Source organism: Prosopis cineraria, unplaced genomic scaffold (genome assembly GCF_029017545.1).
Source record: "Prosopis cineraria cultivar Desert tree isolate PC_DT_omini unplaced genomic scaffold, ASM2901754v1 PC9, whole genome shotgun sequence".
NCBI lineage: Eukaryota > Viridiplantae > Streptophyta > Magnoliopsida > Fabales > Fabaceae > Prosopis > Prosopis cineraria.
In genome coordinates this window covers 23,361,236-23,433,324 of record NW_026555340.1, presented here as the reverse complement: position 1 = coordinate 23,433,324, position 72,089 = coordinate 23,361,236, and the positions used below count along the sequence as shown (strand labels likewise).

The window sequence follows — 72,089 nt, the reverse complement described above, 5'->3', positions numbered from 1 at the left end:
TACCAAAACTATAAGTCTTCTTGCTTACATAGGATGCTAAACATAAATCTATCTATGATCATAAATAATCTGCAAGTCTTCTTATTTGCCCGGCCCCATTCCACAAGGCAATAACTTCTTGCATAGAAACCAAATTGGCGTAGTGCATGCATTTCAATTTTTGAGTTAGAAACACAAATAAATGACAACAATATAAAGAAACCAACAAAATAATGAAAAGATCTACACCTCTACTTTGAAGAATAATAGAAGATAAACAAAAGCTCTTAAATAATAATTATAACAGTATAACAAGAGTTATAAAAAAAAAGGATAAATGAGCGAATTATTCTCTAAACTTTAGGTACCATAGACTTTGAACTCATTTATTGTATAAGTTATTCCCTCAACTTTTGAAAACAATGTAATCTGGCTCCTAGTTGACAAAAGTTAATTTTAATAATTAATTAATTAAAAAATAACAAAAAAGGACCAAGATTTCTTTTGGATCCTTTTGTTGTAATTTTTTTTGTCATTTTCTACTTAATTAATAGTTAACATTACCTTTTGTTAATAATAGGAGTTATATTGCATCATTATTTTTAAAAGTTAAGGAAATAATTTGCATAATAAACAAATTCAATATGTATGATGCTGCTTGACCTGAATTTCGAAGAGTAACTGGCACATTCATCCTAAGAAATTATGAAAATAAACTAGTTGTTGTAAAATATTATTACTATAAATAGTAGAAAAGAACAAAACAATACAAAAAATGGAGAGAAAACAATAGGAAAAAATTCTTATTCATTAGTATACATATGCTTTGGATATAACCTCTATTTATAAGCCTCCAATCAGTTAAGTCTTATCCTAATGTTACAAATATATAAAAAGACATATAATAGTGCATTGTGTAACTTTTGAAAGTTATAAATTATTAAGATTAGAAACTCCTTCCATACCATTCATAAGAATATTAAGAATAAAAGAATCTTAAAATTATAAGTTATGAATAACTATAACATAATATTTATAATACTAATAAGGATCGTATTAGTAACCAGATATGTTGAGTTCAAGCTCAAGTCTAGATATATAGCAGTAATTAATTTTGGTGGGAGGCGTGAGCCCTAAATAGGTGCTTGCAATTGCTAACTGGATTAATATATGGTTCAAAGACCTGGGATACTGAAGCTCCAAAAAAAAAAAAAGAATTCCCTGATAAATAAAAAGGACAAAAAAAAACCTCCTTTCACATTTAATTCAAAATATAAAAATTCATATATTTTAACAAGCGATGAATACTAATTATTTATTTGAAACATGTAAAATGTAAACCCGCGATGTCGACCACTGATGAGTGATGAGAGCTAAGCCCTTTCCGCACGTACAGTGCCTCATTATTTGACTTCTGTGGCTTCTTTATATTTTGCCGACACAAGGCTTTGCATTCCATTAAGTTGCTTTCTCCGTTACATTGAATCATATCAGCGTCAGATATCATGTCGATCAAAGGTGGTGCAAAAGGAAAAGGTCAAAACAATTAAATCACATTCATGCTACAACGATGCAATGGTTGACGTTAATTGTTGCCGACCTCAATCTTTTTAGAATACACAACATAACCATAGAAAATCTATTCGTTCATGGTATATATTCCATTATAATTAAGGTATTGTTCATATTCTCGTGTGAATGGATCGCACTCGTTAAATGTCAAAATGTGAGGGAGCTTGATTTGACAGGAAGAGTCCGCATAAAATGTAGAATAGAATTAATAAAAAGTTTATAAGGTGTTTGTGCCCCTTAAATATTATTTTAGGATTCAATTTTTAAATATGTGGATGGAAAGTATTGCATGGAAACAACTCATCAAATGGAACTTAGATTTTTTTAAAAATTAATCTAATAACTACTAGCTGTAGGAATAGGGGGGGATTATAAGGTGAAAAGACCCATAAAACTCTCAACCTTGAAATTTTTGGATTAAGGTGTGCTGTTTTAAATCTTTTAAATCTACTTATATGCAATCTCTCATTGTTGTGGCTACCTTTTATTTTTTTTTTCCTTTGCTTTAGTCTTTTAACTTTACACATAATTTTATTTTAATTTTTTAATTTTGTAAAATATCTTTTCAATCCTTAATTCTAATACCATTAATTTTATCACACAAATTTCTTACATTAAATTTTTAAATATTGATAAAATATTTTTAAATATTATCATATTAAATTTAATTTTAAAATAATAATGATGACTGGCATTAAAAATAATTATTTACAACTAACAGTGTTATGGTTAAAGAATTAAAAATATATTTTATAAAATAAATGAATCAAATTATAATCTTATATAAAGTTATAGGACTAAAAATTTACTTTAACTTTGTTTAATTAATTTCATTGCCAAATATCTTAGAAAACTTAAGACCTTATTTGGTATGAAGTATTGAACATTGGGAATGATATTAGGACAGGAGAAACTCAAAAAAATTATGGAATCAAATCCTCTCATTGTGCATTTTCTTAGTGTCTCTCATAATCTTCAAATCTTGTGCGTCAAAATAATCCATTGGTTCATAATGTGCCATGTTATAATGATTTTAAAAAAATGATAATAAAGTCTCTAAAAAGAAATTAATGTTAGTTGTATTCTTGCAAATAGGAATCTTAATTATAAATTGAGAGTTATATTTTAAATTTAATTATATTATTTTTAATTAGAATATATGAACATGTAATTGTTTAAATAAATATTTTTAAAAGTGTGGTTCAAAATAAACATATCCATTAGAATATGCTTGTGAATTCTGGAGAGTGAACCTTATTCTCTTCCATTCCCATTGTCGATTTGAAGCATTGAATGAGGGTTGGGCTTTTGGTAAGAGTGGAAGATGAGGAAAATTGTGTATTTTAGCTATTTTTTTGTTTAATTTAAGTCTAATATGTTTTTAATCTCATGACATATCAAATATTATTTTAACATTTGTTTCCACTCTTAGACCTATAAAATTCAATTACTTGTGCCAAATAAGGCTTAAAAATATTAGTCATTATTCCTATACAGATTCATTTCTATCAATAATAACTTTATAGATATTTCATGATGCTTTTGACATTTTTATTCAGTGCGATTACATTTTTTAAGATTTGAATCCAAGATCCCAAAATAATTTGATTTAATTTCCTCAACTCGAATCAAGTGGCACTCATTGTTAGCTACCTTGTCTAGTGGTTGTATCATATACTGCGTCTTTTTTTCCTAACCTATACCGTCTATCAGGGACGGAAATAGAAATCAATATATGAGGGGGCCAAAAATGAAGATTGCAAGAAGGTGGGGAGTCAAAATTAATTTCACGTGTGTTGCATATACAAGTATTTGCTTTTTACAAAGTAATCTGATATCATCATTGGGGCCATCACCGCTGCCTGCCGCGTTCATCGCTTCCTGCCGCCTGTATATGTACAGGTCATCATACTTGTTTACAGGGCCATGACTCATGTTAGGCTAATAAATCGGTTGCCTTGGACTTCACAAAAAAAATCTATTTATACTTCATATCATTGGTTATCATTTTGTTGTTACTGTTGGAAAAGTTTTTTAAAATTAAAATTACTTAAATTTTATTTAAGATCAACCATATTACAAATAAATTAAATGAATTGACTATATTGAAACTGAAATCTTAGAATTACTTGGCTGTAAAAATTTAATATTTGATTTTACAGTTAAAAAATTAAAACAATATATAAATAATAATACATTAGACTTTTTAAATAATTTCGAAACCACCGGACACGGCTCTGCACAATAATGGACAGTTCAAGAAGTGTTTGTTCAGCTCGCATGACAAGAAATAGCTTCATTCGACTTTCGCCCTTAGAAGAAATTTGTAAATTGAAAGTTGAAACTTGCGAAGCAAGTCTTGAGGAAATTAAAAAGGAAAAAGATATATAATTATTATTAAAACTGTGGAAAAATTTGTACTGTGTGTGGATAAGGACTGCCAGAGAAGTTTATGTACACGGACAATCCGACGTCTTCATGAATCTGTTCTCTTATCTTCTCTTCAATTTACGAGTAATTTCCTCCCCAGACTTTGCGTTGATTAGCTACAACTACGTTTACTTTGCATTATATATACACACTTACACACACAAAACAGACAAAGTGGATATGAATATAACTTAATTATTCTGATGTGTGTGAAAGCTAGCTTGTATCGTCTTTGCGAGAACGATGGTGTGTGAAGCTAAGCAAAGTTTGTTTCCGCACGCAAAGTTAACATCCTTTTATTAGCTCACTACTGGTTAGCTTATCACTTTTCACAGGAGATTGTTAGATGAGTTTCAGATGACAAGATATTTTCTGGGTCTCTCTTGTTAACTTTCCCAGGCCAGGTACGTAACAAAAGGCCTCTGTTAAATTCATATCTTTTTCTCCTTTTTGCTTGTCTTCATTTACACACACACACACACACACACACACACACAGTTTCTTCTTTAATTATAATTAATTCCTGGATTCATTTAGGACTATAGTTTACAATTACTTTTTTTTTTGTTATCGTGGTGCGTGCAAATAATCTAGTGAATAAGGGTTAGTCACTTGTAATATAATGAGCCAATATGTTTAAATTCCTATTAAAAGGAAAATTCAAATTTAATACATAACAGTACCTCAAATAAAATTTCTTTTAATGGAAAAACAATTTATATATCATTAACTTTTTTTGAAACAAGGAAATGAAGGTAAAAATAAAAAACTGTGATAAATAATTAATGATATGATTTATAAATAATAGAAAAAAAATTAATTTTTTAATTGCCTTGTAAATAAGATATGGCAGAATATTAGCTAATGCATCATACTTGATGGTGAATTAGTTTGCCTTGTAAATAAGATATGGCAGAATATTAGCTAATGCATCATACTTGATGGTGAATTAGTTTCGGATGGATTAATGTGTTGGGTTTTCTATATTTGACTTTGCTGAATTTAAAATGACATTATTTTGAGTTAAAAAAAATTAATTTGACTGTGTTAATCTTAGTTCAAGAATAATTAAATCAATAGCTCTAAAATCATTTTCTCGACTCGCCTGCGAGTAATTGATCTGAATTTCAATAGCTAGATGGTGAAAGTGTGTATTCCTCTTATCCTCTTTATTAATTTCATCAATACTAATACAAAAAAATATAAAAAATAAAAGTGTGTATAATTTTAAATATATCCTTTTGTAATAAATTTAAAAAATAATATTATATTACTTTTTTTCTCTCATAAAATATATTTTAAAAATATTTTTAAAATATTATTTAAAAAATTAAATTATTATTTATAAATGAGATTAAATAATTTTTTTAAAAGATGTTTTATAAATGAGATTAAAGCGAGCGATGTGTGTTGTTTGAAAAAATAAATAAATAAAATACTGTACCATACGACATGTGAATTGTGAAAGGATGCTGACACGTGTCCACGTAAGCATCATGCGCACGACACGTGATGTTTGAGATGTTTCAGACTTTCAGTACCTCGTAGTCTTCGTTTTATCGATTCACATTAATTGTGTAGTACACGGCCTTTTCTTTGGAAAATGACATTTGAGGTGTCCCTTCTCAGTAACGCGGAAACGGCTCGCGTGGATGCGTGGGATGAAAAAGAAATTTACTTATTCCTTTGGAAGTAAGAATAACAAAAATACATTGCAACAAAAAGATGAGAAAAACAACAAAATTTTTATTAAAAAAATGTTGCTGGTTCCTATTACTGTTAAGCTGGGTTTCGCCATTACCGTTAATTTCACTGTTTAATGAAAACTAAGTTTTTTATATTTTACAAATGACGATGACGAGGAGATGTTTTAAAAATCAGATTGGATGTGAAATTAAAAAAAAAATAATAATAATAATTTTTTATATAAATAATAATTTAATCTCTTAAAATGTTATAATTTTATTAAAGTTTTTAGAAACATCTATATTAATAAATTTTAAATTTAAAAGATTATTTTATTTTTATTGATAAGTTATAATTTTTTGTTTAATTTTTATAATTTTTTAAATAAAAGTTGTGCTAGAGGTTTGTTATTTGAAAAGCTTATTTTTTAATGATAAAAATTATATTTGATAAGTTATGATTTATTGCTTAATTTTTACGATTTACAAAACAAAAATTGCTATTCCTTTAGCAAAAGTTGTAAACTGGACTTGTTATTTTTATTAATAAAAGTAAAAAAAACCTTTTCATGTTAAAATTTATTGACATAGAAATCCTAAAAATTTTAATAAAATTATGATATTTTAATGAATCAGGTTATTATTTATATAATTTAAAGAGATTTTATTATTATTTTTTAATTAAAAAAAGTCAATAGTTCTCTTTTATAGCCTAGATTAATATGTTAAATCAATGATCAAACTAGTAATATAAAAAGTAAATAAAAATAATATTAAATATATATATATATATATAAGAAATAAATCTACAGCTTATCTAGTTGTTAATAAAATGGGTAAATGACATAACATGACAATAAAATAACAATATTAATTTAAATTATAATTTTATAACTTATTAAATATAGGTGAATCTTGATTAAATTAGATATGAATAGATTCAAAGATATATTTACATTCACACTCACAACTATCAACATTTAAAAAAAAAAAAAAGCTTTGACTCATTATATATGTGTAAATTGTTCAAAAATAAAGTTAACTTTTAGTAGGGATTTAATTTTTAAAATGTTCTAGTTTTTTTTAAAGTTTTTAAATTTTTTTAAACATTATGTTTAAAATTATTTAATTTTTTAAAAATTATTTTGGTTTTCAATTTAATAACGGTTCAACCTCAACCCAATTGACTCAACTATAAAAATGATTTTTTTGGTCTAAACTAATCCATTAATAGTTTTTGTCAATAATCTGATCGCCTAGCCTAGTCTGGCTATTGAAACAATGCTTTTTACATAGGTTAGGCTTCTGGTCCATTCAATATAATTATATTAATATACAACATTTGTATATATTAATAATAATAATAATAGTTAATCTTGCATGGAGAGTTTAGGGTTATGAATAGCATTTGAGTTGTTATTTTTGATATTCACAAGGAGTTATTGTTTAGACATGGATCAACGAAAACCTATTTAAAATTAATAACAACTCATAAAAATATTAGAAAACTAAATTTATACTATATATTATTGTATTAAGCATAAATTAATAACTTACATTTATAGTACATCTAAAATGTTAGATGGATGGTCTAAGATTTGGCCTTTTTTGGGTGTGCGCGGAGTGAAAGTAAGGGGGAAAAAAGGACGCGAGAGAGGCAATCACTTTAGTCAGCTGTCGGCACCGCTATCCCATAAAATTGGGAATGGAATTTTAATTGATAACGAAGAGACAGCGGCACGTGGTCGGTGGTGATGGTCACATGCCGCGCCGTGCCGGCCGGTCGGCGTCGCTGTCGTTTTTCAAATTTAATTCGGTCCTTTGCCTTCTTTTTTGTCTGAAGAGCGAAGACTTTATTGGGGCGGTTGAGTTTAGCCATAATTTAAACTCGAGCCTCCAGGTATTTAAGAAATTAAATATTTAAAAATATAAAATATTTTAATTTTTTAAGATATAATTATTATCTTTTTTTTACAATATCTCTCTTGATAATGAATTTATATTTATTATAAAAAATTTAATAGAGATAAATATAAAAAAATTAATTTAAAAATAAATAACCATTTTATTGAGAATATTTTTTTATGGAAGGGAGTATAGTTATATTGAATAAATATATTAATAACAGTTTCATAAAATGAAAAACCAGTTTCAATGTTTATTGGGGTTATGAGCACCTATGTTCTTCGGGCCGTGGATAGTTCAGATTTTAATACGAACGGTTCAAGTTTAAATGGTTTATTATTTATTTATTTATTTATTTTTATATTTATATTTATTAAATTAAAATTATAAAAATTTTAATAAATTTATTTTATCATCAATTTAAAAAATATAAATTTAATTTAGATGGTTTGATTAAATATTAAATTTTTTTATAATTTTATAAATTGATTATCTAAACAGTCTATATTTAATATTAAATTTTTTTAGAATTTTTAAATTTTTTTATTTTCATAAATATAATATTATTAAAATAAAGATAATTTTTAAATTGATACTCCAAAGTACATATGAATTTAAAAAAATTTAATATTAAACTAGAGTATCTATATTAAATCTGTATTATTCAGATTGGTATAAATTATTTTAATTTGGTCCTTATAATTTTAATTCAATTTAATTTAGCCCTCGAACTTTATGATTTAGTTCCTATAATTTTAACTATTTAAATATTAATCATTGTATTTAAAAATAAAATTATTAAATTTAAAAATATTTTAAAATTTTAATATTTACAAAGATTAAAATGGTTTAATAATTTAAAATATTAAAAGTAAATCTTAATATAATTTAAATTTCAGTAGAATTTACGTATTGGGTTACAATTAAGTGAAAACTACAGTGACTAAATGATTAATTTTTTTCAAATAAATTTATTAACATTTTTATTATTTTTTTAATAGAAATAAAATAAATCTTTGAACTTGGACCGTTGATATTAAAATTTGGACAGTCCAGATGTTATCAATTTGATGAGTGCAGGGTGCTTGTCATGTTAATGAGTACTAAAATTGGTTCTCATATAACCACGTTTTAAATTAATCTTGCTGAGTAACAGTAATTGCCAAATTGATGATTTAATAAAAAATGAGTCAGTTATTTTATAGTTTTTCTTACAGGTAGTCCATTGTAGTGTTAAGAAAACTGTACTATTTTTTTTTTTAAAAAAAAGAAAACTGTACTGGTTATTTCACCAATTGATATATCACATCTAGGTTTAATAATTCAGTGAGGGTTGGACCAACCATTGAAATATAAATATATTTTGGATGATATATGCTTAAACTAAAAAAAAAATCATCTATAATCATAAGAATAAATAATAAACCGAAAACAAATAATATATGGTAGAAAAAAAATATCCATTGACATTCTGTAAAATTCAATGAAAATGTATATACTTATTATATGATTCATAATTTAAGAATATGTATAAATATTTATCATCTATATTTTCATTATTCCTTATTTTCAACACTTATTGAGTATTCAGGTGAAAACAAAATACTCATCATGCACACACATTTATAAATTATAACTTTAAAAACATAATTAAATTTTTAGGAAATATTTTAACCTGTTCAAGGTTTTTTTATTCGGGCCATAGATACTTGGCTCCTGTGGTTGAAACGACTCACTCCAGCTGTCCAGGTTCTTATAACACTGGTTGAAATGGATGATTAGTCTCTTTTCAGGTAGATGATAGACTAATTAGTCTCTATTAAGTAATATATATATACATATATATATATATAATTAAGATGAGGAGAATTTCAATATTCGAAAATGTTAACAATACAGGAGTGTATTCTTGTAAATATAAACATATATATCAAAATAGGCTTTTTTAATTTTCTTTGTTAAAATTATTATTATGTGTCTGTACAATTTGATTCTTCTTCTTCTTCTTCTTCTTTTTCAATGAGGGTTCAATGTTTGCCAATCAACCCAAAAAATTGCCAACCCACCGAATTGATCAATGATATCTTACTTCGTTAGTTAAAAAATATACAATATTTTTAATTGAATGGTACTTTTTAATAAAGTAATTATTTCTTCCGTTTAAAAATATAAGGCATTTTTTAAGAAGTTGAATATTAAAAAATGTAAAGTATTTTTAATCTTTCAAGATATAATTATTGCTTCTTTTTTTTAAAGTGCCTCTATTGATGAATGACTTTATATTTATTATAAGATGTTTAATAGGATTAAATATAAAAAAATAGGATTAGTTTGAAAGTAGGTAACTATTTTATTATGGATAAGATTCGATTAAAAATGACTTATATTTTTAAACAAAGAGAGTAATTGTTTTCAAACTAACATCTTATTTCAATATATACCTTTATTTAATATGATATTTTATTTTAAAATAAATTTAAAGTAATTTAATTATTATAAAAATTAAAAAACATTAATTATATTTTAAAATATTTAAAATACCTTTTTTTTAATACTCAATTTTTTTAAAAAAATATCTTGTATTTTTAGGAAGTACTCCTTTCATTAAAAAATATATTTATTTTTTAAAGAGTTGTATGTATATTTTTAATCTTTTGAAGTATAATATTTTTTTTAAAATGTCTCTATTAATAATAATTTTATATTTATGATGGAATATTTAATAAAATAAATATAAAAATATAAAGTTAATTTAAAAATAAATAATTATTTTATTAAAAAATAAAATTTAAATAAAAATATTTTATACTTTTAAAAGTATCTTTTTATAAAGCATCATTGTACTCTTTAATTTTTTTTTTTGCTGTCCCTAAAAAGATCCTCGGACTAATGAAACAAAGTTATTAAAACTTTAAAAAGTTGATAGTGACAGAGCCTTTAAAAAAAAAAATTACACTCAGTTTCCACCAAAAAAAATTATTATTAAAAGATGCATAAAATATTTTTAAATTTAAAATTTTATACATTTACAACATTATTGATGACATTTATAATTTATTTACAATTTATAGAAAGTTATTAATGTTTTCTGTTCAAATATAAATATTTTTAATTAAATTGTAAATATATAGCATTTAAAATTTGAGATATTTTATAAATTTGATGAGATTTTTTTATGATAAACTTTTTTTAATGATATTTAGGTGTAATGTTTTCAAAAATCACTTACAACTCGATTAAGGATGGTGACTGGACATCACAAAACGTTTCTTTCACACCACGTCTCTAACCGAAAGCATGCACTCCACTTTGTATGAATACATTGGATCTAGCACAAAGAATTGTTTTTTTTTTTTGTAAGGTGGCAAATTAAAATTTAAATTTTTACTAAAAAAGATATTTAGGTTTAGCGCTTAATCGTCTTTCAAACAAGTAAGCAATGAATAAAAAAAAAGCACTCCATTTTGTGGGCGCTTCTGTGTTATATATAAATTATTTTTTAAAAAAATTAATGTTTCTTTTTATTAGTTACTTTGCATAAAATGAATATATTTTGAATTATTTTCTTTTAATTTTACATTTTCACAATTTTTAACGAGGAGAGAGAGAGGAATTGCATGAGAAAAAAATTACTTTTAAAGCTATGCATTTAATTAGGGAAAATTTTTAAAAATTATTAGTTAAACAATGTCAATAATTTAACTAATTACCTCTCATAGTTTTATAACAATGATTAAGAGTGACTAATAAATAGAGCTAGCTGGAGTATATATAATATATACATATCATAATTTTAATTTTGTAATTAATTATATATAAAAACAACGTAGGAGATTTGATGTGTTGATATATTTATATGATAGGAATCAAAAGTGAGGAACTTGTAACACTTGTTGAGATCAATGACTTCTATAACCATTGAAACTAATAAATAATTAAATGCTACCCGGCCTTTAGTTTTCTAAATGCTTTTTAATACCCAAATATTAGCATTTTGCAAAATGTTTAGTGTATTATTATAAGGTTTTCCATATATGCCCTATTGGTTTATTTGCTTTGGAATTAAGATGTGTATTTTTTTTTTCAATATTTACACCAAATTTGACTTAGTAAGAGCGAGAGGTTTTAATTGGTTAGCTCGAGTTGGAATATTAACATCACCGCAAAAAAATTAATTAAGATGGTACGTATGACAAGAGGAATTAAAAGGCATGTACAAGGGACATTAATATAACATAATATAGTGCAGTTTGTTTATGGCTTCTTTGATTTTTTTTTTTGCATCTTTTTTATTTTTAAAAACTATTCTGTAAATCAATTTATAATAAAACAAAACGAAAATCTATTTGATTTTATATGTCAATTTTAAAACAATTTTAGAGTTAAAAAGGCTGAGGGTGCTGGTCGTCAATGATTAGCAATGGTGGCATATGATGTGACAGTGAAGATAAATTTATAATAGATAAATGTAATATGATTTAAAAATTAAAATTAAAATAATTTTAAAAATATTTAAATTCAAAACACTTATTCAAACAATATTTATTATTTTTAAAAATAGAAAATAGTTTTTAAAAGCAGAAATCAAACAAGCCCTTAGTATGTTGAGATGTTGTATTTTTTATTTTTATTTTTGAAAAATTTATAAGAAAAATAAAATAATTAGTTTGTATAGTTTCATTGTGTTTTGTTTTTAATTTTCGTAGTCTTTTTTGTATTTTTAATCTTTATAATTACAATAAGATTGAGCAACATTTACTCCTTATGTTCCTATAGTTTCACTATTTTGATCTCTATAAAAATATTAAAAAAAATATAAAAACTAAAAGCAAAGTATGATAAAATTATAGAGATTAGTGATTTTGTTTTTTCAAATTTAAATATGCATCAAGATAGTTAAAAACTTAGTATTGTGTGTGTGTATATAATGGACAAAAAAGTTATAGTAATAATTAAAACTATAATCAAAGTAAATTTAATAATATTATTTTTTTATATGACCATTTCATTAAGTCAAATTTAAATATTTTCAAATTTAAATTGAAAGTAAATTTTAAAAAATATTTTTTGTATTCATACAAGTTCAAATTTTAGGAACTCTTGTTTAAGTGATTATAATCATTGAAAATCAGATTAATTATTTTAATAATTAAGGTATGCTTCAAAGGTCAAATTAAAATCAGACAATTATTAATTAAAATAATTAAATTTAATTAAAATATATAAAATATTTTTATTTTAGTAAAATATCAATGTCTCGTTTTCCCAACAAAAATCAAAGTTCTCCTTCTCATCTTTTCTTTCATGCGTCTAAATATTTATATTTATAATATATATTTAAATAATTATTCTCTCATTAAAAATATAAGACATTTTTTAGAGATTAAATATTAAAAAGTACAGCATTTTTAAGTCCTTTAAAATATAATTATTATCATTTTTTAAATATTTCTATTAATTAAATCACTCTATATTTTATAAGATGAAATACCTTATTAAATATAGATAAATATAAAAAAATAAGATTAATTTAATAATAAATAATTATTTTATTAGAGGTGATATTTGATTAAAAATATTTTATATTTTTAAAAAGATAAAGTATACTCTTTCCATTATTATTTATAAGATATATTTAGTTTTATTTATAAGTCATTGTATGAATTTTTAAATAACATTTAAAAGATATTTTTAAAATTATTTTTTATGGGTAAGAAAAAGTAATATGATATTATTTTTTAAATTTATTATATAAAAATATATTTAAAATTTTATATATTTTTTATTTTTTATAATTTTTATATTAATATTAATGAAATTGATAAAAATAATTTAAAAAAAGAAGGGCCGAAGTATATATTTAATTCTCCATGTCGAACAACACTTTCACATATTATTGAAACCTTTAATTTGAAAATCTTAAAAAGTCTTTCTGCAATTTCACATTTTCGAATGTGTGCGAACTTTTTTCTTTCCCAACATCTCTCTTCTTGAAAAGTAGAAGCAACCTCTCTCTCAACCCTCACCATCTTCAGCTTCATCATTCTTATATTTTCAAGCTTGCAGACTTGCGTGCCCTCCATCTTTGGCTTCATGATCCTGCTATTTTCAGTTTTCACACCCTCTGACTTGCATGCCCTCCTTCCTTTAAGGTTTCATTTTCTCTCTTCCATTTTTCCATTTCTTCTTGCATTAGATTTTGTTTTTCCGGTGTGTTACAGCGCCCTTTTGTTGGTTGGTATTTTCTTCTTCTTCTTTCTTCTTTTTCTTCTCTTATTTTTTATACGCTTCTCTCTCCTTCCTCTTCTGTCTTCAATGGCATCGTTCGAGAGATTATGAGGCAAAAAGGATAACTCTTTCCACCTGTTTGAACCCGTAGGGTTGAACTGGTTAGTTCGGATTCTTCCCAGGTCACCCGGGTTGATCCGGGCCGACTTCCAATCACAAGCCATTGGAGAACGTGAGGTTGCAGGAAAGACTTTGAAGCCGAAAGATACCAGACAAGATTGGAACATTAATTAAAAGTTGCTGAATTCACAAACCAAAGCGCCATTTACACGTACACATTGCTATCTTTTTGGTCAGATATTCATCACGCAAAATGCGTTGCCCCATCCAATCACCATAAATGTATTCTCACACAATAATTAATTAATGTTAATATATTTAAATATAATTTTTGGGTATGCAGATGATTATAATATAATTTTATTTTACCTACAATGAATTATACAAAATAGATGTGGATGATTCATATTTTAATTTGAAAACAAAATATAAAAAAGAAAATTAATCTTCTAATTATAAATGTAAGAAAACTAGTTAAAATGGTCCAAGTTATTTACCAACTGAATCTCACCAATAATGCTTGACCAACAAGAACCAATATATGTATAGCTCACCAAATCTTAACTGCTATATATTTTCCCCTTCCTTTTCTTTCACATTTTTCCCATATATGTGTGTGTGTGCGCATGAAGCTTTCTTCATCCGTTAATATTCTTTACTTGAGGTGTGTGAAAAGTTTTATTTTGAAACAGACAGTAAATTTCTAGGAAATTTACCCGAATTAACCAGGAAGGTCAAGGGTTTCATTTTACTTTCCGCTTTACATATGCAAGCGTGTGTGTGTACAAAGGCTTATTAAAGCTATTTAAGATTCTTCTCCCACAGTAATTAAATACATTGTATGCAATACAGGTGAAGTTCATCTGACTCTGTGAATCTTTTTTATTCCTGCGTGTGATAACTTCTTTTCTTATTCTAATTCCTCGTGTTTTCCTCCTCCTTCCTCTTCCCTTTATCCTCTTGACTTCTCTGAAAGAAGGAAAAGAGAAAGAAGATATATCTGCACGAGGGCTCTTATATTCTATTTAACTATACATATCCTTATTCTGAAACCATCCCATCAAGATCGAGAAATAACATCTTTTTCTTCTCCTATGTGTACCCCTTTCTTCGTATATGTATGCATGTATGTTTATGTATATCATACACATGCATTACTGAGTTTGAAGAGGAGTTTCATTGTTGTCTTATAAGTCTGAAATCTTTGCCGTTTCAGAAGCCATATTCTGATCGTACAACTGCACGTCGTTCAGCAGATATCTGTTCAACCACTCGTCTGTGTATAGGTACGTCACCGCTTGCACTAGGTCTCTTTAATTAATTCATTAGCATTTGCCTCGATCACTGCTTTATTGTCCTACCGAATTAGGGTTGTTAGATTAATGTCATTATTAGGACCAAAGGTTGGTACAACTAACGCAATAATAATGTAAAATGAGGCCACATAAAGATATAGAAAACAAGAAAGGACACACACACAAAAGCAAGTTATGCGTTACGCACTTACGCGATGTTTTTTCAAACAATAAGTTTTTTGTTTGTTTGTTTCACTTTTGTTTGTTGTTTGTCATTCTTGCAATCAAGTCTTGCGTGCAGTTCCAAAAACTAACCAGTGCTGGTTGTGATGATTTTAAGACATACTGAACATTCACAAAGATATATTTCTTATATATAAAAAGAAAAAAACAAATATATTTTGAAAACTACAGATCTTAGTGTGGTTTTTATTATTGGACCACCACAACAAAAGAGAGTTTTATTGTTTGTCATATAAGGTAGGGATGTTGGGATGTGATGCAATTACATATTAATCTCTCTCTCTTTTTTTTAAAAAAAATCCTTAGTAAAAAATGTTCATATCCAAGCAAATGGTTAAAAAATATATATATAGGGTTGCTTAACGTTGATGCTTGTGATCATCACAAGGGGTTGTTTGGACCTCCTTGTCGATGAAGGATTCGTCTTCCTCACCAGTATAATGGCTTCACTAGTTATAGGGGTTTTCTCCTTTCCCTGTGTTCTTCAGAGTCATTGATGTAAAAGTTCCCATTTCCTCTTCCTTCTCGTCCTTCTTGTCATAATTGTCGGCAACTGAATTCGTTGTTGGGGTTTGATTAATAATGAAGATGCTTTGAATGGTGGCGACCATGATGGAGGTGAGTTTGATGAAAACAATTGAAAGAGAAAACTCATAATTGAGGGATACATAGATGCAAAATTATCAACATAATACCTTCTAACCATAACATAAACCACTTTCTAGAACACCCATTGGTCCAAAATATAGAAAATTGATTAAATTTTATTTTTTTACCATTTACTTTTTTAATATTCCCTATCTTTAAATATTCCATATTTAAACACCATGCATGTGTTACTAAAAAATTCAGGGGCATAAATGTAAAGATGTAGATATTTTTAGGAAAATAAAATTTCAACTAATATTTTTCATAAAACTTGCATAATGGATGCTTAAATCATTGATTAGTTATTATCATTTTCACTTCATTGTTATAAGTCTCACAAATGAAATGAGATTTATAATTTTAAAGAACTCTCTCACTTAACATGCTAATTTTTTGAAATTGACTTTTTTTTTTTCATACTAGTGATGGTCATAACATTTATTTTTGTCACTTGAGAATTATTCATGTGACAAAAGTTTAGCGCTTTTCAGTTATAGGAAAAGTGGATGCTTCTGTGTATGAGATGAACATAGATGACAAATGTTTTTTTTTTTCTCGTACACATTTAGGAAAGTACTTTCATAGATGTAAAACATGTGACTTTAAAAAGTTTTATCCAAGTCCTACACATTAAGTCCTCTCTATAAACCTATGGCCTCGTTAATTTGGTATGTGGCATTGGATGTTAGAGATTAGGATTGAGTTAGAGTAATGCCACCGACATGTTTGGTATGAATCACTCATTGATACTTATGATTGCTCAATTCCATCTATACAAAAATACTCAAACCCACGACCTTTGGGATTGCAAAATAAATCTCAAGATTAAAATTTTCATGATCAAAATATCCTCCTAAAGATGTCTAGATCTAACTTGTTCCCTTCTCTCCTTCACCTCGTTTGCTCCTCCTCCGTCATCCTCAACCTTGCAAATGTTACGGCATGTCCATTGACGTATAACTTTGGCATTAACAAAGGAGGAGGAGATCATTTTAGCTATACATGTGAAATCAAAGATAGAGAATGTTTCAGCAAATGTGAAGGAGAAAAAATCAGAGTGAGAGAGATGCAGAATATCAATGAAGAAGGAGATGAAGGAGGGGGAAAGATTGGAGCTGGAGATGTTGTCGCTAGAATAGAACGCCATTTGAGTTCTCTTCCACAGTCTGCTTCGACTTTGCTATCTCCTCCATTCTTTGTTTGGTTTGAGTTCTCCTCCACGATCTACCTCGACTCAAGCCATCTCCAAAGAGTTTCTTCAACTTTGCCAGATTTAGTTTGAGTTCAAGTTGCTTTAGCTTCTTCCATGGCTTTTGTCAAGGGAAGAAGGAAGAACACGGGGATAATTTGGTCATTTAGGTCATTTTTGTGTTATTTGAGTGGTATTTTTTTTTTCATTCTCACAGTATTCCAAACATGTTTTTTAGATCCCGATCTCATTGCCACTTCCAATCTCTCAAAATTCATTCTCATATACCAAACAAGGCCATATATATATATATATATATATATCAACCAACTCAACAACCATGACACATGGTTTGAGAAGCAAAATCCCATACCAACAAAATTTGAGCTTATTAGTTTAGCAACAAATGACTTTTTCTCTAACACGCGCGCGCGTTATTGTATGTTTTTTTAGACATAAGTCTTTTTGTTTGTTTGTTGTCATCCTTGCAATCAAGTCTTTCGCATGCAGTTTCAAAAAACTGTAACCAGTGCTGGTTTTGATTTTAAAAAATAGTAAAATACTAGACATTGACAAAGATATTTTTCTTATATAAATAAAAAAAATAGAGATATTTTAAAAATTACAACTCTTAGCGTGGTTTGCATTATTGGACCACAAGAAAAGCGAGTTTTATAGTTTGTTATATAAGGCAGGGATATTAGAATATGATGCAATTACATATTAACCTCTCTCTTTTCTTTCTTTGTTTTTTCTTTTGAAAAAATCCTTATAAAAAATTATTCATATCCAAGCAAATGGTAAAACTAAAAAAAAAAAAAAGGGTTGCTTAGCATTCATACAAGTGATTATCACTATGGGTTGTTTGGACCTCCTTGTCAATGTAGGATTCGTCTTCACCAATATAATGGCTTCGCCAGTTATAGGGGTTTTCTCGTTCCTTATATTCTTCAGAGTCGTTGATGTAAAAGTCCCCTTTACTCTCCCTTCTTGTCCTCGTTGTCATTGATGGCAACTTAATTCATTGTTAGGGCTTGATTAATAATGAAGTTGCTTTCAATGGTGGCGATGACGATGGAGGTGAGTTTGACGAAAACGATTCAAAGAGAAAACTCAAAATTGAGGGATATATAAAGGCAAAATCATCAAAATTTTTTATTATAACTACGAGTATTCAATGTTTATGAATTTTGATTAAGGAGGGTTAAATCTTTGATTAATTATTATAAACTTCCACTCCATTGTTATAAGTCTCACAAGTGTGAAGTGAGATTTGTGAGTTAAAAGGACTCTCCTGCTTAATATGATAATTTTTTGAAATTAATTCTCATTTTAAGCTAATATTGATCATAACATTTAGTATTCATGAGACAATAGTTTAGTTCTTTTCAGCTTTAAGAAAAGTAGATGCTTGTGTGAAGAGATAAACATAGATGTCAGTCTTCCTCGTACACATTTTGGAAGCCACTTTCATACACATAAAACATGTGACTTCAAAAGATTTTGTCCAAGCCACACACATTAACATCAAGTCTTCTCTGTAAATCTATATATCATCCAACCCAACAACCATGACACATGGTTTGAGAAACAAAGTCAAAATCCCACCAATAAAATTTTAGCTTATTAGTTCAACAACAAATGGCTTAGCACTTGTTTGATTTCTGGTTTAAAAAATTGTTCTTTATTTTTAAAAATAGAAGAATTCATAAAAAACTCGTTTGGATAAGTATTTTTAATTTAATTATTTTTAAAAATATTTTATTTTTTGTTTTTAAAAGGAAAAATGAAAACATGTTTTAAAAATTGTTTTTATTTTATTTTTCTTGTTTTTAAAACACATTATGTTTGATTATTAAAAAATATCATTATCTTGATTAATTTTTATTATAGACTATCACTTTTAGTTTCTTACAATCGTTACTACTAACCTATTTTTTTCATTTCGAAATTATTTTTAAATTAATATAACCGAACATATTTTCATTTTGTTTTGCTTTAAAAACTAATTCTAAATAATATATAACAAAAATAGTTTTGAAAAAAAATTGAAACAATAACCAAATGGGCTCTTGTTCTCTAAAACACACATACATTTCAAGAGAGTGCGGATGCCATGGGAGCGTGCTACTAGCTAATTTTTGTATTAACAATTCTCAATTATCTTTAATTATAAACTATACTCTCCACGTGCATATTTATGTGGGGAACACTGACTCCACCGATTAAAACAAATTGTCAGGTAGAGGATAAAACTAAACTTTAACCAGCCTTGATCTGAAATTCTCCCATGAAAATTTTGTTTGATTCTCAAAATATTGTTGAAAAGGGTTGAAAGTTAGAAATTTCGGATATGTTTGGTTGTATTTTCATTTTTTTAAGAAAATGTTTTACAGTATAATTTTTAAAATTGTTTTTAAAAATAAAATAAAAATATGTTTGATTATGTTAATTTAATTAAAAACAATTTCAAAAATAAAGAATCAACTAACAATGATGATTGTTGGTAATTGATAGTGATAGCTTATAACAATGATCGGTTAAAGTGATGGTAAAAAAAGTAAAGCGGCAATAGTTTTAAGATGTTTATTTTTTTCTTCAAAATAAAACAGTTTTAAAAATAATTAAATTCAAAAAAATTGTAGAAATAAGTTTTCTATGTTTTTTGAAAACAAAAAAAAATATTTTTAAAAACGAAAACCAAACATGCTCTTCATTTTCTCTTTCATAGGTTGCGTCTTTCGAGAGCAACCATCGAAACATATATCTATGTAATTAGCCGTGGTGATGACAGACACGTACACTCATGACTCACCACACTCCCATGCCGACGCTTTTCCCATATGACGTACACAACCTACCATTTCTCTTTTTTTAGTGTGAGGTGGCATTGAGTGAAGAGACTATTAGCATAATATTCTATTTCTAACATAGGAACTCTGCTTAGAAAATTATTTATTAAATTAATATCACAATAAAATTTAAACAAACACAGTTGAACTTTCTTCTTCAGAATAAAAAATATTAATGTTGAATGTATCCTAATTAAGTTAACCATCTCTTTGTTATATTTGTCTCTATATTTTCATCATGTATATGCGTGATGCGGTGTGATGAAATAAAAAAATAATTAATTTTTTAACAAGTTTTATTTTTGGTAAGTTAATAATGATATGACTTATTCATGAAACTCGCTACATACAATATAAACAATAGGCGAGGCTCTTAATTTTTTTTTCCTGGTTCACTTTCTTGTGTCCTCTTTTTATCAATCATTTTGCCGAGTTTAATAAAAGTTAGGACTAGCCTTTTATAACGTGATAAATTAATATTTAAATTTTTATTTAAAAATATGCTCACATTTAATATTTAAAGGTGTCTTGAATTGTATTTTTTTTGATAAAAAAAATGCTTGTGAGAAATTAAAAAAAATCATGTTGCCGACAAATTGGGCAATTCAAGTCTTTGTGGAGATAATATATTTCCCACTTGGTCCCCAATTCCGCGTAGTAGCCATAATCGATTGAACAGAAGATAGACATGAACGTGTTGAATATTAATAACAGCATACTGATGGAGGCATGCATTAAAGAGACAAGAGTAATTACATGCACTCACGCGTGGGCTTGTGAATTCATTATTATTTTTCTGGTCTTCTCGATCATCTATCATTTCATTCGAACCCATCTTTGCCTGATTCAAATCTGTCATTCTTCTTCGGTTTGGGTTAATTCATGTCAAATGATGATCAGTCCCGCACTCCCACTAATCTAGTTGAGTTTTTTTTTTTTTTTTAAATCTTTCTAGAACCTAATTGGTCCATGCCCAATTGCCTAGCTAGCCTCAAAAGTATACGTTATTGAATGGTAATAATATTGCATCAGTGCATAATGTATAAAAAGTATTAAATGTCATCTTTATCCTTACACTGTACATAAAAAGTCACAAATAACTTTAAACTCAACTATGAATTAATTCTATTTCTCAACTTTAAAACTATTTTTTTACTATTATCCTAATGTTGAAAACACTTAATGCCGGTTGGATTAAGGGTCATTTTTATTTTAAAACTTTAATTCGAAGGATCATTTTTATCCTTCAACTCAAATATTTTATAATACAAAAATATTTAAAAAAGTAATATAAGACCCACTAATGTAAAAAAATGACAGGGTAATGACAGAGAAAATCTTTAAAATTAAGGGATAAAATAAATTCATAATTAAATTTAGAGTCATTTATAACATTTTATATACAATTTAAAGATAAAAATAATTTTTAACCCTATAAAAAACATAATTACAATTTTTTTTTACAACGGTGATTTTACTGCAGTTAAAATGAAATCAGTGTGCGAATAATGTTGTAGTCTGGTAGCTTGATGTTCACCCTTGTAAGTGCGCCATGTTGTGGATTCAATCCCATCAGCTTCAAACGTTTAACTTGCCCTACCCCTATGCACTGAAAATAGGAATCAGTATAGAAAGTATGATTGTCATTTTTGTAAATAAATTGTATTGCGCTAAACTTTGTAATACTAGTTAGAATCATATAAAATTAATGGAGAAAGTTAATTTAAAAATTTTTAAGAATATATTTTTTTAATGCAACTAGCTAATGTGTAAAAATTTTAATATAATTGTTTTAAATTGTACTTTGTTATGTTTCTCTCATCCTTATTTTTGGCAAGATATTAGGGGTGTCTGGCAACTAAATTTTGCTCTCTACACAAATTAAATATTAGGAATACATAACGGCAATTATTTGCTTCTTTAAGGGAGGAAGTTTCTACTATTCATGTCACCCTAAGTTGATAAAACAAAAATTTTCATGTAATCCCTAGAAAAATATGACTTCTATCTAATCATATAGATATATATGGGGAAAATATATCTTTAAATCCTTGTAATTTTACTCAATTTTAGACTAGATCTCTATAATTTATTTTATTTTAATTAAGTCCTTATAGTTTAATCCAATAATTTTTTTAATCCTTGAAGGTTAAAATATTTTAATTTTTCTATTAAAAAACAAAATTAAGAAATTTTACATTTTTATTAAAATATTATATAATTTTAGAATTAATTACATAATATTTACAACTCAAAATTTATGCAATTAGGTTGTATTCTAAATAAATTTTTACACATATTAGAATTTTTCATAAAATAATTAATAAAAATATAAACAGTGTAATAAATGAGATTTTGTATTTTTTTAAAAATTTTTGGCTAAAAGTATTAAATCAAAATTTCTAGAAACTTTAAAAGCATTTTGTTTTGAGAAAGTTAATAATTCATTTTTAATTTTAATTAACCTTCAAAGATTAACATATCAAATGGATCAAATTATAAGAACGTGATCAAAACAAAATAAAATATAAGGACCTGATTTAAAATTAAGAAAAATTACAAGGACCTAAAGATATATTTTCTATATATGTATTAATTGAGTTTGGTTGTGTGCTTGTGGGGTTAGAGGCAGTGGCAGGAAACACCGAAACATGCATGAAGCATGGGTGAGTGCATAATTCAGGCAAAGAGCGTGAGTCATGAGTGACTGATAGATCAGTAGGCACCTTCTTTGACAGATCAATAAGGCATGAAATATCAAGTGCCATCATTTTTGCATACCTAACACCCACCTTCCAATTCCTAATTGATTAGGTACCTTCTTCATCACCTTCTTCTTCTGGATCTGGTTTTGTTAGGTAAACCTTCTTGTTGATTGATTGTTTCCTCTCATCAACCTTCCTTTCATTTTTCCTCTCTCAAGCCTACCATTTTCTAACCTTGCCCACCACACCTTACCTTCCTTTGATCCTTCCCTCTTTTTAGGTAAGTTTCTATATCTTCATTTCTCTATATTTATATGTCATTTCAATTTTTTTATATACGGTTTTATGTGATAATTGTCTATATCTTCCTTTTATATATGGTGTGTTTTTGACCTAGATTAGTCCGATGCATAGTTTTTGAGCATTCTTTTGGGGTCAGGCCTATACCTCCCCAAAGAGTAACGTGAGTGGATAAATGATATTTGATTTTGTTTCTTTCTTGTGGAGCGACCTCCTTGTCCCACCCAACATCAGAAAATCACTAATACCTAATCCAATGACCACATGTGGTCCTTGTTAGAACTAACTAATTTGGAGGGAAAATTCCAAGCTTTATTTTTATTTAAAAATGAACGAACATTTATATAAATGGTTGAGTATTTAAATTTCAACTATCTATACATGTAGGAATTTAGTTATAAGTTATTTATCATATGCTCTTAGTAGAGGAATAATCCCTACTATTAGCATGGGTGGTGCTACATTGGAGCCAAAGGCAGCAAATGTACCGCTTGAGCTTGAAAAATAATTATAAAAAAAGATTATATACCTCTTAACTTAATTTTAAAAATTTTGGATTTAATTTTTTTAAATTATTTTTAACGTTGCACCCTATAACCTAAAGTCTCAGTATGGCCAGTGATTGTCAGTAGAGCCTACTTTTTATTTATATTATAAAAAAGAGATTGAATTCATTTTTCAAGACATTAATGTTAAAATAACGCTCAAATCATTCATTAATAGCTAGATATATACATAAGTCTATATAAGTAACCGCCCTAAGATAGAAGGATTACATTCTCATTCAGTAATTGGAAAGAGATAGCTGGGAAAGGGATAAGGGTTAGGGCTTACCATTATATACATTGATACTGAGATCAATGTTAATTATTGATGTTCGATTTTTTTTTAAATGGATAAATAATGATGATTTTCTTTGAATCTTAAATTCAAATTCTTTCAAAATGATCTCTTCTTTACGCTTCCAATCAGCCTTCAACATAACCTTTACATACCAGCTATATTTATTTATATAATCAGAACTTCTGTACAAACCTATATTTTATATGAAAATTATTTTATTTATCCTTATCATCAGTTCTTTCATAAAAATAATATATATATATATATATAATTTTTTGCTAAAATTTAGGAAACATATACGGAACTGGCCGCGGCCGACCTATCTGGCTATCTCCCATTTCCAAGAAATTTCCTGTCCTCGTTGTCTCGGTGGGCTTCGCACCACGTTTCAATGTCTCTGAGTTCACGAGGCTCATAAAAAATTATCAATAATTTTGTAACTTTATTAAAAGTTTAATCGTATATCGCAATATAATATTTAAAAGTTTGTGCTTTAATTTTAATCCTGACAATAGTAATAATAATAATAATATAATTTTATAATTTAAGCCAGGAAACCCACCTCCTCCTTACACTCCCACCGTTTGTTTCCTGCTTTATCTATTTTATCATTAATTTAATATAATATTATTATTAAATTTTTTGTGCCGGAATAAATATCCAATCCAAAGGCCACATTCGTCGTCGATTTCATTGAACAATGTTCCTCAACTCTCTTGTCACCGCGCACCACCGACTTGCTGAATATTTTTTCTCCTGATGCCATCTGTGTGCAAACGGCAAATTATTTTTCTTTAAAAAGTTGATAATAAATTTATTTGATAAATTTGAGCAATTAAATTCAGGGAAAATATAATAGTAGGGCCCTTGTATTTTGTTTGCTTTGTTTTTAGTTCTTAAAATTTTATTTCTTTCTTCCTAGTCCCTTTAGTTTGATCTATTTAAAATATTAGTCACTATAATTTAAAAATATATATAAGCGTAATGAGTTGGTACTGATTAAATTAATTTTTCTAATGTGTACTTGACTTTTTTAACACCTTTTTTGACGTTTATTTAATTTTGTATTCGTCTCTCACATTTGGTTTGATTAAGCTAAACATAAAAGAAAGATTTTCATCCTTATTTTTTATTTTCACCTTTTAAAATCATATTTGGTCAATTTATTTTCATGTCAATAAAAACATTAACAAATTATATAGTTACAATAAAATTAACTTTTCCTGTATCAACTTAAAGTTTTTATATATATTTTTAACATTATAATTACTAAATTAAAGAGACTATGAACAACGAAATAACGTTATAAAAATTAAAAACAAAACACAACCAAATTATAATAACTTTCTGTTATATTTTCTCTTAAACTTATTATTATTAATTATTTTATTGCTTTACCCACAAAATTTAATCCTTTAGCAATGGCATGCTACTTATTCTTTTTCTGGCAAAGGAAAAATAATATATTTCCTTCTATCTTTTTTTTTTTCTTTAAACTACCAACAACCTTGTGGTTCAGATTATAGGCAAGCTACGCAGCTAAATAAACCTCTCGAACTATCAACCATGGTGAGTGGTACCTACACATTTAAAAATTTTCCAAGGTTTACTATCAAAATTTAGAAGTAATTTGAATTTGGATATAATTTAATATTAGTGTAAAACATGGAACTTAATTTAAGTTAACTAACAGGGGCTTAGTTTAGTGAAAAGATATGACTCCTCGCAACATGAAGAAATTGAATCCCCATTGAAGGAAATATTTATATTTAGTGCCCAATTGCTAACAAGAGAATACTTATAAATAATAAATAAAATTGAATTTAAATCATAGGAAATTCCTATAGTCCTAAACCTTGACTCGTACAATTCACTGCGACAAATTAATTGTTTAAGAGTCTTCAGCTGAGTCAAAATTATAGAACATTTCCAGGAGTCCGTGTAAAACATGGTAAGTGTATGAATTTATGATATATAAAAATATATATATATATATACACACCGTACATCTAGTGCCTGGGCAAAAAAAAAAAAAACGAAAAAACAGTACATCTTGTGGAGAAACAGGGAAGGGACCGTTTGAACTTGAAATGATTTCCCTTAGATAAGATTCAAATGGCTTCAATTCACATTCACAGCATGGGTAAGTTGGGGAGGTATGTATGAACTCTTTACATTCCTTGCCCATCTCGCTGCCATTTTTACCACCTCAGCTTTGATCTTATGGATTTTCAATCTAATAAACAATACTCACATCAAGAAATTGAACATAAACTCATAATTCTTTTTCTATTCACAAAGACGGTACTATTATCGATCTTTCCAGTTCACATCTCTCTTTGGTTGTCTCCAATCTTTTCTTGCCTTTTCCAGAAAATAATTTTTTATTGGCTTCTCTTGAGAGTGACTTTGGCTTGCTCTGTTTGTGTGTTGAGGTGGGCACGTCCTACCTCTGTACCTGTGACTGCATGTATGAATGTGGCAAACCTGTATGCTCTCCACCTACTGAAAATAAAGTTGAAAGACAGCGAAGCCAAGTTAAGCAACCCACGTCTGCCATTGCTCTCTTTTCATTTGTTTACGCAAAGGCACTAGAATAGCAAGATTTAACTATGATTAGAAGCAACTTCTCTTCTAAGTTCGAGACTCTGAATCTGATCGGGAAAGAGCTCACAGTGTGGAAACACGTTTTCTCAGTCGCATAATTCATACCGGTGTTTGATTTGAAGAATCGGTAAAGAGATAAAAAAAGTGAATGGAACATATTCTTATTGATGAGTGAAGTGAATTTCCAAGGGAATAATTACAGCCAAGCATAGTGGTGTCAGCATTGCATTATCTTCTCGTGAACGTTTTTGCTTTTCATGGAGATAATAAATGAGATGAACTGAAATAGAGGGAAGTTTCAGGTTCCTGTAACGCCTCCTAATCGAAGAGGAAGACGAAGGAGGCGGAGGAGCACGAGGAGTCAGACTGTGAAACGCTTTTACTCAGAAGACTTGACTCGTGGAGTCGTGGCATCGGGGATTATTTGGTAATTTTTTATTTCATTATTTTATTAGTTTTTATACTATTTTTCCTGGTGCTAGTGGGTTTCGTTCATTTCAGTCTTCACGCTAATCCCGCGTTTATCAAATATCTTCTGTAAAAAAAAAATGTCAAATATCTCTTAGAAATTTGGCTTAGAATTATAGAGCGTAGTTTCAGAGGGAGAATTTGAATGAGTGTGAGTGAAGTGAAGAGGCGGTAGATATTGACGGTGCCATCTCTCCTGCGACAGTTTTCGATTACTATGAGTAATTTCAAGAGGTCCCCTCGCCGTCAGAACGACATAGAAGAGGGGAATAATATCTCCGGGGACTTTGATGACGGGGAGGGCTCAACCGATCCGTTTGATATTTCCAGTACAAAAAATGCTTCAATTGACCGGCTCAGGCGGTGGAGGGTATGTCTTCTGAACTCTATCACTCAGTTTTTTTTAATTAATTAATTTTTTTTTAATTTCAATTTTCTTGTGGGGATACTTCGGTTTAATTTTGATTAACTACTGGTTTATTTTCCTTTTAAGGTTAACTTTCTATTTATGTCGGAGAGAGTGAACCGGAATTATTTAATCCGGTTTACGGTTAATTTAGGATATTAGCATTTGTTTCCTACTCTCGTATCAACGGGACATTGTTGTTCTAGGGTTTCTGGAGCACTGTAAAAGGATTAAGCAAAGGAAAGTACTTTGGATGAACTGGGTGGACAATATATTTCATAGAGAAATTTTGGAACCAAAGGAGTTTAAAATTGCGAAAAGATCTTAGTTTACATTTTACGGATTAGATTTTCTGTTACAATTGATAATATTGAGCTAAAAGATGAATGATGGCTGGGTTTCATTTGTCTGCTTGCTGGAAAATTATGAATTGATGAACTTTGATTTGACCCTTGGGTGGGATAGAAAGTAGGAAACTGTAAATTTTATGTGAAGAGGATGGGTGTTGTTTGGGGTTGGAGATCGAGACTTAGAAGTTTGATATAAACAGTAGTTTGACTTTCCCTCACACAAGCTCTCATGAACTGAAGTCTCTATTCTCATTTCCACATATCAACTAATCGACTAATATACAGAATAATTTTCCTAATTTATCTATAAGTAAAAGAAGACTGTTTCTCTGTTTTATCATATAAATAACTACTTAATCCCTCTTGAAAATTACCTAAATCATAGAAAAAGGATTGTCTTAAGTATTTTCATTGAGAAATTTGCTGAGGTAAAATTAATGTCTCTGCCCATAGTATTATTTGATTATCTCGTGTACTACGTAGAGCAGATTAGGGTTACAATAATAAATGAAATCAGAGTCTAATCTGATTTAATATCTGATTCAAATTTCAAATCAGATTTGAGTCCCCTAAATCTGGAAATAATAACAGCACAATTAAAAGGTAATTAAATGGGTATATCTGCCACTTGCTGCCTTGTAGGTTTGTAGTTCACACTCGCAATCTTGCCTTCTATTTTTCCATTGATAAAATGACGATCAATCTCAACATGCTTGGTTCTTTCACGGTGGATGAGATTTTTGACAATGTTTTATTGTTGCCATATTGTGGCAAAAAACCTTCATTTGTCCGTCTTAACTCACCTTCAGCTCCTCAAAGAGCCTCTCAAACCACAATCCTTCACACAGGCCAAGGCTCTAAGTTTTGGTTTTGCACTACTACGGGAGACTAATAGTTGTTTCTTGCTCCTCCAAGTAGGCAAATTTCCCCACACAAATGTGCAATAGTCTGTTGTAGACATTCTATCAGTGATAGAACCAGCCCAATCAGTATTTATGTAAGTTTCAATTCCCTTGTGGACTCCTTGTCTGAATTAGAGTCCTTTCCGTGGTGTGAACTTCAAGTATCTAAAGATTTTGAACACAACTGTCATGTGTTCTTTGTTAGGTTCACTAGAGAATTGACTCACCACACTCCCTGCATAGGCTATGTCTAATCTTCTGTGGGAGAGATAGATAAGTTTGCCAACCAAGGTTTGATATCTTCCCTGATCAACCAAAGGACTATTTGAATTTAAACCAAGCTTGTGGTTCAATTCCATAGGAGTAGCGTGCACACTGCATCCAAGCATACTTGTCTCTTGCAATAAGTCAAGAACATACTTCCTTTGTGAAATTACAAGTCAATCCTCTGATTTGGTCACTTCCATTTCTAGGAATTATCTCAATGTTCCTAGGTCCTTCACTTCAAATTCTGTTGCTAACATCTTTTGGAGACTTTCTATCTCACTTGCGTCATCACTATGAGGGGGATGTCATCTGCATAGACGATGGGAATAGCTATCTTTCCATCTCTATGCTTGGTGAATAGGGTATGATCTGATTGACGTTGAGTGTGTCCATTCATTTTTATTGCTCTAGTAAAGCGTTCAAACCATTCCCGTGGAGACTGTTTTAAGCCATATAAAGACTTTTTGAGCTTTCACACTTTATCTTTATTTCCATTATTCTTGAAACTAGGAGGAATCTCTATGTAAACCTCCTCTTCTAAGTTGCCATTTACAAAGGCATTCTTCACATCTAATTGATGTAGTGGCCAATCAAGGTTTGTAGCTAGTGAGAGAAGTTCCATATTGAGTTTTGCTACTAGAGGAAAAGACTCCTGATAATCAATTTCATGTGTTCGTGTGACCTTTTGGCTATCAGTTGATCGTTGTGCTTTGGACTCCCATCTGGATTGTATTTATTTGTAAGAACCCATCTGCAACCAATTGTTGTTTTTCCTTTGGGCAGCTTTGTCAATTCCCAAGTATTATTTTTCTTTAATGCCTCCATTTTTGGAGACATTTGGATCAACAATTGCAGTATTGAAAGCACGATATGGCCAAATTGGAGGTTTCGATTGGCCATGGCTCTAGTACCATAAAATTTGCTGAGTTAAAATTAATGTCTTAGCCCATGGTAGTATTGATTATCTCATTTAGCACTTATAGAGCAGATTAGGGTTACAATAATTGCTATTATTTGTGTAAGATTGCTTTGTATTAACTGAAAAATAGGTTACATAGATAGATGCAAGGGGGATGATCAAATCTGATCATATCAGGCAAACAATCCTAAAACAGGAAAATTCCATACATTTGGGGATATAAAAGTAAATAGAAAATACCCTTATAATCAGGTTATATTGGGTAACTTAGGTCAGACCCTTCTAATGGGCCCAAGAGACAACAAGCCCACTTCCAACACTCTTCAAGTTGGTGAATAGATATTAATCATTCCCAGCTTACTTCTAAATCCTTCAAACTTGTCTTGAGTCAATGATTTTGTCATCACATCAGCAATCTATTGACCTGAGGAATATATGCTAAATCAATTATTTTGTTCTCAATTTTTTGGCTAATGAAGTGTCGATCAATCTCTACATGTTTCATTCAATCATGTTGATTGGATTTTTGGCAATTTTTATGGCTGACATGTTATCCTACCAAACCTTGAGCAGAGAATTCACATCCATCTTCAGCTTCCTTAGAAGTCTGATAAGCACATACCCCTAAGGACAATGGTCAATATTCAAACTCAGTCGAGCTTCTTGATACATTGGGCTGTTTTTTTACTTCTCCATGTCACATGATTACCTCACATATATGAGCAATAGCTAGTGGTGGAGCGTCTATCACTTTTTGAACCTCCCAATTTGCATCAGTGAACATTTCTATGCTTCTAGAGTTACCCTTCTCAAAGAACTAGCCTTGTCCTAGTATTTTTTTCAAGCATTTGAGAATTTGATACACTGCTATCATGTGTTCAGTTTGAGGACTGCTAGAGAATTGACTTACCACACTTGCAGGATAGCATATGTCAGGTATTGTGTGGGACAAATAGATCAATTTTTTCACTAATTTTTGATATCTTTCCATGTCAATTGCTTTACCATCATACCTAATCATCGATTTTTGATTAAGCTCCATAGGTGTGTGTGCTGGTCTAGCTTCCAACATTCCTGTTTCTTTTAGCAAATCAATAACATACTTGCGTTGAGACATGCTAATTCCTTTTCTGGTCTTGGCTACCTCCATGCCCAAGAAGTATCTCAAATTTCCAAGGTCCTTGATGTCAAATTCAGCAGCAATTTTCTCCTTTAAGTTGGCAATCTCCTCAGCATCATTTCTTGTGAGGACGATGCCATCCACATACAATAAGAGCAGTGATTTTTGAACCGCAGTGTTTCACAAATAGGGTATCATTTGCTTGACATTGAGCATATCATTGTTTCTTTATTGCTCGATTGAACTTGTCAAACCAAGCTTTTGAAGACTGTTTTAATCCATAGAGAGGTTTGAAAAGTTGGCAAATGATATGATCGTGAGATATGGTCAAACTTATAAGAGGAGATCAAGGGGGTAGTTGGGTGTAGAAAGGAAATACCCATTGGGTCAAGATTAATATCCTGGGGGTCCAGAAAAGAAGGATTAAGTCATGATGTTTTGGTAGGGTGGCTTAGATTTAGTCTCGATACTGAAGTCACTTTTTTGCTTGCTTTATTTTGTTGTATTATTTTTTGTTGGCACTCAAGGATGTTTTTGTGAAGTTAGACAAAGTGAGGAGCGTGCTGGTCTCCCAAACACTAGTGAGGGGCCTTGTTCTTGTTGTTGTGTTCTTTCATTTGGCTTGTAATTTTCAGTTATAGGGAATAGGGTTTTGGCTAGAATCAGTGAGTTTCTCTTTTGTAACACTGATTCGGTTCATATGCATTAATATCAAAACCTCAGAATTTCCCTCATTTATTTCTCTTTGCATTAAAAGCTTTGTTTGATTAGTTATTATAGAGTAGAGCTCTATCAGCAAACTTTATTTGAGTTTCTTGCGTTCCTCAAGCCTAGAGGTACCTCCATTTATACTTCTTCTTTGAGATCACCATTTAAGAAAGCATTTTTAATGTTCAATTGATGTAATGGCGAATCCAAATTTGCAGCAATGGATAACAAAACATTAATAGTGTTAAGTGTAGCTATTGGAGCAAAGGTTTTATGGTAATCAATGCTATAGGTTTGTGTGAACCCTTGAGCAACTAGTTGAGCCTTGTATTTATTGATCGTTCTATCTGGGTTATACTTGATTGTGAAAACCCACTTGCTGCTCACAATTGATTTTCTCTTAGGTAGCTCAGTAAGCTTTCAAGTTTTGTTCTCTTGAAGAGCTTGTAGTTCCTCATCAATAACTTCCCTCCATTTTGGATTTGTTATAGCTTCATCATAACTATTGGGTATCTTGACCTTCTCAACATTAGCGACAAAGGTTCTTAGATGAGGAGACAACTTTGTACATGAAACATATTTGTTGATGGGATGTTGAGTACAACTCCTTTTCCCTTTTCTTAAGGCAATCGGCCTGTGTAAATCTTCAAGACTTGGTTCCGGTGCAAACTCTTGACTTTGCCTTGTAGCAATGGACTCATACCCACCATGTTGCTATTCAGATGCGTTTAAAGGTTCTTTCGCCATAGTCTCAGCTGAATTTGTTTCAGAAAGAAGGTTCAAAAATGGATTAATATCTTGAAATTGGGACCTAGTGGATGAAGATTCAATGTTGGTGGGTAGTGAGTGAGAATTTTCTGGGCTGTTTTCAGATTTAGAAGGTGAAGTGGAAGGGAAAAATAAGTTTGATTGAGGATGAGGTAATGAAGTATGTGGCTCATGCTAGTCAAAATTAGTGAAATAATCTTTGCTTGGTTTCATTAATGATCCGTTCATACTTAGATATCTCAGAAGTCATCTTCCCCTTAATGGGGGATTTGGAAAAAATGGCTGATTTTCAATAAATTTGACATTTATAGTTACATAAACCTTGTTATTGGAAGGAGAAAAGCATTTGTTGCCTTTTTGGGATGAATAATATCCTAGAAAAATGCATTTTAAAGCACGGGAATCAAGTTTTCCTTCTCCTTCATTGTGAACAAAAGTAGTGCAGCTAGAGGAATGGAAGAAATTAAAGGAGAATTAGGAAAATTTTCAAGAAATTTTTGAAGAGGGGTTGAAAAATTTGAAGTTTTGGAAGGCATGCGGTTTATTAAATTTGCAGTGGTAAGAACAGCATCCCCCCAAAATCTATTAGGCATGTTGTTGTGCAGTTATAATGCATGAGCAACTTCGAGAAGGTGCCTATTTTTCCTTTTAGAAATACCATTTTGTTGTGGAGAATATGCACAAGATGTTTGGTGATGTAAACCATGTAAGTTACTAAATTCTATAAATTGAGAATTCAAATATTTCTTTCCATTATTACTCCTAAGAATCTGAATTTTAGTGTGAAATTTTGTTTCTACAAACATGTAGAAAATTTAGAAAATGGAGAAGACTTCGGACTTATTCCTCGTAAAGAAGATCCAAGTTAACTGAGTTTGATCATCAAGAATTGAAACAAACCCGCGAGCTTTAGAATTAGTTGCAATTTCAATTTTAGATGGACCTATATATCATTATGAATAAGAGTAAATGGCTTGGTGGGATTCTAAGAATGACTATGATAAGAATTGTGAGTTTCTTTGGCAAAGTGGGAGGTTTCATAATGGAAATCAGCAATAATTTTATTACTAATATTGGGAAAGAAAGCTTGCAAGTAGCTAAGACTAGGGTGGCCTACTAGAATGTCACAATTGAACATCATCCATAGACTTAGAAGTAAAGACACGAGATATACGTGCTTTTGGTAGGGTTCCTTGAAGATAATAGAGTCCATGCCATTCCTTAGCATTACCAATCATCCCCCCAAAGCCAAATCATGAAAATCACACCCTGATTTGTCAAAAACAAGACAATTAAGCTAATGCATGATTCTACACACAGATAGTAAGCTGCACTTAATTTTTGGAACATAGAAAACATTTCTTAATATTATGTTTGCAGAAGTGATTGCTATGCCTATTCCCGTAACCTTAGCAAACTGCTTATGAGCTACCTCCACCACATCATGTTCTCTGAATTCAGTAAATTCAGAAAAAAGCTCCCTATAACTTGTAATGTGGTTTGTAGCCCCAGAGTTTACTATCCAGATATTTTTATAAAAAGAAGCACTATTGAGTGCTTGAGTAAGGGCAGTACCTACTCGTGCTAGAGTAACAGAAGGGATATGTGTCTCGTCGAAAGCAGGAGCAAGTTGATTACCATGTTTGTCTTAGATTTTCAAAGAACCAAGAGCTCCTTTGTGCTTAAAGACCCATTCTTTGGTATGGTTGGTCCTACCATCATGCTTTTATTATCGCTTCTTGGTTTCTGTTTATTGTTGGGGGGCTTATTGTGTAATTTCCAACAAACTTCCTAAGTGTGACTTTTTTTATTGTAATGATCACACCAATGACCAGCTTTATTCCCTTTAGAATCTTCTTGTGTTCCATGAACAGCTAAGGCTGAGACTTCTGGAGAGGGAGAAATGGAGATAGAAGATGACCTTGTTGGAGATTTAGTATGTACCTTCTGACTTTCTTCACATTTCATCATGTTGAAGGCTTCTTCTAGTGTTGGCAGTGGTTTAGCACTTATAATTCAGCCACGAGCATCTTCAAATGAGTTTTTAAGACCCAAAAGAAACTCATAACAGTTTTCTCGATCAACTAGTTACTTGTAGTATAACTCATGTTTAGTGTACGACCATGTATGAACCTTGTATAGATCGATTTGCTGCCATAAACGTTTTAGTGTATTAAAAAATTGAGTAACAATGAAACCACCTTGAACTAGTGGTCGTAGTTGATGCTTAACTTGAAATGTAGCTGCTGTGTTCTCCTTCAAAGAGTAGGTTGTCTTGGCCGAGTCCCATATCTCCTTAGCAGAGGTGGAGAGAACATAATTTTGACTAATTTTTGGCATTGTTGCTTGAATCAACTGGGCTATCACTAGATTATTTTCTACACACCATTTGTCATGTGGGGTCGGTAGGATTTGGTGTTGGAGGAACTCACGTTAGGTAACATTCCTTTTGTCGACTATGTACAATCACTAGCATACTACGAGACCACTAGAGATAGTTGTGTTCAATGAGACTGTGCTGGGTGAGGTGTAGGCCAAAGTTAGACGAGCCTATCGCAGTAGATGATAGACCATCCCCCACCTTTCAAGTTCGATTGTAGAGAAGACGAGCCTCTGCTAGCCAAAGGAAAATTAGGTGGACCCACGTTAGAAAACCAGCGCTGAGCAATAGTCCATCATGCCGCCTATAGCTCTGATACCATGCTATTATTTGTGTAAGATTGCTTCGTATTATTCATTGAAAAATAGAGTATATATATAGATGCAAGAGGGAGGATCGAATCTGATTGTATCAGGCAAACAATCCTAAAACAGGAAAATCCCATATATTTGTGGATATAAAAGTAAATAGAAAATATCCTAATAATCAGGTTATATTAGGTAACTTAGGTCTGACTCTTCTAATGGGTTCAAGAGACAGCAAGCCCAGTTCCAACAATAATGAATGAAATCAGAATCTAATCTGATTTAATATCTGATTCAAATTTTAAATTAGATTCAAATCCCCTATATCTTGAAATAATAACAACACAATTTAAAGGTAATTAAATGGGTATTAAATAGATAATGCTTGATGAGTAAGTTTATTCATTGGGCCTAGGCTCGAAGCCTTCTAATAGAATATATGGAAAAAATTTTAGTGGAAGACTTCAGCACCTATTGTACACTTGAAAGGGACAGGAAAAATGTTTTGTAATTTCTTTTAGTCCTTGCCTTAGATACTTAATAGTGTATACATATTTTTTCTGTATTTTTCTGAAGTAGGGATACAGGTGTCATATCACACGATCCATTCCTTTCCACAGGACGAAACATGCCCAATACTTTGTAATAAGAAACTCAGTAGTGAGTAGTCATTACTACTACAGTTAAAAAAAAAGCTTTTCTCTTAAGCCCTACTTGAGGCTAACACTTGTAGAATTTCCTTGATCATGAAGTCACCATTGGTCATTTTAAAATATATGTTTTGCTTGGTTACTAGGAGTAAGGTAACTGTTAAGATCAACGGCTATTCGCCTCTGGCCTCTTGCTTTGCTTTGTTGAGGCACTATTTTGGGTTCATCTTTAAGATAATATTTCTCAATGACTAGGCAGTGATTCTTTTCTTTTTACCTGTCAGCAAGCTGCGCTTGTGCTTAATGCTTCTCGTCGATTCCGTTACACTTTGGACCTAAAAAAAGAAGAAGAGAAGCAGCAAACATTGAGGAAGATTAGGGCACATGCGCAAGCCATTAGGGTATGGTTACTGTGACTGAACTTTCTTGATTATTGCTTGTGACTTATATGCAGTGTACTAATTATTCATTTTGTCCTACTAGGCTGCATATCTTTTCAAAAAAGCTGCTGTACCGACTGTGATTGGTGAGTTAATTTTTCTCACTATTTTTTGTTTGTTTGTATTATTATGTCTTTTTAAATTACGATTTACTGTGTTTTTCTCACATTTTAGAAGTGCATTTGCTGTAACTAATACTTAGGCAGTCACTGGAATTTTGTCTTGTTTTCACTTTTTGGAATATGACTTGAGATAACATCCCATTTATCATTTTTCACCGCTTATGAGTCCAGTACATGGTCTAGGCTATTCTTTAGCAGTTGATGAATAAGATTAGCAGCATGATTGTTAGATGCTCATCAACATTGATCAATATCATCAATATCAATATAAAATATAAATTCTATAACAAAGCTGCATTATTTACATGCCATGATATACAGTTGATTCTTTAGATTCCATGCAATACATGAGTGGCCCGCTTAGTTGACATTAATGTAATAGACCTTCTCTAGTGTGATTTTATTTATTTAATTTGCATCTATGATGTTAAATCACCACCCTTTTTTTTTTTTGTTACCTTTCCTTTTTAATTTGTTTCCCCTGATTTACCTTTTAGTTGAAATGTGCGTTTTAGAAAATTGGTTGCTTAGTAATGCCTGTAGTTGATCATTTACCAATGGTCCACATATCACATTTAACTGTTCATTTATTAGAATATCCTCTGAATTTTAACCATTGTGGAGTTAGTTGTTAATAGAGCTCAGTGGCATTGTTTATCGATGTACGTCGCCTCATTTAATGGATTGAGGCTGGTTGTTATCGTCTTCCATTTCCCCCTTATGTTAAACTTTTGCAGTCTTTTGATCATCTGATTGTAGCTTATCTATTCTCAGATCTTTTTCTTGAAATAAATTTAATTAGAAGACTTCTATGGCATGGATAAACAATACCTCTATTCTCAAATCATTTTTTTACTTTTGAGCATCTACTGTTCATAAGGATAGTTTTGGAGTAGAGTTAGATGATAGATTGATGATAAAATATGATACATGGTGGACAAGGTATCTCTTGCAATCTTGTATTCATAAGCTGTTTACAGGTTGTATTCAATTTCCATTGAGGCAAACTTGTTTGACAGGCCTTGTTTTTTGCTTGCTTCTGGTTTATATATATATATATATATATGTATGTATGTATGTATGTATATATTTTTCCATTGTTGATTATTAGTGCCTTCAAGTTTCAGGGACTCTGGCACCACCTCCAGCTGCTCCTGGTGACTTTCCAATTGAACAAGAGCGGCTTGCTTCAATTTCAAGGGATCATAACAGTGAGGTCCTGCAGCAATATGGAGGGGTAAATTTTCAGCGAAAATTCCAAACTTGGTAATGGTACTGATAATAGTCAAATATGCTAGTGCTTAAATTGAGCTATTTTATCAGGTTAGAGGGCTTGCAGAGTTGTTGAAAACAAATTTAGAGAAGGGGATTCATGGTGATGATTGTGACTTGATGAAACGGAAGACTGCCTATGGGTCGAACACTTATCCTCGGAAGAAGCCCAGGAGTTTTTTGGCAAGTTTTGCTACAAGTTCATTGCAGTTGTTGGCTTCTCTTTCTTGTATACTATCTCTTCATTGGTGGCTCTTGTATTGATCTCTCTCTGTGTGTTTTGTTTGTTCCTTTCCATAGATGTTTGTGTGGGATGCTTGCAAGGATCTGACCCTGGTCATATTAATGGTTGCAGCAGTGGCTTCATTGGCATTAGGAATAAAATCTGAGGTGAGATTGGCTTAGTTAGAATGCAATTCTTTGTGCTTATGCTTTAGAAAAATGCAGGACATATTGTTATTAGAAAATCTCTATGTTTAATAGAGATTACAGACCTGCCTCATCCTTTTGCACAATTATACATCTGCAAACTTTGTCACGAGCTTTTTTTCTTTTCTTTGTTGTATAATCACTCATGTGGAGGCTTAAAGGAAAACTTGGGTTGCATGCTTGTTGCTATTGATCTTTTCCTCAATCCTTACAGGGAGTAAAGTGGGTAGAGGTGGGAATAGGGGTCTACACCCTGGCCTATTTCAGCCGTAGCTTAGCCTATTTATTAAATAGATTTAGGCCAAGTTCAGGCCTTTAATTAGGCTTGTTTAGTTGAATAGGCTAAGCCTAGTTTTTTAAAGCCTAGCCTATGTGCCCAATGGGCCGGCTTATTTACACACACGTATATTATGTAATATATTATACACATTAGTTTCACAATTTGATTTTTAATAAATCTTTTTTTTAAATTTCTAGTTATGTTTTCAATCTGATTGGACATATATATTGATTTTAATGTATTACTTTATTATTGTATTGTATTGTAGTGGGTAAGTGTTTTAATTTGTGAGTGAGAGTCGACTGAAAATACTTTCTTGTATTTCACCGAACATGAATAAGAGATTACAATATATACAAGGTGTTAGGCTAATCTAATCCCTTATTTCTAGCCTACGAGAAGGGAAGGAATAATCAAAATCAATTCTAACGGTCAGAAGCGAAGGAGAAGGGATTACAATAAAAAACAAATTAAGCCTATTTACTATTTACACAATTTATGGGATTTTCCACACTCCTTTTTAAGTTGGACTATATATATCAATCATTTCCAACTTGCCAACAAACTTCTCAAACGTCTCTTCATTTAAGCCTTTGGTAAAGATACCTGCGGTTTGATTCCATGAGGGCACAAGTATGAGTGACACAAGATCTCCTTCAATTTTTCTTTAATAAAGTGTCTATCAACCTCAACATGCTTGGTTTTGTCATGATGAACCGGATTATGTGAAATGTCTATAGCAGCTTTGCTATCAGTGTACAGCTTCATTGGAAGTTCTAACTCAATCTTCAATTCTTCTAATACCTGTTTTACCCATATTACTTCATATTACCATGAGCTACTGCCTGAAATTCTGCTTCCGTACTACTCCTTGTAACTACATTTTGCTTCTTACTCCTCCATGTCACTATGTTTCCCTACACATGCATGCAATATCTTGATGTTGATCTTCTATCATTATGGGCACCCGCCCCAGTCTGCATCTGTAAATATTTCTATACTTTTTTGCTCTATCTTTTGGTATAATATTCCTTTTTTAGGTGTGCCCTTCAAGTATTGTATAATCTTGTAAACTGCTTTTAGATGTTTCTCTTTAGGAGTATGAGAATGTTGGCTTGCTACACTTACTGCAAATGCAATGTTTGGTCTAGTATGGGAAAGATAGATAAGTTTCCCGACTAGTTTTTGGTATCTTCCTTTGTCAACATCTTTGCCTTCATTTTCTTCTTCCTCTTCATCATCTTCTTCTTTTTTGATGTTACTTCAATGGGTGTGGTGCTAGGCTTGCACCCTAACATTCCTGTCTCTTTTAGCAGATCGAGAATGTATTTTCTCTAGGATATATAAATCCTTTTTTGGATCGCACTACTTCCATTACCAAAAAATATTTCATTCCCTTAAGTCTTTGACTTGGAAGGATTTGGCCAATGCCTTTTTAATCTTCTCCATCTCTTCATGGTCATCCCCTATGAGAATGATATCATCCATATATATGCTCAAAATAGTTTTTTTTCTTTCCCTGTGCTTGAAGAACAATGTATGATCACTCTGCCCTTGAGTGAACCCTTCCTTTCTTAGAACCTGTGAAACCTTTTGAACCACGCACGAGGTGACTGCTTTAATCTATATAAGGATTTTCTTAATTTACAAACCAGGTTCTTTTTCTGAGTAGGGAATCCAGGTGGTGGCGTCATATACACCTTTTCTTTTAAGTCTCCATTTAAGAATGCATTCTTAACATCTAACTGATATAATGGCCAATCAAGGTTTGCATTAAGGGACATTAGAATTTTTATTGTGGTGAGCTTGGTAACTAGTGCAAATGTCTCCGTATAATCAGTTCCATAAATTTGGGAAAAACCTTTTGCCATAAGACGAGCCTTGAATTTTTCAATAGTACCATTTGCTTTGTACTTCACGGTGAACACCCATTTGCAACCTTCAACTTTCTTTCCTTGTGGTATCTCAACCTCTTCCCACGTACCATTTAGCTTGAGAGCATTCATTTCCTCCATAACAGCCTTTTTCCACTCTAGGGACTGTAGTGCTTCTTTGATGCATGTTGTAATCGTAATACTATCCAGATTGGTTGTGAAGGCTTGAAATCGAGGTGAGAGAGCTTTATAAGAGACAAACTTGTCTATTGGGTGTTTAGTGCAGCATCTGGGTTTCTTCCGAAGTGCAATAGGGAGATCCAAATCTTCTTCTACTCCTCCTGGCTAATCATGGTCAGTAAAATCTTCTTGAGATTCAGGATTTGTCATAGGTTCATAATCATGGTCAGCTTCGAGAACTTGAGTCTAGTTCCTTGATGTTTTCCTCCAAACATAGAATCAGTCGTAGAATTTATTAGTGTTTGTTCTCTCCCCTTTATTAGAAATTCCCTCGGTGTTAGTTACATTATCTAATTCAGGTGTAATTGTTGGCTCACAAATTTCAAACGAAAGTTCTAATGGAGGTTCATATTCATAGGGTATTTCTAATTCAGGTAGGAAAGAGGATTTTAAGGTAGGCTCCAATTCACTCACACTCCCCTTGAGTTGGAGACTTTGGATGGAGGGATTCATCTTCATGGAAGGTGACATCACAGCTAACAAAGAATTTCTGTGTAATAGGATCATAGCACTTGTACCCTTTTTTTGGGAAGCAGAACATCCAAGAAAAATACATTTAACTGCACGAGGATCAAGACAGTGCACCTAAAAACTCGCAGTGGAAGGTTGTTTTCAAGGTGAGGAATAAGATGGGTGATGTGAAGAACTTCAAGTGGGGTTTTAAAAGGTAAGATACGGCTAGGCATTCGATTAATGAGATGCGTGGCGGTGAGGATGGCATCACCCCAATAAAATTTGGGTACTTTATGGGTAAGATGAAGGGCTTTGGCGACCTCTAAAATGTGTTAATTTTTTCTTTCAGCTATGCCATTCTGTTGGGGGCTATAAGCACAAGTGCTTTTATGAACAATCTCATGGTGCTGTAAAAAATTGCCTAAAGAGTCGTTAATGAACTCAATACCATTGTCAGTATGTAGAATTTTAATCGAGGTGTGAAACTAGGTTTGAATCATTTTGTAAAAGTTTATGAATACAGAGACAACATTAGTTTTGTCTTTAAGGAGAAAGGTCTAGCAAACATAGGTGTGATCATTGATAAATGTTCTAAACCTTTTTTTATGTGTCCTGTTGGCAGTTTGGCTGGGTCCCAAAGGTCACTGTGAATAGTAGTTAACGGTTGGGAGGGTTGGTAAATATTGCAAGAAAAAGTGGTTCTGTGGTGCTTTGCAAGTTCACAAACATCACAATAAAACTTGAAAATATTTTTATTAGAATTAAGAGAAGGAAACATTTGACTCAAATACTGAAAATTGGGATGACTAAGATGCTGGTGCCATAAAAAAATATCACTATCCCTAGGAAAGGAAACTTTATTGCAGACACTACCATACTCTTTAAAGGATGCATTAAGGTAATAAAAACCATCAAATTCTCTAGCACTGCCAATCATTGTCTCCGTTAACATTTGTTGAAACACAATAGTTGGGATAGGAGTTAGCATGGTAGTGTTTATTCTTGGTCAATTTATGCACGGATAATAGATTATACTTCAATTTTGGAACATGAAGAATAGAGTAAAGAACCAGCTTATCGAATACTTTTATGTCTCCAATACCAACAACTGGAGATACTGTAGCGTCAGCAATTTTAACCTTAAGGGAGCCATCACATGGAGTATATGTCAAGAATAGTTCTTGATTATCCGTTATGTGATCAGAAGCACCTGAGTCAACAATATAGGAATTTCCAATACACAAATGTTGAATGACATGAAAGGCTTGTAAGAAATTACCTTTGTGAACCATCGTAGCTGTTGGCTGTTTTGTGCAAGGCATCTGGAGGGTATTTATAAATTCCATAAATTTGGAGAACTGTTCATGAGGGAATTGTTGATTGGCTGGATATACTTGAGATGTCGTGGGGCTATCATCACTCTTTTCTGTGCCAGCATAATAACCACGACCCCTTAGTTTCTTTGGTTTCCAGATTGGGGGTTTGCATGAATATCCCAACAAGTATCTTTAGTGTGACTTGTCTTTTTATAGTGTTCACAGGTGGGTCTATTCTTCTGGCCTCTTAGATCTGCACTTCGAGTGACAAGTGTTGATGGTTCAGGTGCAGTAGTAGTCCCCCTGGCATTAGCTTTCAGCATAACACGTCGACGTGCATCTTCACGTCGTACTTTAGCAAATGCTTCATGAACAGATGGTAGTGGCACAAGACTCAAGATCCTCTCCCTTACAGCATCAAGTTCTGGATTGAGTCCTACTAGGAACTCAAATAATCTTCTTTGTCAACACGTTTTTTAAACTGGGCAGCATCCTCAGGACACTTGCAGACATCACTATTTAGATCCAATTCCTACCAAAGAGCAGTCATTTCAAGAAAGTAATTATTAAGGTTACGAGAATCTTGATTCATGTGCTACAATTTAGTTCTTATTTCAAACATTTGAGAAACATTTTCACCATCGGAACATGCCTCTTATATAGCCTCCCATATCTCTCTTGCAGTGGGTAGATTCATAAAGCTCCTTTTTATGGTTGGAGTCATCGCATTAATGAGCCAGGAAGCCACCATAGAGTTTTCATTTTTCTAGAGGTGAAGGGCTTTCGGATTTGAGCTATCTGGAATTACAGACTCGCCATCGAGGAAGCCCAGTTGTCCACGGCCTTCAATAGAGAGCTTCATCGTTTGTGCCTACTCTTAATAATTGTCTTCGATCAGTTTTTCAAAGATGATGAGGACGTTTGAACCCTCTAAGCTTGGCATCGATGCGCACAGCCCCTCCTTCTGGCTTGAAATCAAACTGTCGAACCCCCCAGAGTCACTCGCAGAGTGGTTCGTTCCCTCTTTCTGATTGTGAATCTTGCCATCGGAGTCTCTCAAGTTAGTTGCAAATCATGTCTTGGTGTCGCGTATTGCTCCAGTCGTCTCCATCTCTGTTTCTGAATCAAATAAGCTTTCGATCTCTCCCTCAAGCTTTGATACCATGTGAGTGAGAGTTGATTGAAAATACTTTATTGTATTTCACCGAACATGAACAAGAGATTATACTATATACAAATTGTCAAGCTAATCTAATCCCTAATTTCTAGCCTACGAGAAGGGAAGGAATAAATCAAAATCAATTCTAACGGTCAGAAGCAAAGGAGAAGGGATTACAATAAAAAACAAATCAAGCCTATTTACTATTTACACAATTAATCAGATTTCCACATTATTATTATTTATTGTAATCGATAAATTAGGTTATATATTTATACTAATAGTCCTAAAGAATATTTGAGACATTTAAAATTAAAATGCAAGCTTATTTAAAAGGCTTACTTTTAAGTAGGCTTTTAAAGGGGCTTTCAAGTTAGGTCAAGCTTGAGCCGTGAGAAATGCTTTGTACAGGCTTCAGGCCAGGTTCAAGTCTTTGACTTACCACATAGGCTCAGGCTTATTTGGCCAAAGTCTAGTTCAACCCAGCCTATTTCTTCCCCTAAAAATGGGTCATATGAAAGCTAGAAGGGGAAACGAGGTTTGTGATCTTGGCGTGTCTGTTGGTACGGATTTGCATATCTTTTGCTGTACATCTCTATAAAAAGAAAAAGAAAAAAGGAAAAAAAAAAGTCAACCAACCCGCAGATGATAAAGAAATATGGTCAGATGGATATTTTTAATGAAAGAGCAAAAAACTTGATATTTCCAATATTGAGGGTCACATAAAATAAAAACTTATCCCTCCAAACTACGTAAAACCAAAGAAAAAAAAAAATTGATCTTTTTAATCAAAAGTTCAAATCTCTCAATTCTAGTCCCATTTTTACTCACGCTAGTGTTTACTTTGATCTGAAGCCATTCATATAGTTATATGAATTCTTTTCATTCAGAAGAAAGGATATGTCGATTTTTGAGATTTGGGGCCTATTTATGGGCTTAGGGCTGTTGAGAATAAGTTCTGTGTCTTGCATTTTCTTGCAAATGTTCCTAGAACTAGAATAAAGTTGAGCTAAATAGCCAGCTGTTTTGAGAGCTTGTGAGTTGTAAGTATATGCAAGTGATGCAAATAGCTGAGTTTCAGTGATGCTGAGTCTTTTTTTTAATTCTGAGTTTGGCAAACATACAAGGCAACAACAAGCCTGCCTTCTAGCTCTTAGGTTTTAACCCTAGAAAATAAAATATCAAGAGATATTGTATATCTAATGATCTAATCTTGTCTGCACAGATTTAAATAAATATGATGGCTAATAAGATACCATGAATAATAAAAACTAGCAATAAACAGCATAATAATTAAAAATCACATGCTCTAGTTTGGTGGTGCTGAACTCAAAACTTCATGTGCTTTTCAACAGTATGGCATAATCTTCACTGTATTCCTTAGGTCCTTGTGCTGTTTTTCTTAGCCTTGCTAAGCCTTTTTTATTTTTGGTTTTTCTCTTCAAAATCTTCAAATATGTCTTGAGGTAATAATAAGAATTAGGCTTTTTCAACCTCGTTATTTTCCTATTTCAGGGTATCAAGGAGGGATGGTATGATGGGGGGAGCATTGCATTTGCAGTTATTCTTGTTATTGTGGTTACAGGTGTATACTTTAGTTGTTTTTATCTTATTTAGTTATTTTCTATTTCAAATTTTCTTGTGTACTTTTTTTGGTGGAGATTTACATTTTGACCTGGTTTGTTTTTCCTTGTGGATGGCATCATAACAGTCTGTTGTCGTCTTTCCATATGAGGAATATCTGACTATTTCTCTTCTTCCTTCGTAGCTATAAGTGATTATAAGCAGTCACTTCAGTTTCGTGATTTAAATGAGGAGAAGAGAAATATACATCTAGAGGTCTGTTTTTGCTTTCATCTTTGTTTTTTTTTTCCGGTGGGACTTAAGCCTACTATTTTATTGCCTTTTCTCATTTTTGGCCAGTTTTTTTGTCTTACATTCAAAGTTGGCCACAATTAGGTTATAAGAAATGGCAGAAGAGTTGAGATCTCAATCTATGATATTGTTGTTGGTGATGTTGTTCCTCTGAATATTGGTGACCAGGTTCTTGAGCATGCCTTCAATAATTTTAATGTTCTCACTTGTAGATTTTTCCTAATTGTTATTGAGTTCTTTACTTCTTTGTCCTAGGTCCCTGCTGATGGAATTTTGATCATTGGTCACTGTCTTGCAATTGATGAATCAAGTATGACTGGCGAGAGCAAGATTGTACGTGACTGTTTACTTCTCGTGGGGATTGAGCGTCTTGTTGTTTTTAAATTGTAGTAACATGTTTTCATTTCTCAGGTTCACAAGGACTCAAGGAACCCCTTTTTGATGTCTGGATGTAAAGTTGCAGATGGCAGTGGCACTATGCTTGTGAGTGTTGACTTACCTCTTTCTCTTTATATGTTTGTAATAATGCACTATATTTTACTTACTAGTACAAGCCTTCCCAAAGGACTGTCTAAGCAGTTAGTAACATGTTTAGCAATTAGCAGCAGCAATGGTAGCAGGCATGGGCAACATTTACCCTAATGGCACAAGGACTGGTGCAGCTATCAGGGAGATTATTTTGTAATCGACTAGATATTTAATTTATGTTGTTTAGACACATGGTATTTTTAATAGATGTTTATCAATTGAGAGTGATTCTGAGTGTTTGATAGTCTGAAAGGGATTTATACTCTTGGTTTGATTTTTATCACATCAACTTTGTCGATGAATGATTTAAAAGATTTTGTAGCATATGAAGAGAGATCATATTGAGTGATGGATTCTGTCGTTGATATGACAAATAAATATATTAAATTTGTAATATTTGCCTGTCTTTGTTTTACTCTGTTAAGAGTCAGACCCCATCCTTTTTTTTCTTAAGTTTTGTTTGGTTCAATTTTATTGCCAGGTTACTGGTGTTGGTATTAATACTGAGTGGGGGCTTTTAATGGCTAGTATATCGGAAGACACTGGAGAAGAAACACCCTTGCAGGTCCTCTATCTACCTGGGGTCTCTAACTAAGCTTTTCTATATACATAGTGTGCTCACTCATTGAGTTTTGATATAGGTACGCTTAAATGGTGTTGCCACCTTCATTGGAATCGTTGGACTGACTGTGGCTGCTGTTGTCCTGGTTGTGCTGCTGGTCAGGTAATTTAGCTGTTGAATACTGGTGTCACGAACTTTTTGTTATTTAGTATTCAGTAATAGTTTTTATTATCTGAAATGCTTTAATTTGTGATCAGATATTTTACTGGGCATACCGAAAACTCAGATGGAAGCTCACAGTTTAAGGCAGGCCATACGAAACTTGGTACTGCTATTAATGGAGCAATTAAGATAGTCACAGTTGCCGTATGTATATTTATTCCTAATGGGTTTTCATATTTATGGGGAAAATACAATTGTTTGCATTCATTGTCATATACAGTTGTGGGGTTTCAAATGAGTAGTTATATAGTGATACTGACCCATATTTGAATCTGTAGGTCACCATTGTAGTGGTTGCAGTACCTGAAGGGCTTCCTTTAGCAGTTACCTTAACGTAAGCAGGACCGTGTTGATTAGAATTGTAAATTTTATTTGGTTTTTTGATTTGTTCAAGGGTTTCCAGAGTTGACTTCATTCTACTCATTTGTGGTGATAGTTATTGTGATTACATCTTGCATAAAAAAATATTTGACCTTAAAAGTGGTCATACTTTCAATAGAGCCCCTTGTTTTACAGTCCTATGTGCTTTTTATGCAGCTTCGTGTTTTTCTTATTTATTTATGCTTTTAGCATTTTCTATACAACTGTAACAAGAGGAATTCTCATCCCACTAACTGTACCCAGCTACATAGCTTGCATGACACCATCATGTTCTAGCTTTATCTATGCTGATATTAATATTTTTATATGCTCTTATTCCAGTGCTATACTATATAGTTTGTAAGCTTAATTTTTTGAATTTCATTTTTCTAACATTGTTCTTCAACTATATAATAGACTTGCCTACTCGATGAGGAAAATGATGGCAGATAAAGCTTTGGTATGCCAATTGATGCTTTTATTTTTATTGAATTTTCGTATATCAAAATGATGTATCACCTTGATGTAGCTGAATGAATGGCAGGTGAGGAGGCTTTCAGCCTGTGAGACAATGGGTTCCGCCACAACCATTTGCAGTGATAAGACTGGAACGTTGACTTTGAATCAGGTTAGTTGTAATGCGGCATACTGTGGCTCAGCCTTTTGACTTCTGAGATAATTATGCGTTCAAAATTTTGATTGATCTTTTACTATCTGGTGAGGACTATGGAGATGAATTAATTGCAAGTATGTACTGTTTAACATGGGGAATGTTGTTTTTGACGAAGGGTGTGTCTGTTGGCCTTGGTTATTGAAGATAGTAGTGTGTCCAACAGTTTCTATTTTTCTCTATGAGTTTAATAATATCATTTATTGACAGATGACTGTGACAAAAGTTTACGTTGGGGGGAAGAAGACTGATCCTCCTGACAACAAATCTGAGCTCTCTGATATGTACTGCTCTTTGCTTGTTGAAGGTGTTGCACTAAACACCAATGGTAGTGTTTATGTTCCTGAGGTATACTAAGAGTGATTTTCCCTATTTTCACAATTATAACATAGTAGCTGAAGGTTTAGTGTTGCAACTGAGTTTTTTGTTCTTTACAGGGTGGTAACAATGTTGAGGTCTCTGGATCACCGACAGAAAAAGCAATTTTGCTCTGGGGAATTCAGGTTTCTTTTGAAGCTTTTAGGCTGAATTATACTTTTGATCCTTATATACTTTCACAAGTTTCAATTTTCTCCCCCTAATTTTATAATAGTCATTGTTGTGCTCCTAAATTTTAAAATAATCCAGTCTTTCCCATTTGTTAAAATTTAATGCGAAATTTTACAGTATGTTGATTTTAGTCTGAGTTAATGGCATCAATTAAATAAATACTGATACCATGTAAGACAGCAAGTTGTGAGTTTGACATTAAATTTTTATGTTGGATTATATGATAGAGGAGCAATAGTGGGTCATTTTAAAATATAGGATAAGCATATTGCCAATTTTTTAAACTGGGTGAATCAAATTGAAACTTCTATGAAACCAGAGGGACCTAAACATGCTTTGAAGCAAAAATTGTGAACTTCATTTTTTTTCCTTTGTTAGTGGAATTATCATTAATGTGTTTACAACTTTTTATGATCATTATGTAAATCTCAGCTGGGGATGGATTTTGAGGGTGTCAGATCAGAGTCATCAATTATGCATGTCTTTCCATTCAATTCAGAGAAAAAACGTGGAGGAGTTGCCGTGAGGACGGTAATGTGTTTTTTTGCTTTTGCTTTCTCATTTTGTTTAGGTATCATGTTGGGTGATTAAATATGAAGTTTGTACCATGTCATTTACTTAAGGATATATTTTCTGGAGCAATTTGATATTTGAGAGTTGAGATATAATGCATGACACATTGTGTCTAGCATAATTTTTTGGGTATTATTCATAAATGTAGTGTGCTCCTTCCTTGTCTTCTTTCAAGTTCAAATCTGTTTTGGTCCTATACAAGGTAATCAAAGTTGAAAGAAAAGGTGCCCTTAAGATGCCTCTTTTGTAAAATGCCTTAGGCAAAAGGTGCTAGAATTTCGCTCACCTGAAAGAATAAGGATGCTACGATAAAAAAATGTGATATATAGACAAAAAAATAGTTAAAACACAATTTGAAGTAAACCTTCACATCAATGTTGAAAACTTATGACATGTGAACAAAGACTACATGAATGTAGTAGCCATGTCTATCATAAGCTATTAACAAAAGGCTAAATACACTACTCAAGTTCAAAAATTTGTTTGAAGACATAGAAGAACAATTAAAAAAAGCCTCTCATATTAGTTAAAGGAAGCTCTTAAGAAAATGGCAAATGATAGAGACAACGGACCTGATTGACCGAAGTGTGGAAATGTTTAGGTGAAGAAGGGGTGAGATGATTAACTAAGTTATTTAATATGATTTTACGGTCCAAGAAAATGCCTAACGATTGGAGGAGAAGTACATTAATTTCTATTTATAAAAATAAAGGGGATATTCAGAATTGTACTAACTATAGAGAGATTAAACTCATAAGCCACACAATGAAATTGTGGGAGAGAGTAATTGAGCATAGGTTGAGATTAGAGACAAGTATTTTGAGAATCAGTTTGGTTTTATGCCAAGTAGATTGACTGCAGAGGCGATTTATCTACTAAAGGGATTAATGGAAAAGTATTGTTGCAAAGATAAAGATTTACATATGGTTTTTATTGATTTGAAAAAAGCTTATGGCCGTATATCAAGAGAATTGCTTTGAAAAGCCTTGGAAAAGAAGGGAGTATGGATTGCTTATATTAAAGTTATACAAGATATGTATGAAGGGGTAAAAACTAGTATAAGAACTTTTACTGGTCAAACAAAGGACTTTCCTATAAAGATTGGACTACATTATGGATCATCTTTGAGTCCTTATCTGTTTAACTTGGTTCTAAATGTTTTGATGGAACATATTCAAGAGGAAATTACCAAATGTATGTTCTTCACGGATGATATAGTTCTTATAGTAGAGACAAGAGAAGAGATTAATTGCAAATTTGAGTTATGGAGGAGGATAATGGAGTTGAAAGGTTTCCGTCTGAGTAGGAGTAAGATGGAATATTTATATTTATATTGTAAATTTTGTAAGAGATTAGTCGACAGTAATTTGAAAGTGAAATTAGGAGATCAAATTATATTTTGAGTAGAAAAGTTTAGATATTTGGGAGCCATTATTCAAAATGATGGCGAAATTAGTAGGGATATTTCACATAGGATTCAAGTTGGGTGGTTTAATTGGAGAAAAGCTAAAAGAGTTATTTGCGATCGTAAGGTGCCTAATAAACTTAAAGGAAAGTTTTGTTGCCCTGCCATTAGATTGGCTATGTTATATGGTAATGAATGCTGTGCTCTAACGGGATAACAAGAGTATAAAGTTGGTGTCGTAGAGATGAGAATGTTATGATGGATGTGCAGACATATACGTAAAGATAAAATTTAAAATGAGCATGTACGCAAAAAAGTGGGGGTAGCACCTATTGAGGAAAAATGGTCGAAAATCATTTGGGATTGTTTGAACATGTACAAAGAACACCGCGGGAGGCACCAGTGAGAAGAGTGGAATATATAACTTTGAACCCTGTTAAGAGGGGTAGAGGAAGGCTTAAGAGAATATTCTTGAAAGTTGTTGAATGCGATCTCTTAATTAATAATATTTTTAAAAGCTTGGTAAATGATAAAGCACAATGGCATCTTGTAATCTATGTAGCCGATCCCACCTAGTGGGATAAACGCTTGTTGTGTTGTTGTTGTATTGACTTGTGAAAATTTGAATTTGTATTTTATAACTTGTTGGAAAATATGCTAAAAAGTAAAATCTACAGGGAAGTTGAATGAGATCCAGTTGCAATCCCGGGTTTTCCAGGAAGCAGTATTAGTTTAGGGTTGTTGGGAGATTTATGCATTTAATTTTGAAAGTATAAGATAGGCAAAAATTTTGTATCGTCTTGTGGCTTTACTCACTTGATAATTTGTTACTGATAATTTAACTGTGTTCTGCAGTCTGACTCTCAAGTTCATATACATTGGAAAGGTGCTGCTGAGATAGTACTGGACTGTTGTTCAGCATATTTGGATGCAAAGAACCAGTCAGTAGGGATGGATGAAGAGAAGGTTTGTTAAAGTAGCTTTATATTTAGCTGTCAGATTGAGTTTTGACAAGATTTGTTCTTTTATACCATTTTGGAAAGAGGTCTAAGTGAAAGTTTCGTGGTTTGCAGATGATATATTTTAAAAAAGCTATTGAAGACATGGCTGTTGACAGTCTTCGCTGTGTTGCCATTGCATATAGATCTTATGAAATAGAGAAAGTTCCAACTAGTGAAGAAGAACTTGCTTGCTGGTCATTACCGGAGGATGATCTTGTTTTATTGGCTATTGTTGGTCTGAAGGTATTAAATAACTAATGCTGTCTTATATCATGATTGTTATGTTGTTTTTCTCATATTATATTCACTTGGATATGTTTTTATCTAATTTAAAGCTAAAGCTTCCTATACCCGACTTAAAGTTAAAGCTCCTGACAGCAGTGTTGCGTATGCTTGGGAGGAAGTAGGAAATTTATTTGTTCGATGTATTTTTATTTACTGTCTCTTGCCTAGTGTTTCATACTTCATTGCTATGCTATGCTGCACTTCTATCTTTAAGGTCCTTTCAATTAAAGGGTTGTGTTTCTTTAAACATGTTCGGATTTATTGGAAGTTGAAAATCTGTACTTGATGGCACGTGTCACTTGGAATATGCTTCCACATGTTAATGTCTACCATTTTGTATGCTGTTATTTTTGTCATCCTTCATGCATGGAAATGCAGGATCCTTGTCGACCTGGTGTCAACGATGCAGTGCAACTTTGCCAAAAAGCTGGAGTTAAGGTATTAATTTAATGCTATGATCATGAAAGCATGCCATATGGATATTTGGCCTTCAAGCTTGTTCTATTGAACATGGTTTAAATACAGTTGGAGTTTGAGATAGCGGACTAGATGAGATTATAGTGTTCTCTTTATGGAAACATGAAACTAGCAGTTTGATAGACATTAACCAATTATCTGTACAAAATGAGTAGTTGTTGAAGAGAAATATGGTATTTAACATCTGTTCATTGATAAAACAATGTCTTCTCAAAATTGGTTGAATATGGTGGGTGGATATTCATAATTGCATCACTATAATTGTGCAGTTGATAATTCAGATATATATTTTGATGGAGACTAAAGTAGTAAAAGATGCTTAGGCCTCAACTCTCGCATTGAGTACTATGAGATTCTTTTTGGTGGATTCAAGTGTTTTGGTTCCCTATCCCAATTTCCAAACGAGTGCCCCACATATTTTGATATATTTGGGAGCGAGGATTGAGATTGAATAGTTGATATTAGATCTTTGTTAAGATTGATTTAGTTTTATTGCTATACCTTTTTTTCCTAGATCCATGTCACTTCTCAAAAAACTATTGGAGAACCTTCCTGAATTATTTCTACTGAACCAAAAATAAGTTTCATCAGAAGTTTTATGCATACTTGGTTGTGCTCAAAATGAGCAGGTGGAGATGCATCACATTTTTCAGCATGTTCATTTTTACCAAGCATGGTCGTAGAGCCATTTCTTTACATGCCTCCAAGATTGCAACCGCTGATTTTTTAGGATATTGTTATAAGGTTTATCTTATTTTTCTATATCCTGCAAAATAAGGAATTGGTGTAAGAAATGCAATGTGCTTTCTAAACAACATTTTGTCTGGGCTTCTATTGAAAATTCACAAAAGTAATAATGGAAGAGAATGATATCAAGGATAAAGCTTTTTCATTGCAATTTTTATTTTAATTGATTAACCACGTATTCAATTGGTTCTGGTTATTTGGATAATTTATTTGTGGGCAGAGTTTGAATTTTGATACCCCACTTTGGATAATTTTAGTCTAGATATTTGTTTGGTGTTGATTTTATCCTGTAAGTTTCTGTAAGCTAGACCTTGATATTTTTGGTATTTGGACATAGTATTAACTGTGATTCCTAGGTGCGGATGGTCACTGGTGATAATGTGCAAACTGCAAAAGCAATTGCTCTGGAATGTGGAATACTTGGTTCATCTGCAGAGGCCAGGGAGCCTAACATTATTGAAGGCAAAAGATTTCGGGAGTTTCAGATGCAGAGAGACAGAACATTGCGGAAATGATATCGGTATAGTCTAACTACTGTGACAACCCCCCCCCCCCAAAACTCAACAATGCCTAATGTGTTCCATTTGTAATATAAAGGTTATGGGGCGATCTTCTCCTAATGACAAGCTTTTGCTTGTACAAGCCTTGAGAAAGAACGGGCATGTTGTTGCTGTAACTGGGGATGGAACTAATGATGCTCCCGCACTGCATGAGGTGTGCTTGGCTTTTTGTCATTATCTTTGGGTTTGTCCTTGTGTTGTCACGAGTCTTGTTACTATGATGGCAGCACTTGTTATGTTGTACTAAGTATTGTGTAGTGAATGAGCAGTCTGCGTCTCTTATTATTAATCAAGAGAGTCGAATACATATATACAGGAATGGGAGCAGTAATCTTGCCGCAAATAAAGGACCAGAATCAGTCAATAATCTCAAGGGATAATACCCAATTAAAACAGATTCTACCCAATCCCCTAGAATAACAGAACATTAATAGTCAATATTTACATTTAATATTTAATAATTACTAGTCTAACCACACTCCCCCTCAAGTAAAGGTGTTCAAAACCGATCCAAACCGAAAAGACCAAACCGATCCGAACCAAACTGAAATGAACAGATCAAAACCGATCACTGTTCAAGCCTGCTTCAGTTTTTATGACACACAAACTGATTGGTTCGATTTGGTTTTGATTTTGAGATATGGAAACTGAACCAAACTTGAACCAAGCTTGATTAAAACTAATATTTATTTATATAATATGTATCTAATTAAATATCTCAGTTCTTTTTAGGATAATATGCAGTTGATATAATTTAAGTGGATATTATGACATTGAGAGATGGATATTGGATATTATGTTTTAAATATATATATATGTGTGTGTGTGTGGAACTATAGGTGTAAGTATTAATATTAAATAGCATGATATTTGAAATTTTGGATATTTAGTCTCAAGATATTTGTATGTTTGCTACTTGCTATTCGGTGATGAATTTTCTCCATGAAGATTCAAATAGTACATCTAATATAATCATGGAGATGATTAGTTGATCACCATTGTTATTTTGATTTTTTACTATTTGCAATCATAAAATTAATTTTCATTTTATATATATATATATTAGATGACACAAGGAAGTTGATGAGATAATGGAGATATAGTACACTCAAAGCCAATGAAATGAAAAGATGAATAAGATTAATATAATATGAACATATATATATATTTTTATCTTTGATTCATTTGAGACAAAGCAAAAAATAAATAAAAATAAAAGATGAACATGTATGCATATGGTATGTGATTAATCAAGGTTTAAAGACTTCTCAATTTCCATAAATATGTTATGATTGTGATTGAAATAAAGTATAAGATACGCAAGGACCTTTTATACAATAAAAGAGTTAAGAATGCATAAATCAATTCAAAATAAAAGAAATGCAATCATTAAAAAAATGGGAAAAAAGGAAAAAAATGAAATAAATTTATTGAAGCTTAATCCAAACCTTAACCAAACCAAACCAAATCGAAACAAAAACCGAACCAAACCAATTTCAGTTGAAACCGATCAAGTTCCACTAATTCTCAAACTGATTAGTTTGGTACGGTATGGTTTTTGCTTAAAACTAAACCAAACCAAACTTGTGAACACCCCTACCCTCAAGTTGGAGCATAGACATTGATCATGTCCAACTTGTGTATATAGCTATGAAATGTTGGTCCATGTAAGCCTTTAGTCAGCACATCTGCAGCTTGCAGTTTTGTAGGAAGATAGATGAGGCATGCTATACTTTCCTCTACTTTCTCCCTTATAAAATGTCTATCTATCTTTATGTGTTTGGATCTTTCATGTTGAACAAGATTTAAGGCCACACTGATTACAGCCTTATTATCACAATAAAGTTTCAATGGAGGATTAATCTTAACATGTATCTCCTCCATTACACGTCTTATCCACAATCCTTCTGAGATGCCTTGGGCGAGAGATCTTAGTTCAGACTCAACATCGCTTTTAGAAACTACCCTTTGCCTCTGACTTTTCTAGGTAACAAGGTTTCCTAATACAAATGAACAATAACTTGAAGTTGATCTTTTATCCTTGTAGGTTCCTTCCTAATCTGTATCAGTGTAAACTTTTATTGACCTTTGCTCATGAAAAATAAACTTTTACCAAGTATACGCTTTAGATACCTTAGAATTCTGAATGCAGCTTCCTTGTGGCTTTTTCTTGGATCACACATATACTAGCTAACAACACTCACAACAAAAGCTATATCTGGCCTAGTGTAGGAAAGGTAGATCAATTTTCCCACTAACCTCTGATATCTCTCCTTGTTTGACGCTTCACTTTCTCTTTCCTCCTTGGACTTGCTTTTTACTTTCTTCACTACAATAGGTGTGTTTATAGGTCTACACCCCAATATACCAGTCTCCGTTAGTAGATCAAGGATATATTTCCTTTGAGACACATAGATCCCTTGTTTTGACCTTGTACTTCCATTCCAAGAAAGTATTTTAAGTTGCTAAGGTCCTTTACCTCGAACTCTTTACCTAAGGCACCCTTAATTCTTCGAACCTCCCCTTCATAATCTCCTGTAATGATTATATCATCTACATATATTATGAGAATACACCTCTTCATTCTCCATTGTCACAAACATGGTGTGATCTAAGAGACCTTGCTTGTACCCTTCTGCTTCCAATACTGCACTTGGGGACTGTTTCAAGCCATAGAGTGATTTCTTCAATTTACATACTTGGTTTGTTTGCCCTGTGCTGAAACCTGGAGGTAAAGTTATATACACCTCGTCCTTGAGATCTCCATTCAGGAAAGCATTTTTTATGTCAAGTTGATGTAGTGAACATTCGAGGTTAGCCGCCATAAAGATCAAGATTCTAATGGTATTTAGATTTGCTATAGGAGCCAAGGTCTCTTTGTAGTCTAAGCTATGTGTTTGTGTAAAGCCTCTTGCTACCAGCCTTGCCTTTAACTTGTTTAAGGCACCTGCAGAATCATATTTCAGAGAAAATAACCATTTGCACTACTCTACTTTCTTTCCCTTGGGCAACTCCAATTTATGCCAAGTTTCATTCTTTTCCAAGGCTTTCATCTCCTCTATAACAGCAACTTGCCATTTGGGCATGCTCAATGCTTCGTATATATCACGAGGAATCTTCACTTTACCAAGATTAGTCACAAATGTACGAAATTGGGGAGATAAATCATCGTTACTTACAAATCTTCTAATAGGGTACTGAATACATGACTTGGGTTGCCTTCTAAGAGTAATAGGCAGATCTAGATCATCTACCTCCTCTTGTTTAGACACACCTTTCACTTCTGGTTCGTTTTTCTCCATGTTCTCATTTTTTGGGACCTCTACCAGTTCTGAATCTGGTAGTGCTATTGGCACAACAGCCTCTACATCTCGCCTCTTCATCCTTGAGTAAGTTATGAGTTCTCTTTCCAGTGCTGTACCTGCATTATCATTACCTCAAAAGGACTTTTCACTTCGGTTTCTGGCCTAAGAGTCTGAATTTCAGGTGCATGTTTGAAACAAGAGGTTTAGAATGATTTTGAGGCTGTTTTGGTGCTGGAGGTGGTTCTGGCAGGTCTGAAGGTCTATTTTTCTGATTTTCCTTACTTCCCAAAAGCTGAAATTCACTCCCCCTCTCCCCCTGAATTGAAGAATTTTGGAAAAAGGGTATGGATTCAATGAATGTGACATCATGGCTGATGTACAGTTTCTTAGAAGAAGGATCAAAACATTTATAGCCTTTCTAGGTGGAAGATTAACCAAGAAAAACACATTTGACAGCTTTGGGATCCAATTTGTGAGAATGATAAGAATGACCAAAAGTTGTACAGCCAAAGATTTTAAGTGGAAGATGAGTATCAATATGAGCGATAGAATGAGATTCTTTTAATTTATCAAGTGGGGTAACGTGAGAAAGAACATGGCTAGGCATTAAGTGGCAATGAGTATAGCATCACCTAAAAAAAAATTTAAGGGACATAATGGGTAGACATGATAGCACTAGCAACTTCCAATGTATCTATTTTTCTGTTCAGCAATACCATTTTGTTGTGGGGTGTTGGGACATGTACTCTTATGAACAGTGTCGGGGTTTTCAAAAATGCATCCATTGACTTATTACAATATTTAGTTCCATTATTTGCGTGGCGTACTTGGATAGTGGTGTCAAACTGAGTTTTGATCATGTTATAAAATTCAGAGAAAACAGTAGGAACAATAGATTTATTAGGTAATAAGTAAACCCAACACAATCTAGTGTGATCATCAATGAAAGTAATAAACCATTTGGTGTGAGTCTGATTAGGAACACGAGCAGGACCCCACACGACTATGAGTAATGGAAAAAGGGCAAGAAAATTTATATTCAGAAGATTTGTAAATGAACCTTTGATGTTTGGCAAGTTTACAATTAGTGCAATGAAAGGAAGACTATTTATTGAAATGGAATTCAGGAAATAAATGATATAAACATTGGAAGTTTGGATGACTCATTCTCCTATACCATAAGATCATTAAGGTCCTTATTCTTAGAGGTAGAAGCAGTATTGCATCAGATTCTAGACCAAAGATTATTCATGGTTGATTCATCAAGATAGTAAGGGCTATTATATTCATTAGCATTGCCAATCATCTTTCTCGATAAGAGGTCTTGAAAAATACAATGAGTAGCACAAAAATGAGCCCAACACTGTGCTTGCTTTGTCAATTTACTAATAGGTGATAAGTTGCTTGCTAGGTGAGGAACATGAAGTACATATTCTAACTTCATAAGTTCAAAAACAATAACATTCCCTTTACTAGCTACAAATGAGGCAGACCTATTAGCAGTACTGATAGTTTCATTGCTAGCACAAAGGAAAGTAGGAACTAAATAACTTGGAATTTGATGTCATATGATCCGTGGCTTCGGTATCAACAATCCATTTGAAATTACTAGTAGTAGTAAGTAAAGCATAGTTATCTTTGTGTGCTATTGATGCAATGTGACTTGGCTTTTGGTTCTGCTTAGTCTTTTGAATCACATTAAGCATTTCAATCAACTCACCTAGCTGCTCTTTGTCTATCAGAGGCATTGAGTTGGCGTCACTCTTGTAGAGTGTCGTGAGAAGTCTGATATCCTTGTGTCTTTCCCTTTTGAGGCTTCCAATTTGCTGGCTTTCCATGCAAATCCTAATAGGTCTCACGAGTATGCCTCTGTTTCTTGTAGTGTTCACACCAAACCTTCCTTTTTGGCTTCTATGATTAGCATCTGCACCTTTGCTAACAAGTGCAGCAAAGTCTAGAGACGGTGAAGAATTGGGAATAGTACCAGAGAGCATTACCTTATGTCTTGAAGCCTCATGGCATACCTTGAAGAATACTTCTCTTTAAAGGAAGTGGTGATTTACTGAGGATACGTGCTCATGCATCATCTAATGATTGATGTGACCCAACAAGGAATTGAAAGACACGTTCATTTTCAATGTGCTCCTTGTAGAGAGTTGCATCACTAGCACTTGACCATTCCACCTCAGTCATTAGATCAAGTTTCTGCCACAACATAGTGAGCTCTAACCAAAAGCCAGTAACATCTCGTTCACCTTGTTGAATGGTCCATGCCTTCATTTTAAGTTCATAAAGGCGTGCTAAGTCTTTTCCATTAGAATAAGAGTCACACAGCCACCAATATCTTGTGTGCAGAAGGTAAGAGCATAAAGCTTTGCTGAACTTTCGGCGTCATCGCACTAATGGGCCACGATGAGACCAGAGAATTATTGGTATACCATCGTTGCCTCTCTTCAGTTTTGGACTCATTTGGGATTTTTGACAAGCCATCAAGGAGACCTAACTTACCCCTTCCTCTAATAGCAAGTTTCACAGCTTGTTCCCATGTGCGATAATTTTTGCCAGTTAATTTCATAGTCACGATTTGCATCGGAAATCTATTATGGTTAGTAGTCAACCTAAAGGGACCACCGACTTTGTTTGAATCATACAACGAGGACTCATCACTCTACATCATTGGTGAAGACGAGTGACCACAATGTGACTCGTCTCCGATGCTCTTTGACTTGTGCTCAGTGCGGAATTTACTGGAGTAGCAGTCGGCTTTGATACCATGTAGTGAATGAGTGGTTTGCGTCTCTTATTATTGATCAAAGAGAGTTGAATGCATATATATAGGAATGGGAGCAATAATCTCTCCACAAATAAGGGACCAGAATTGGTCAATAATCTCAAGGGATAATATCTAATCAAAACAGATTCTACCCAATCCCCTAGAATTGCAGAATATTATTAGTTAATATTTACATTTAATATTTAATAATTACTAGGTCTATCTATATATTGTTAATTCTATCTGTTGTGGTGGTGTCTATTTTATGTTTGTCGAGTTTTAATATTATGCAATTATATTATTTATCACAAATCCTTAAATACAACAAGTAGCCTCATCCCACCCATTTAGTGGGGTTGTTTACATGGATCACATGAACTCGTTGTGCTCTGTCCACAATCAACTCTTTTGACATACCATTAATCAATTGATAACTTCCTTGAGTGTCCTTGTCCTCCCAAATCCTTAAATGATGCTAATGTTCATTTAACAACAATAAGAAACCTTATTCCACTAGGTGAAGTCAGCTCAACAATTCATGTGACATGATTTCTAATTTAACATTTGAGTCTCATGCTTTCATATTTTCATGTTAATTATGTAAAATAGTTTATATTGTCCTGATTGTTCTAGTTTTATACCTTTTGGGGTTTAGGCTGATATTGGTCTTGCAATGGGAATCCAAGGGACAGAAGTTGCTAAAGAGAGCTCTGATATCATCATTTTGGACGACAATTTTGCTTCAGTTGTGAAGGTTATTTATTTATTTATTTTTACTTTTTCAAATTTGGAGGTAGTTTTCTTTCCAATCCCTATGACTATGTTTCTTAACATATCCACTATATTCCTAAGATGTGGAATTTAAAGTTTCAAATAATAGTGTTCTATGTAGAATATAGGGCTATTGGCTAGCTGTCATATGATCTTGGTTAAATAAGTACTAAAATTGATATTTGAAGCATAACTAGTTTTGGCTATTGTCAACAAATCACAGGTTGTTAGATGGGGGCGATCTGTGTATGCAAATATACAGAAATTCATCCAGTTTCAGCTTACAGTAAATGTGGCAGCTCTTGTAATTAACGTTGTTGCTGCAGTTTCTTCTGGTGATGTCCCGTTAAATACAGTACAGGTTTGCTTTCTATATCCCTTTCACTTTAGCTCTTGCTCACTTGCATATTTAGAAGACGTTGTAATGCTCTTTATTGCTTCCTCTACAGCTTCTCTGGGTAAATCTGATTATGGATACACTTGGAGCACTAGCATTGGCAACAGAACCACCAACTGATCACCTAATGGATCGAACTCCTGTGGGTCGAAGGTCAGAATTTTCCAATCATTTTGAGTAGCTACTCAGTACTTTGATCATAGCAATTGTTTGTTAAATGGTACAGTTACCTAGGCCTCTATATTGGATGCATATCCTTCGAAAATGCTTTTTTGTTATGGACATCAAGCTATTAAAGTTCTTGTCTCAAAATGAAAGATATGATGCGTTTATTCTTGGATAGCTTTGTGAGATGTACATGACAGTAATTGAATGGTTTGCAGGGAACCTCTCATAACAAATATCATGTGGAGGAATTTGCTCATACAGGTAACTGTTGTTTCTCATATAACCACTTTTGTCATCTTAGTTGCATAATTTTTCTTTTCAAGTGCTGGCATTTACAATTAATTTCAAAGCTGCTGCCTTAACTATTACTGGAGTGTATACCATATCATTTACTGTCCTCTATCTGAATCATCAATGCTTTAGTTGGGTTTTTTCAGGCAATATACCAAGTATCTGTTTTGCTTGTACTCAATTTCCGAGGCAGGAGCTTACTGGGTCTAAAGCATGATGAATTCACCCATTCTCTCAAAGTGAAGAACACTTTAATATTTAACGCATTTGTTTTCTGTCAGGTAAGCTTTTTTCGCTATTAATTACATTTGATATTTGGGTTTGTTTTGAGGGGGAAGGATAGATTTTATTTATATCTTTTATTGTATTACTAGCAGCAGTAGCAAAGAATTTGAGATTCATGATATTGGTGCAATGATTTTTGTTTTTAGTCTTTGATTGAATAACAACCTTAAGATTATACAAGAATGCTTAAAATTTCAGCAAATTAGATAATTATTAAATGGAGTAGCTTTCTTTTGAATCAAAATGTAGAAGTTTAAGGCATTGATGAAATTTACCATACATAATAGAGGGAAGTGGTTACTCTTTTTTGTTTTCTTGTTTCGTTATTTTCTATTATTGAAATCATTTAATTCTTTTTGGGTCCCTAAAAAAATCGTTGAATTCATTCTTGATACAACCCCTTCAAATATTTCCTCATGTTACAAGGTATTTGGGTACCAGCCATTCATTTGATTTGCGTCATTAAATATTACTCTACTTAATGAAAGAAAGAGCTTTTAATACAATAACACACACTTTGGGGTTATCAGCTAATTCAAGCATATATTAAACTGGGGTAAGCATCGTTGCCAGGAATGGTTTAGATATCCCAGACTTGTTGGGGTTGGGTGAGGTTTAAAATCTTGTTTTTCCACGCATCATCAATTTTAAATGACATGCCTTTTTAGAATTGAGACCTGTCAAAAACAAACCTTATGCTTTTCATGTTACATACTCTCTCTGTTAAAAAATGTAAGGCATTTTTTGAGGAGTTGAATATTAAAAAATGTAGAGCATTTTTAATTTTTCGAGGTGTAATCATTGTCTTTTTTCAAAAGTGTCCCTATTGATAAATGACTTTATATTTATTGTAGGGTATTTAATAGGGATAAATATAGAAAAATAGGGTTAGTTTAAAAGTAGGTAACTACTTTATTCGGAGGTGAGATTTAGTTAAAAATGCCTTACATTTTTTAATGGAGGGAGTATATAAAATGTCGTTCATGTTTACCCATTAATCTGATTGGAAATCATTTATTTACCAAATGAGTCAGGTTAGAAGGGGTTGGTGGGTTGTTCACTCACAGTTCACACCCCTAATTTTGGAGCCCACGAGTAGTTGTATGGGCAAAGGAAGTTGAAAATGGCTTCCCTCTGTCTTTAAGTTCCACCATTGCTCAATCTTCTAAATGCATTTTATTTTCTTCCAATTTGCATTGAGATGATCACAAAGCAAGTATGCTTTTCAAATTGCAGATCTTTAATGAATTCAATGCTCGAAAGCCTGATGAATACAACATCTTCAAGGGAATCACTAGAAACTACCTCTTTGTGGGGATTGTGGGAATAACTCTTCTGCTTCAGGTTAGTCTCATCACTTGTGCTCTCTCGTTTTGCATTATCAAGGCAAAATCTCAATCCACCATAATATTACTGTTGTTTTCATTATTTTTATTTTTATTTTTTAGATTATCATCATCGAATTTCTGGGAAAATTCACCAAGACAGTCAGGCTTAATTGGAAAATGTGGATCATTTCCGTCGTCATTGGGTTCATCAGGTTAGTTGATAACTATAAAAATGCTCAAAAACCTGTTTTATAAGATTTATGAATATAACATCCTAAAAATTTGTGTCAAGCTCAGTTCTTCTGAAGTTTGTAGTTACTGCAATTAGCTTTTTCATTTTTATGGGTTTAGGCTTTGCATTTAGCCAGTGAGTCAGTATGATCAGAGGCTTGGGTTTGCGTTATGAACTACTTACTGTATTTTCCTGCTTCCCCTTTCTCTGTCCCAATCCTTTCAGCTGGCCTCTTGCTGCTGCTGCGAAGTTGATACGCTTGCCTGAAACTCCCGTTGCCGAGTTTTTCACGAGATGTTTCCGGCGATGAGCTTCGACAAGAGAAAGTGATGACAATACTTGTGCTCTCTCTGTCGCGGGATAGGTAATGGACATAGTTTAGCAGACTAACCTGGTTAGTTCCGTTTCTTTTTCTAGGGTTTTGGATGTTTATTTTTCTTCAATTTTGGACAAGAAATGGTTCTAATTTTGATGTTTTTAGGCTCTAGTTGCGTATGGAATTTAATCTGATCTCTTGTTTTTCAACTTACTTTCGTAGGACGGTTAACATGTTGATATTTTCTTTTTCTTTTTTGGTCAAACATGTTCATATTTCTACACAGTTGTATGATTTTTCTGGTTTTTACCTGTTTATATTTTCCCTTGCGTTTAAGCACGTCAGGCAATTCGGCGAGTCCTAGCCTCCGAGGTTCCATTCCCAAATCCGAGTGAATTTTTTTGGCAATGTGTAGATGCTTAATATATTTTTATTCAATTAAATCAAAATGTTAGTTTTAATATATTAATATTAATAATAAGAGTTTATAAAATTAATCATAGACAATTTTTTACGCTTTGATTTAATATGAAACAAGCAAAGTTGAACGATGTTTAAGGAAATAAAGTTTTCCTATTGTTTTATTATATTTGTCGATCACCTGTTCTATAATTTAGCTTCTGCGAGGTGAATGTTGCCTGATTGTTCTCAAGATATTAAAGATTAAATCTTAAAAGCCACTAAGCACTTGTCTTTTTATTACTATGATCAATTTTGTTAAAAAAAAAGAAATATTAGTAAGAAATCAAGGACAATATTTCCTCGTGTTATCTCTTTCTTATATGTATATAAATGAAAAATATGACCTCAAACATCAAATTTGTGGATGATTAATTAAGAAAAAATTAATCTTTTGATCTTTAAAATTTTGACTCAGTTATAATTTAATTTTTGAACTTTGACTTCAATCTTTATATTTTTAATTTTGTTATAATTCAATTTTTAAATTGTTTTCTTTTGCAATTTAGTTTTCATAATTTTAATTACTTAAATATTAATTGCCATATTTTAAAAATAAAATTATAAAAATTTAAAATATTTTAAACTTTTAATATTTAGAATATTTAAATGTTAAAAAATTAAAATTTTAATATTTATAATATCTTGAACTTTTACTGTTTATAATTATATGTTAAAATTGATTACTAATATTTTAAATTATTAAATATCAAAATTATAATGTTTTGACATTTTTATTTTAATATTTATAATATCTTAAACTTTTAACATTTATAATATTAGTAATAAAATTGAAGATTAGAATTATGTTAAAATTTATTTCTAATATTTTAAATTATGAAACTCTTTTTAATCTTTACAAATATTATAAATATTAAGAGTCTAAAATATTTTTAATTTTATTTTTTAAAATATAGGGACTAATATTTAAATGATTAAAACTATAAGGATTAAATTACAAGACACAAAATTTAAAAATTAAGTTACAGTCGAGTTAAAACTATAAACACTGAGTTATAATGAGTTAAAATTTAGAGATTAAATTGTAATTGGATTAAAATTATATTAATCAAATGAGTAATTTTTTCGTTAATTAATTATAACCATTATTTCTTAGTTTGTTGCCTTGTCTCACTAAATAGATGTTCTTATTTAGTGTCAACCTCAAAATTAAGATGGTAAAATCAAATAGTATGGTTAAAATATTTTATTGTCTATTGTCTATTTTAAAATCAATAATATGGTTCTATTTTTTATTTAATAATAAAAGCGTAGTTTTTAAAATATATTCCTCACAATAAGAGCCGTTATTTCCAGACAATGACGCTGGTTAGCGGAGTTCAAAGGCAAGATGACGCCTAAGAATTTTTCTTCTATCTAAAGAGATGTTCATTCTCATATCATTTTACTCTCAGTACTCCCATGCAATATAAGAATCCATAGTGTCAACACAGATTATATAAAAACATATTATAAACTTTATTATTTGCATGATTATCATATTTCATGATACCCGAATGCATATAAATGACAAGTAATATGAGTTTTTCAAGGTTTTCCGCACGGAGATAACCAGGATTTACAATTTTTTGGGGACACGTAGCCCTGACGCTGGTTAGCGGAGTTCAAAGGCAAGATGACGCCTAAGAATTTTTCTTCTATCTAAAGAGATGTTCATTCTCATATCATTTTACTCTCAGTACTCCCATGCAATATAAGAATCCATAGTGTCAACACAGATTATATAAAAACATATTATAAACTTTATTATTTGCATGATTATCATATTTCATGATACCCGAATGCATATAAATGACAAGTAATATGAGTTTTTCAAGGTTTTCCGCACGGAGATAACCAGGATTTACAATTTTTTGGGGACACGTAGCCCACAACATCAAACCTAATTAACACAGAACTCTAGATTGCCTTTGTTCAGAACTTGAGTCTCTCATATATTGAACGTACTTATTATATTCATGCAAGAATTATTCTTTTTTTTTTTTTCAAATTTCTTCAGCAAAAGCATGAGTAAGCAAAGTGGGTCTTCTGGGAAACATAAGGAGAGATGAAATCAGAAGCTGATGCTGCATTATTACTTGCTATTTCATCTGAAGGCACAAGTATCTGATTCTTTCCTGAGGCAATTCTCACGGCAACCACATTGGTATAGAAGAGATCAGGAAGTGAAGGCACAAACACATCACTCTCAGAGCATAGGTTGAAGTCAATCACCTTCTCATATTCACTGATCTCTGAGTTGAGAAATTTTCCTCTCTTCTCTTCTGGTATTATGCTTTCCTGTAATATTCTCCCACCATAAGATATATCTAGATATAAATTTCAATTTAAACCTATAATTTATTGCCATGTCAATGGCTCATGCATGCTTGTAAGTTAAGCTAGAGTTTAACATGTTTTGACTTGTTTTTCATCCATTGAAAATAAGCAAATCAATGTATATAAAGTAGAAAATAGACATAATAGTGCTGTCCCCTCGCTTGGAAGAGTGCCCAGGTTCAAACCTAACACTGGCACTATCATGTGGGTGTGTCCCCCTTTTCTATGGAGAGATTTTTTTTTTAAAAAAAAATATATTACATAACCTTGATGGATAGACTTGAATTTAAGTTTTGTTATAAAATTGGCTCTAATACTATTGTATTGGGTTCCATAAATGAGCCCCATTCACCATAAAAAAAAAAAAGTATGAATATGAAAGTAGTGATATATAAATACCTTAGTATATGTCTTTGGGAAGATATTTTTAAGTGCATCAAGATCAGAATGCCATCTTAGTTGAGTCACATAAACCACAGTCTCTTGACCGAACCCTAACTTCTTCAGAAACACACCAATTTCATCTGCCTTGTAACAACTATTTCTTCCTCTTTGAGCATCACACATCTCACTCTTAAAGTCCACTGCTATGAACTTCCCATTCAAGTTCTGGCTCCAAGTTCTGAGCTTGTGAACCATGGAGCCCACAACTTCCTGTACCTCTTGTTGCAGCTGAAGAGATCCAAACATGGCCTTACATGCAGCTGGGTTCATCAAGTTCTTCTTCTTCTTCTGGTCTGAAGGAGCCATTGTTGAATTGATTATTAATGAAGAGGGAAAGTTTGATTCAATCCTTAAAGTTCCTTTTGCTTGGTAGATTGGCTTCACTATCCTCTCAATATAGTCTTCAGTGACCCTGTTTGGCACCTTCACAGTTGGTAGGTTTCCATTGGATGATGCTTGCGGAGGCTGAGTCCTTGTCACCTTCACTATCCCGTTCAAGCTGTCTAAGAATTTCTGAACATCATAGATATCTCCAAAGTTCCTAAATTTAATTCAGAATTTTTTCAGAGCACGAAAATTCGAATGTCTGATTACCCTATAAAACACTGTATATGACTAATTTGAAGTATTCCATGGAATCTAGCACAAGCATCTGACACAGCATATTGTTCCCTTTCACTGGGTTTGTGTTTCATAGTATGTAATGATGATAGAAATCCAGAAATAAGGAAATGTAGGAGAAAAAATGAATCTGATGATTAAAAAATAACATATATATATATATATATATAGTATTGAACAAAAGACAGAAGAAGGAGAACATCTAACATTCTATATCCTTGCTTGCTGCTTCTGATGTCAGGAAGCACAAGAGTGGCACCAACGTATCTGGCTACCACTACTGCATCAGCAATCTGAAGAGAAATCATCCAAGAAAATGATAAGCCTGGGAAAAGAAGTATAAACAAATTCAAAAAACTCAAAAGAAAATGGTTCAAGAAATGAACCTGTGAGAGATGATACTCAGGCCCATTTGTTAAGGAGAATGTGATGAACCCTTTAGACTGCTCTGATTCTTCTGCAGATTGATCAGAAAAACAATGGCGCACACACACACACATATAAGAACCTTTTAACAATATCATCAAGTACAGAGAACCAAACAAGAGAGAAGACACTTTTGAGGACAATATTGGTGTGAAAATGGAAGCATACTGAGCATAGGAGGGTTCCAGCATGGTTTGAGTGAATCTGCAGTTTGTTTAGAAGTCTCTTTGCTGAGATGTGAAACAGTGGCGAGGCTTTGTCCAGTGACTGTTACAGTTCCAGAAGTTGATGGTGTTGCCTCAACGTCAACCTATTTCTCACCCATATTGTACACCATGCAATATGCCTTGTTATTTTACTAATTACTTTCATTTGCAATCCATATTATGAGATAATATAATTAAACATTTCATAATCACATATATAAGTCCTTAATTGTTGAAAGTGACAACAACAACAACAACAACAAGCTTTTATCCCATTAGGTGGGGTCGGCTACATGGATTGCAAGACGTCATTGTGCTCTATCATTTATCAAACTTTTAGGAATATTATTAATTAAGAGATTGCGTTCAATAACTTCCAAGAGTGTTCTCTTAGGCCTTCCTCTACCTCTCTTAATTGGACTCAAAGTTATATGTTCCACTCTTCTCACTGGTGCTAATTGTTGAAAGTGACGTGGCCTAAAAAAGTGTTGACAGTGACACAATTTACTCAGCCTTTGATCTGTTAACAGAAGTTTAAATATTTATGTTAAATCCCAAAATAGCAACCCTGCCATGTTGGGTCTATATATCCCCCCACCCCCCAATATATAACATAGTTCAGAATACAAGTTCTATTCGTTTAAACTTGATTTTCTTTAAATTTGGGCTTTAAAAATTGAGGTATTTTAATATCAAAGGACTTCTGAGTCTAGGTCTTTAAAACCTTAAAAAATGGGTTTGGACTATCTATTAAGTTCATATTTATTTTAATATTAAAAAATTATGACATTTATATATTTGAATTATATTTAAACTTTAAAATATGCATTCATATTTTAAAATTATGATTTGTATTTCTTATTTTTAATTTTAGAATATTTTAATTTATACTTTAGAATGTAAATATATAATAAAATAATGAGACATTTAATTTAATAAAAAAATTTTTTATTTTAATAAGGATTGGGCTTGAATAATTGATTGATTTTGAGATATAGGATTTCTTAGCTTGAGTTCATATAGGTTAAGCCCGCCATTATACACACTTATATGTGCGTGTGCACACACAAATATAACTTCAAACTGTAACGCTTTGCTCTAAAAAACAAATAATAATAATAATAATAATAATAATAATAATAATAATAAGGAGAAGGAAATTAAATTGGGGTCTCCGCACTTCTGTCGCAGATTTCTGGTTTTGTTATGGCATTTTCATCTTGATGGCCGTGATTGAAATCCTCGTTTGGGGATCAGGTTGAGATTATTTTCAAGAGAAAATTTGAGATATTTTCATATGAATGCATGCTGAGAAAATTAAATTATACAGTAACAACATATTTGAGACTTACAGAGAAGTATGGATCAAAATGGTCTTTCTTGACCATGTTTCCCAGCATTATGAACATTGAGAGAGTGAGTAGTCCAGCCAAAGCTTGCCTCAGCTCCATGCTCGTCATTGTTAACTTCGCTCCCAATTCTCCCCCTCCCTACCTCTCTCTCTCCTCTTCTTCTTCTCTGAAACTGTATGAAGTCTGATCAGAAACAAGTATATATACACAAGAAGGGCCTAAATCCGCCGACCCAGGTGGAAGAAAATTAAAACTCAGTGATGAATCAGAGAGGCAGACAAAAGTGCGTGACAGCCTTACACACGGTTACGCGCAGACATATATAACTGCGTTTCTTTGTGGAATATCTGCCAAAGAAATTAGCCATTCTTGCTTTCACGACAAGATCCTTTCAGCTTTTACTCTCTCATTCATTGATCCTTTTCATGAAAATACAGTGCGAACACACCCTTCCACAAGTTATGTGCTACATTGTATGCTACCAAGCTAGATCTCGTATGTATGGATTCGAAAAGGGACATTATATTTTTAATCCTCAAGTTTAATCATCTTAATTATTGATTTGGTCCTCTAAATTTAATTTTTATTAATTTTATTTTTTTATGTTTGTGTTGATTATCAATTTAGTCTGAATAGGATCTACTAACATAAATAATGAAATATTAATAACAATTGTATAGATTAAAACAAAGAAGTATATAAAAAAACTACTTGAAAAATTTTAAAAAACAAAAGAACAAAATACAGCATATATAAGAGAATAAATTAATGAAAATTAAACTGATTTAATTATTTTTATTTAGCTACATATATATGTTAATTTATTAATCTACTTAACACATTAGTTTAATTTAAGAGTCAATTTGTGTTTTAAAACTTAAAGAACTAATGTAATAACATATAAAACTGTAAGGAATTATAAATTGACATAAATTAAACTAAAAAAAATACTAAATTGATAATTAAAATAAATTTGAGAAGTTAAAAATTGTATTATCCCTATATGATATTGGTTAATTATATGTATCCAAACATAATAAACTGTGTGATAATGAACAGTCTCTGTTCGGCTATGAATTTTTCCAAAACTTTGAGCGATGAAAATGAAGCAAGTTAGATTAATTGGTTGACTATTTAAATTGAACACAATGCCATATATACTTTCAATTGAACTGAAATTAAGATGGATATTGTTGAATTTTATTTTGGATCGTCAAGTACTGTCGTAACGTTAATTTTCATGCATTGCTTTGACTTGACTTGAGTCAGCATACACATTGCACATCATGATATAGCAACCGTTAGATATAATAATGATAATCATAATCCAACTTAATTAATCCTCGATGAGCGTAATTATGTTGTATATTAACCAGTACACACACACACACACACACAGATATATGATTCTTTAATCATATTAACGTGAAACTATTTAATTTATGGATTTGATGGGTACTTGTAAGTTGAGAAAAAAAGGGTTATTAATTAAGAGTGTGTTTAATTAGTTTTACTCGAAAAACATCAAAACCTTGGTGTAACTGCATGATCTTTTCCCTGATGGACGAGACTGAGTTGTGAGGATAAGTTAAGTGAAGCGACACGTCGTTTAATGAGAGAGTATTTGCGTATAGTATGAGAGAAAAACGAGAGAAGCTGAAGTGTGGTGGAGTATAACGTGTTCCATAGCATTAGCATTTGAAGTTGCCTTATGGGACTAAACTTCCTTTGACGACTCTTCGTTCTTCCTAAATTTGGGAAATTCCTACGTCATCACCTTCATAACACCTTTTGTTTTTATCTTTTTTTTTTTGGCGGTCCAATCATTTCGTTGAGTGACGTGAGATCTGAACTTTTTTGTCAGAGTCTGATCCTGGCCGTCCATTGTTTCGTTACAATTTTTTTCTACCATGGACTTGGAATTTGCCATTCACGTAAACACTTTTGATAAAGGAGAAGCAAAAAGGCTTGATGGGAATATTGACATTTCACAACCAACATTAAACATATCTTTTCCCAGATATAAGAATCATTGGTTATGATAAACTGAAAACACGACATATTAAAATACTTAAAAAATCAAAGTGAGACAAAAAAGAGAGGATGAGGATACGAATTTGGCTAAACTTCTTTTAGTTTCTTGTTACGTGATACTTCCTACATTTGGAGTCTTGGAGTGGAATTTTCATGGACCATCACATTTACTCTTTAATTTTATAATGGAAAGCATCCAATCAATAGTCAATAATATTATATACAGTTTGATAAAAACCTTATCCATGCATAAATTTAGGATATGCATTGTTAGTTAATCTCACAAATATTGAATGTGTGTGTGTGTGTACACAATGGGGAAAAAAAATAAAAGTCACTTTGTTTGCCATTTTAAAGGGATCTATTGCTTGTTGGGCTTACGGCAGGCTTAGAATTTTAGTAGGGCCGAGCTGACAAGGGATCTGAAGATTGATGAGGAAGACCGTTGGACAATGTATTACTTTAAAAGTTTCATTATGTTATTAATTATTTTACAATCTTTAAAAGAAGTAAGTGTACACCACAGCACCTCACAAATAGAAAAGGTTATGAGTTTGAACCTATAGTACGTGGAGAGAGAAATAAATGTACAAAATATGCTCAAATTTTTAGGGTCCATTTTGTTTAATTCCTGAGTAAATTTGACTATTGACAAGGAAAGAAGTGGGTTAAGATGTAGTATATGTAAGTAAAAAAGACTCATAAATTCATTATCTTAAACTAAGTTTTGAATTAAGATATGATTTCAAAACTCACCTGTATATTCATTTTCATAAAATTTCAAGCCTCGCTAGAATGATCTCCTCCACTTTAAAAATGTTCCCTTGTGCCCAACACGTCAATTCCACTTTTAAACATATCTACAAAAAGCGTTGCTTGTAGAAGATCCTTTGCTTGTGCAGTAGTTATTTGTATTACTTCTTCTGTCTCCAAATATATATCTGTTTAAGGTAAATTTTTTGATCCATTTTATATATTTCTTTTAAAATTTAAAAGTATTTATTAACTTTTTTTATAAGCTAAGATACCCTTATTTGATATATATATATATATATATATATATTAATGAGGTTTCATATCCTCTAGCCTTGAATTTTC

At 32.0% G+C, this 72,089-nt stretch overlaps 1 protein-coding gene and 1 pseudogene across 2 annotated transcripts; one reads left to right on the top strand and one right to left on the bottom strand.

Moving 5' to 3' along the window:
* Window positions 1–13,536: 13,536 nt before the first annotated feature.
* Window positions 13,537–63,426, top strand: LOC129320068 (calcium-transporting ATPase 10, plasma membrane-type-like; annotated as a pseudogene).
* Window positions 63,427–65,371: 1,945 nt separating this feature from the next.
* Window positions 65,372–69,090, bottom strand: LOC129320066 (protein MANNAN SYNTHESIS-RELATED-like). Of its 2 annotated transcripts, none has more exons than XM_054965215.1 (6): window positions 68,958–69,090; window positions 67,568–67,709; window positions 67,360–67,430; window positions 67,181–67,266; window positions 66,308–66,893; window positions 65,372–65,869 (listed from the first exon to the last, which is right to left on the bottom strand). In XM_054965215.1, the coding sequence occupies exons 1-6, from the start codon at window positions 69,063–69,065 to the stop codon at window positions 65,585–65,587; spliced, it is 1,278 nt and encodes a 425-aa protein (XP_054821190.1). In that variant the 5' UTR covers window positions 69,066–69,090; the 3' UTR covers window positions 65,372–65,584. The 2 variants fall into 2 exon arrangements, with proteins under 2 accessions (XP_054821190.1, XP_054821191.1); XM_054965216.1 differs by having other exon boundaries at window positions 67,360–67,427.
* Between the last annotated feature and the right edge of the window lie 2,999 nt (window positions 69,091–72,089).

What these genes read in the sequence shown, in the direction of transcription:
- LOC129320066 (XM_054965215.1), bottom strand. Translation starts at nt 69,065, where the DNA reads ATGACGAGCATGGAGCTGAGGCAAGCTTTGGCTGGACTACTCACTCTC. An exon ending in ATTTTGATCCATACTTCTCT is followed by an intron (nt 67,710 to 68,957) that starts GTAAGTCTCAAA and finishes GGTGAGAAATAG; the next exon opens with GTTGACGTTGAGGCAACACC. An exon ending in CTGAGTATCATCTCTCACAG is followed by an intron (nt 67,267 to 67,359) that starts GTTCATTTCTTG and finishes ATTTCTCTTCAG; the next exon opens with ATTGCTGATGCAGTAGTGGT.